We start from the raw sequence: 72089 nt of genomic DNA on the forward strand, positions 1-72089 counted from the left end.
TCTCCAATGTATGAAAGTGAAATGTGAAAGCGAAGTTGCTCAGTCGTGTCTGACTCTTAGTGACCCCATGGACTGCAGCCCACCAGGCTCCTCCGTCCATGGGATTTTCCAGGCAAGACTACTGGAATGGGGTGCCATTGCCTTCTCCGAGAAAGTGTTCTAGTTTCATTCTTTTACAAGTGGTTGACCAATTTTTCCAGCACCACTTGTTATAGAGATTGTCTTTTCTCCATTGTATATTCTTGCCTCCTTTGTCAAAGATAAGGTGTCCATAGGTGCGTGGGTTTATCTCTGGGCTTTCTATTTTGTTCCATTGACCTATATTTCTCTCTTTGTGCCAGTACCATACTGTCTTGATGACTGTGGCTTTGTATTAGAGCCTGGTTGATTCCTCCAGTTCCATTCTTCTTTCTCAAGATTGCTTTGGCTATTAGAGGTTTCTTGTATTTCCATACACATTGTGAAATTATTTGTTCTAGTTCTCTGAAAAATACCGTTGGTAGGTTGATAGGGATTGCATTGAATCTATAGATTTCTTTGGGTAGTATACTCATTTTCACTATATTGATTCTTCTGATCCATGAATACGGTATATTTCTCCATCTATTTGTGTCCTCTTTGATTTCTTTCACCAGTGTTTTATAGTTTTCTATATATACGTCTTTTGTTTCTTTAGGTAGATATATTCCCAAGTATTTTATTCTTTTTGTTGCAATGGTGAATGGAATTGTTTCCTTAATTTCTCTTTCTGTTTTCTCATTGTTAGTGTGTAGGAATGCAAGTGATTTGTGTGTGTTTTTATATCCTGAAACTTTACTATATTCATTGATTATCTCTAGTAATTTTCTGGTGGAGTCTTTAGGGTTTTCTATGCAGAGGCTTATGTCATCTGCAAACAGTGAGAGTTTTACTTCTTCTTTTCCAATCTGGATTCCTTTTATTTCTTTTTCTGTTCCGATTGCTATGGCCAAAACTTCCAAAACTATGTTGAATAGTAGTGGTGAGAGTGGGCACCTTTGTCTTGTCCCTGACTTTAGGGGAAATGCTTTCAATTTTTCACCATTGAGGATAATGTTTGCTGTGGGTTTGTCATATATAGCTTTTATTATCGGAGAAGGCAATGGCAACCCATTACAGTACTCTTTCCTGGAAAATCCCGTGGATGGAGGAGCCTGGTGGGCTGCAGTCCATGGGGTCTCTAAGAGTCGGACACAACTGAGCAACTTCACTTTCACTTTTCACTTTCACGCATTGGAGAAGGAAATGGCAACCCACTCCATTTGTCTTGCCTGGAGAATATGTTGAGGTATGTTCCTTCTATTCCTGCTTTCTGGAGGGTTTTTTTTTTTATCATAAATGGATGTTGAATTTTGTCAAAGGCTTTCTCTGCATCTATTGAGATAATCATATGGCTTTTATTTTTCAATTTGTTGATGTGGTGTATTACGTCGATTGATTTGTGGATACTGAAGAATCTTGCATCCCTGGGATAAAGCCCACTTGGTCATGATGTATGATCTTTTTAATATGTTGTTGGATTCTGTTTGCTAGAATTTTGTCAAGGATTTTTGCATTTATGTTCATCAGTGATATTGGCCTGTAGTTTTCTTTTTTTGTGGCATCTTTGTCAGGTTTTGGTATTAGGGTGATGGTGGCCTCCTAGAATGAGTTTAGTTTACCTTCCTCTGCAATTTTCTGGAAGAATTTGAGTAGGATAGGTGTTAGCTCTTCTCTAAACTTTTGGTAGAATTCAGCTGTGAAGCCGTCTGGTCCTGGGCTTTTGTTTCCTGGAAGATTTCTGATTACAGTTTCAATTTCTGTGCTTGTGATGGGTCTGTTAAGACTTTCTATTTCTTCCTTGTTCAGTTTTGGAAAGTTGTACTTTTCTAAGAAGTTATCCATTTCTTCCAAGTTGTCCATTTTATTTGCATATAGTTGCTGATAATAGTCTCTTATGATCCTTTGTATTTCTGTGTTGTCTGTTGTGATCTCTCCATTTTCATTTCTAATTTTGTTGATTTGATTTTTATCCCTTTGTTTCTTGATGAGTCTGGCTAATGGTTTGTCAATTTTATTTATTCTCTCAAAGAACCAGCTTTTGGCTTGGTTGATTTTTGGTATGGTCTCTTTTGTTTCTTTTGTATTTATTTCTGCCCTAATTTTTAAGATTTCTTTCCTTCTAGTAACCCTGGGGTTCTTCATTTCTTCCTTTTCTAGTTGCTTTAGGTGTAGAGTTAGGTTATTTATTTGACTTTTTTCTTGTTTCTTGAAGTAAGCTTGTATTGCTATGAACCTTCCTGTTAGCACTGCTTTTACAGTGTCCCATAGGTTTTGGTTGTTGTGTTTTCATTTTCATTCGTTTCTATGCATATTTTTATTTCTTTTTTTATTTTTTATGTGATTTGTCAGTTATTCAGCAGCGTGTTGTTCAGCCTCCATATGTTGGAATTTTTAATAGTTTTTCTCCTGTAATTGAGATCTAATCTTACTGCATTGTGATCAGAAAAGATGCTTGGAATGATTTCAATTTTTTGAATTTACCAAGGCTAGGTTTGTGGCCCAGGATGTGATCTATCCTGGAGAAGGTTCCGTGTGCACTTGAGAAAAAGCTGAAATTCATTGTTTTGGGGTGAAATGTCCTATAGATCTCAATTAGGTCTAACTGGTCTATTATATCATTTAAAGTTTGTGTTTCCTTGTTAATTTTCTGTTTAGTTGATCTACCCATAGATGTGAGTGGGGTTTTAAAGTCTCCCACTATTATTGTGTTATTGTTAATTTCCCCTTTCATACTTGTTAGCATTTGTCTTACATATTGTGGTGCTCCTATGTTGGGTGCATATATATTTATAATTGTTTTATCTTCTTGGATTGGTCCTTTGATCATTATGTAGTATCCATCTTTGTCTCTTTTCACAGCCTTTGTTTTAAAGTCTATTTTATCTGATATGAGTATTGCTACTCCTGCTTTCTTTTGGTCTCTATTTGCATGGAATATCTTTTTCCAGCCCTTCACTTTCAGTCTGTATGTGTCCCTTGTTTCAAGGTGGGTCTCTTGTAGACAATATATATAGGAGTCTTATTTTTGTATCCATTCAGCCAGTCTTTGTCTTTTGGTTGGGGCCTTCAACCCATTCACATTTAAGGTAATTATTGATAAGTATGATCCCGTTGCCATTTACTTTATTGTTTTGGGTTTGAGTTTATACACCCTTTCTGTGTTTCCTATCTAGAGAAGATCCTTTAGGATTTGTTGGAGAGCTGATTTGGTGGTGCTGAATTCTCTCAGCTTTTGCTTGTCTGTAAAGCTTTTGATTTCTCCTTCATATTTGAATGGGATCCTTGCTGGGTACAGTAATCTGGGATGTAGGTTATTTTCTTTCATCCTGCCATTCCCTTCTGGCCTGAAGAGTTTCTATTGAAAGATCAGCTGTTATCCTTATGGGAATCCCCTTGTGTGTTATTTGTTGTTTTTCCCTTGCTACTTTTAATATTTGTTCTTTGTGTTTGATCTTTGTTAATTTGATAAATATGTGTCTTGGGGCATTTCGCCTTGGGTTTATCCTGTTTGGGACTCTCTGGGTTTCTTGGACTTGGGTGATTATTTCCTTCCCCATTTTAGGGAAGTTTTCAACTATTCAACTATTATCTCCTCAGGTATTTTCTCATGGTCTTTCTTTTTGTCTTCTTCTTTGGGACTCCTATGATTCAAATGTTGGGGTGCTTAATATTGTCCCAGAGGTTCTGAGGTTGTCCTAATTTCCTTTAATTCTTTTTTTATTTTTTCCTGTTTCATTTATTTCTACCATTCTATCTTATACCTCACTTATCCTATCTTCTGCCTCCCTTATTCTACTGTTGGTTCCCTCCAGAGTGTTTTTGATCTCATTTATTGCATTACTCATTATATATTGACTCTTTTTTATTTCTTCTAGGTCCTTGTTAAACCTTTCTTGCATCTTCTCAATCCTTGTCTCCAGGCTATTTATCTGTAACTCCAATTTGTTTTCAAGATTTTGGATCATTTTCATTATTATTATTTGGAATTCTTTATCAGGTAGATTCCCTATATCTTCCTCTTTTGTTTGGTTTGGTGGGCATTATCCTGTTCCTTTACCTGCTGTGTATTTCTCTGCCTTTTCATCTTGTTTATATTGCTGTGTTTGGGGTGGCCTTTCTGTATTTTGGAAGTTTGTGGTTCTTCTTTATTGTGGAGGTTCCTCACTTTGGGTGGGGTTGGACAGTTGGTTTGTCAAGGTTTCCTGGTTAGGGAAGCTTGGGTTGGTGTTCTGGTGGGTGGAGCTGGATTTCTCTCTGGAGTGCAATGAAGTGTCCAATAATGAGTTTTGAGATGTCAGTGGGTTTGGTGTGACTTTGTGCAGCCTGTATATTGAAGCTCAGGGCTATGTTCCTGTGTTGCTGGAGAATTTGTATGGTATGTCTTGCTCTGGAATTTGTTGGCCCTTGGGTGGTGCTTGGTTTCAGTGTAGGTATGGAGGCATTTGATGAGCTCCTATCAATTAATGTTCCCTGGATTCAGTTCTCTGGTGTTCTCAGGATTTGGACTTAAGCCTCCTGCCTCTGGTTTTCAGTCTTATTCTTACAGCAGCCTCAAGATTTCTCCATCTCTACAGCACCGATGATAAAACATCTAGGTTAGTGATTAAAAGTTTCTCCACAGTGAGGGACACTCGGAGAGGTACACAGAGTTACATGGAGAAGAGAAGAGGGAGGAGGGAGATAGAGGTGAGCAGGAGAAGAAGAGGGGGAATCAAAAGGGGCAAGAGCAAGCTAGCCAGTAATCACTTCCCTATGTGCTCTCCACAGTCTGGATCCCTCAGAGATGTCCATGGAGTTACACAGAGAAGAGAAGAGGGAGGAAGGAGACAGAGGTGGCCAGGAGGATAAAAGGGGGAAACAAAAGGAGAGAGATAGATCCAGCCAGTAATCAGTTCCCTAAGTGTTCTCCATAGCCCGGAACACATAAAGAGATTGACAGAGTTGGGTAGAGAAGAAAAGGGGAGGAGGGAGATAGAGGAGACCTGGTGGAGAAAAAGGAGAGTCAAAAAGGGGAGAGAGCAATCAGGCCAGTGATCTTGCTCCCAAGTAAAAATGGGTACTGAAGACGGGGTTCTTAAAGGTACAAAGTTGGTAACAAATACCAAAAAGAAAGATTAAAAATCTAGAGTAGACGTTAGATTCTCAAAAATACAATATTAAAAAAGAAAAAGAAAACAAAGTCACAAAATTATAATATATAATATGAATTTTGCTTTAAAAATAGGGTCTTTTTTTTGCAAGGTAATAGCGGGTTATAAAAATGAAAATTAAAGGAGTAATAAGGGACTTAAAAATTTAAAAAAAATTTTAATTTAAAAAATGATAACAGTAAAAATATATCTAGGACTTTCTCTGGAGCTGTTGCGGACAGTGTGGGGTCAGTTCATTTTCCGATAGTTCCTTGGTCCAGGTTATACTTCTCAAGGTCTATAGGCCCCTTCCTATGTAGTTGGTGCTAACTACAGGGTTTTAATCTATTGTACCTGTCACTTCCAAAGTGGTTCCCTCTGTTTATTTTAGCTTCTTCTGTTTGCTGGTCTCTTCAGTGTCTAATTTCTGCCCTGACACAAGGGGGGCAGTGGTGGTCACTTTTTTTTTAGGCTCACTTGTTCAGTCGTGCTGTGGGGAGGGAGGAAAACTGCATACATATATCACTGGCATGTGTGGGGAGCGCTCACAGTGTTTCAGCCACACTGGGTTTGCCTCCCCCCTCGCCCTCCTCTGCCCCCCCCCTCCCCCCTGGCTCATGGCATGTGTGCTTTCCCAGTCTACACTGCTCAGGCTCTAGGTTGCTCTGCCGGGAACTGTCTGATGCAGGCCCTGTGTTGCATGCACTCCCCAGGTTTAAGCCGCTCAGGTTCAGGTTCTCGGGTACTCCACAAAGGCGCAGACTTGGTTGGGCCTGTGTTTTGTGCCTGCCCCAGGTCCGAGCAGCTCAGGTGACCAGGTGCTTTGCAAGCACAGTTGCCCCCAGTTGAAGGCTGCAACTTATCACCTCCCCCATCCCAGCGGCTCAGTTTTCTGGGTGTACAGTGGGCGGGCCTTCTCATGTGTGCCATGTGTCTCTTCTGGGGAGCTGATCTCTGGCTGCGACCCTCCCAGCAGATGTTGACCATCCAGAACCCCAAGACGTCTTGGTTAGCAACGAAGTCTGCTTGCAGTTTGGTATAGAATGCCTCTCTAGGCCTGTGATTGCCTCCTTCCGGCTCTGGCTGCCCTCGCCTGCCTGTCTCCAGTGGGAGATAGGCCGGTCCGCAGCCAGCTAGCTCTGCTTAGTCCTTTGTTCTGTGAGTGAGCCTGGCAGTGTCTTAGGTTAGGACTTTTTGCAGGATAGCTATCCCACAGTCTGGGTTGCTACCACAAGCTAGTTTCCTCAGATTGCCCTCGGGGCATTCAGGCTGAATCCTTACCCTAAGCCATGCAGCCTGCACCTCCCTGTCCAGTCCCTGCTTGCTAGTGGGCGATGCAAGCGTCTGGGCTGCTGCTCTGCTGGGAGTTGCTGTTAGGCACGTAATCTGTGGGTTTTAATTATTTACTTATTTTTCCTCCCGGTTATTTTGCCCTCTGAGATTCCAAGGCTCACCACAGACCGGATGGAAAGAGTGTTTCCTGGTGTTTGGAAACTTCTCTCTTTTTAAAGACTCCCTTCCCAAGACAGATCTCTGTCCCTACCTCTTTTGTCTCTTTTTATCTTTTATATTTTGTCGTACCTCCTTTCAAAGACAATGGGCTGCCTTTCTGGGTGCCTGATGTCCTCTGCCAGCATTCAGAAGTTGTTCCGTAAAATTTGCTCAGTATTCAAATGTTCTTTCGATGAATTTATGGGGGAGAAAGTGGTGTCCCCGTCCTATTCCTCCACCATGTTCCAAATATTTTTTATTGAACTGCATTTGACATATAACATTATTACTTGATACATTTATATACTCTACTATAATTGACATTGTAACAACAATTAAGATCTCTATGTTGTTACATATTTATTATTTCTTTCTAGTGATTAGAATTATTAAGTTCTAGTCTCTTAGCAAGTTTGAAAGTGAAAGTGTTAGTCTCTCAGTCATGTCTAACTCTTTGTGACCCTTTGGACTCCTCTGTCCGTGGAATTGTCCAGGCAAGAATACTGAAGTGGGTACCCATTTCCTTCTCCAGGGGGTCTTTCTGACCCAGGGATTGAACCTGGGTCTCCTGCATTGCAGGCAGATTCTTTACTGTCTGAGCCACCAGGAAAGCCAGGCAAGTTTAACGCTTACAATACAATATTGTTGTTTGTATTCACTATATTGTGCATTAGACGTCTAAGGCTTGTTTGCTACTTGTTGCAATTGTACCCTTAAACAACATTTGTCCTAATATAAATATTTCTGAGGGCATTCTTCACCATAGATGAGAGACTGTCTTGCTAATAAGGGAAAAATAATAATAGCAAGTATGTGTGCATGCTCAGTCATGTCTGACTCTTTGCAACCCCATGGGCTGTAGCTCTCCAGACTCCTCTGTCTATGGAATTTTCCAAGCAAGAATTTTGGAGTGGGTTGCCATTTCCTCCTCCAGGGGATCTTCCTGACCCAGGGATCGAACTCCTGTCTTCTCCATCTCCTGCCTTCACAGGGGGACTCTACCATGGAGCCATCTGGTAAGCACAATAGCAAGTATATCCATTTGTAATGTATTAATAAGTTATTTTACATACATTATTTAATCCTCACAATATTGTGAAATAGTTATGGGAAACATAATTACCTCAATTTTATGCATGAGAGGAAAGAAAGAAGAAGAGGAATCAGTAGGGATTACAAAGAATATCCACCATCCATTTATACATCACTAGTGAATAACCACATGTGCCTATCTCTGGGAGTATATAGCAACAGACCAAATCTTTACAAAACCTATAACTTTATGAAAGTGACTGACAATTGATTTAATAACAATAAAATAATGTAAGTGCTGTGATATGGATCTCTGAGATCAAAGAACAGGTAGCCCTACTTTAAAAGTTGCAAAAGACCTCCTTAAATAATTTGCATTTTAGCAGATGTATAAGGGATGAGGAGTTAGCTTGATGAAAGGGAAGTAGGGTTGAGTACTCTTGTGGGACAGAATATCACGTCCCAAGAAACAGAATTAAGTGAAGACAAATTGCACTTATCAAGGAACCAAGAAAAAAAAATTTTGGCATGATTGTGTAAAATGTAAGCTGGGAAAGAGATAAGGCTAGAGAGTTAGACAAAGGACCAAAGTCATATCAGACCTTGTAGTTTATTTTAAGGACAATGATAAGACAAAAATTAGGGCAGCATGAAAAACTAGGATAGTAAAATATTTTGAAGGGATAATTTTAGGAATATAGTCAATCACAATAGCCCTACAAAGGAGTCAAAGAGTAAGAGGTCATTTGAGATATTATAGATGATGGAAACATTTCAGTTTGATGGTAGAGGTGTAACAAAAGCCCTATGTATGATTAAATGACAAGTAAATAGAGGCAAAGTGTATGTATATGGTTTGAAAAGTTCATCCCTCTCTTACTAGAGTTGATAGAAGGGTCAAAGGAAGTTTTTTCAAGATAGAAAACTTTAAATATGTTTGAAGACATAGGGGAAAGACTGTATATAAAGGTAGAACTTAAAGATATGATGAACTCATTAAAGATTAAGGAAGTAGTAATATACAGCATGGTGACTACAGTTAATAATATTGTATTCCATATTTGAAAGTTGCTAAGAGAGTGGACCTTCAAAGTTCTCATCACAGAAAACTGTTATGTTAAGTAGACTTCTTGTGGTAATCATTTTGTACTATATACAAATATCAAATCATTATGCTGTAGGCCTGAAATGAATATAATGTTATATGTATATTATATCTTAATTTTTAAAAATTAAGGAAGTAAGATATACAAGAAGAGTTATAATGAAATGCTTAGCTAAGCAAGAAGGCTCAGAAAAAAGATCTGTGTGCATATTTTTACAGCCCAAGTACCAAAGCCAATCCTACTCTTTGCCCTTCCCTGGCTAGTTAACCTAATAATAACATTCCTGGAAAGTTTTGTCTTTTTATCACTTGGTCTATCTGTAGTGGGACACTTTTCTGTTGGAAATTCACTTACTTGCATCTTTGAGATGATGTTAAGATAATATAAGAATTGCCAAGTCACATATCCTTAGCACATGAAAAGATAACATCAAAAATGAATTTTGGCTAATGGCTAATTTTCCATTCTCCTGATAAGAGGAAGTGCTCATATGCAATAAATGGGTATGGAAAGGTCTCCAGAATTTGAAGTGAGATGAGTCAGATCATTTTCATCATCACTGCAGCAACCAAAATGGAAAATTGTCAGATCATCATCTTCTACTAGGACATCATCAACCTTTCATCAAAAAGTAGAGGCTTCTTACAAGCACTGGCAAGAAAATGAAGCCACTTAATACTCCTTTCCCATGCCATCAACCTAACAAAAATGGGGTGATGGGGCTTTTCTTAGACATTTCAAGGGATTTGCTGTTCAGTTGCTAAGTTGAGTCTAACTCTTTGCAATCCCATGAACTGCAGCAAGCCAGGCTTCCCTGTCCTTCACTATCTCCCAGAGTTAGGTTAAACTCATGTCCATTGAATTCGTGATGCCATCCAACCATCTCATCCTCTGTTGTCCCCTTCTCCTCTAGCCCTCAATCAATCCTCCCTAGCATCAGGATCTTTTCCAAAGAGTTGCCTCTTTGTATCTGGCACAAAAGTATTGGAGCTTCAATATCAGTCCTTCCAGTGAATATTAAGGATTTATTTCCTTTAGGATTGACTGGTTGGATCTTCTTCTGTCCAAAGGACTCTCAAGAGTCTTCTCCAACACCACAGTTTGAAAAGTATCAATTCTTCAGTGTTCAACCTTCTTTATGGTCCAATTCTCACATCCATAACATGACTACTGTAAAATCCATAGCTTTAACTATATGGACCTTTGTTGGCAAAGTGATGTCTGCTTTTTAATATACTGTCTAGGTTTGTCATAGTTTTTCTTCCAAGGAGCAAGCATCTTTTAATTTCATGGCTGCAGTCACTGTCAGCAGTGATTTTGGAGCCCAAGAAAAGAAAATCTGTCACTGCTTTCCACTTTTCCCTCTTCTATTGCCATGAAATGATGGGACCAGATGCCATGGTCTTAGTTTTTAGAATGTTGAGTTTTAAGCCAGTGTGTTCACTCTCCTCTTTCACTTTCATCAAGAGGCTCTTTAGTTCCTCTTCACTTTCTTCCATTAAGTTAGTATCATCTGCATATCTGAGGTTTATATTTCTCCCAGCAATCTTGATTCCAGATTGTGATTCATCCAGCCTGGCATTTCACATGATGTACTCTGCATGTAAGTTAAATAAGCAGGATGACAATATACAGCCTTGTTGTACTCCTTTCCCAATTTTGAACAAGTCTGTAGTTCCATGTCTAACTGTTGCTTCTTGCCCTGAATACAGGCTTCTCAAGAAGCAGGTAAGAAGGTCTGGTATTCCCATCTCTTTAAGAAGTTTTCACAGTTTGTTGTGATCCACATAGTCAAAGGCTTTAGCATAGTCAATAAAGCAGAAGTGGATTTTTTTTTTTTAATTCCCTTGCTTTTTTATGATCCAACTAGTGGTGGTTTAGTTGCTAAGTTGTGTTGGACTCTTGAGACCCCATGGACTGTAGCCTGCCATGTTCCTCTGTCCATGGGATTCTCCAGGCAAAAATACTGGAATGGGTTGCCATTTCCTTCTCCAGGGGATCTTCCCGACCCAGGATCAGACCTGAGTCTCCTGCATTGCAGGCAGATTCTTTACCAACTGAGCTACAAGGGAAGCCCATGATCCAACAAATGTTGGTGATTTGATCTCTGGTTCCTCTGCCTTTTTATATCCAGCTGAACCTATGGAAGTTCTCTGTTTATGTACTGCTGAAGACTACCTTGAATGATTTTGAGCATATCTTGCTAGCATGTGAAATGAGTGCAAATGTACAATAAGTTGAACATTCTTTGGCATTGCCTTTCTTTGGGATTAGAATGAAAACGGACCTTTTCCAGTCCTGTGGTCATTGCTGAGTTTTCCAAATTTGCTGGCATATTGAGTGCAGCACTTTCACACCAGCATCTTTTAGGATTTGAAATAGTCCAGCTGGAATTCCATTACCTCCCAAATCTTTGTTCATAGTAATGCTTCCTAAGGCCCACTTGAACTCACACTCCAGGATGTTTGGCTCTAGGTGAATGGCCACACCATCATTGTTATCCAGGTTATTAAGATCTTTTTTGTCCAGTTCTTCTGTGTATTCTTGCTACCACTTCTTTATCTCTTCTGCTTCTTTTAAGTCCTTGCTATTTCTGTCCTTTATGGTGCCCATCTTTGCATGAAATATTCCCTTGGTATTTGATTTTCTTGAAGTGATTTCTAGTTTTTCCCATTCTATTGTTTTCCTCCATTTCTTTGTATTGTTCACTTAAGAAATCTTTCTATTTCTCCTTGCTTATCTCCTAAACTGCATTTAATTTGGTATATATTTCCCTTTCTTCTTTGCATTTTGCTTCTATTTGTAAGGCTCCTCCAACAACCTCTTTGCCTGCTTACATTTCTTTTTTGGGGGGATGGTTTTGGTCATCACCTCCTGTATAGTATTACAATGTTAAGTGTTACAATGTTCAAGGAATTATGGAGTCAGATACCCTGGAAGATGCCATCTCAAAGTATTTCAGGACCTCCTACATCTTTAGATATAGATTCTTCTAGTCCTGCAATGGAAAAGTAGAGATTAAATCTGTGCCTTTAGCAGGCCACGAAAAAAGATATTGGAAAGAAAACTGGTTGTAGATACTGCAAATCTGGGCAGTAGACCTCATCCAGAAACTTCATTCAATACTCTAAATATCCTCAACATTCTCAAGCACTGGGCCAAGACCAACAGTGTGAAATTTAACAGGTACCGAGATTAATTCCTCAGAGTAGGGATTAATAGGTACAAACTACAATGTATAAGATAAATAAGCTTTAAGAATATTTTATACAGCCCGGGGAACATAGCCAAAATTTTCTAATAACTCTAAGTGGAGTAATATGTAAAAATATTGAATTAGTATGTTGTACAGCTGAAACTTATATAATAAATATTATGAATCAACTATACTTAAACTTTTTTGAGAAAGATTAATTCTTTCATCTAGGTTAAATACTATGAGTGCACATGAAAAAAAAACAGACATGAAGATCTGGGTTTTTTTAACTGACTGTGACTTTAAGATGAGCCAGCACAGCTAATAATGACATCTAATGCCACTTTAGGCATGATTAAGGAGAAGAGTGTTTTCACTGAGAGTAAATTATATCTTTTTACTTTTTACAGATCAACCCCAATTCTGAAGTGCTTTATTCCAGTGTAAGGATAACTACTCAACTGTGAGCAAGTAGAGGCATCCATGATCAGATTTACATACAAATTTACAATGTGCAAGTCTTTGTCACACACTATAATACTGAGTTTGATCCCCATAATCATCCTATGAGATAAATATTGTTATACCAGTCTTAATAGATTACAGTGCTGAAATTGAGTGGCATTAAGTGCCTTGATCAAGGTAGCATGGTTACTAAGTGGTAGAGCCAGGTCATTGACTCCTAGACCTCCATTCTTTCATCTGTATCATCCTATAATAAACCATGATGTTTGACTGAGGGAGATAAGACTTGGTGGTTCTTGTTAATACTCTTCAAACATTGGAAGCTATTGAGAAAGCTATTAGACTATATTTAAAAAAAAATTTTTTTTATTGAAGTATAGTTGATTTAAAATGTTGTATTAGTTTTAGGTGTACAGTAAAGTTAGTTCAGTCAGTTCAGTTGCTCAGTCATGTCCAACTCCTTGCGACTTCATGGACTGCAGCATGCCAGGCTTCCCTGTCCATCACCAACTCCCAGAGCTTGCTCAAACTCATGTCCATTGAGTCAGTAATGCCATCCAACCAACTCATCCTCTGTTGTTCCCTTCTCCTCCTGCCTTCAATCTTTCCCAGCATCAGGGTCTTTTCCAATGAGTCAGTTCTTTGCATCAGATGGCAAAAGTATTGGAATTTCAGCTTCAGCATCAGTCTTTATAATGAACATTCAGGATTAAGATATCCTTTGGGATTGACTGGTTGGATCTCCTTGCAGTCCAAGGGACTCTCAAGAGTCTTCTCCAACACCATAGTTCAAAAACATCAATTCTTCAGTGCTCAGCTTTCTTTATGGTCCAACTCTCACATCCATACATGACTACTGAGAAAACCATAGCTTTGACTAGATGGACCTTTGTTGGCAAAGCAATGTCTCTGCTGTTTAATATGCCATCTAGGCTGGTCATAGTTTTTCTTCCAAGGAGCAAGCATCTTTTAATTTCATGGCTGCAGTCACCATCTGCAGTGATTTTGGAGCCCAAGAAAATAGTCTGTCACTGTGTCCATTGTTTCCCCATCTATTTGCCATGAAATGATAGGACCAGATGCCATAATCTTCATCTTTTGAATGTTGAGTTTTAAGCCAACTTTTTAACTCTCCTCTTTCACTTTCATCAAGAGGCTCTTTAGTTCCTCCTCACTTTCTGCCATTAGAATGGTGTCATCTGCATATCTGAGGGTATTGATATTTCAAAGTATAGCAAAGTAATTCAGTTATATGTATATATATAGATACATAAGAATATAGGTAATAATTATATAGACATATATTTTTCATTATAGGTTATTATAAGATATTGAATATCATTTCCTGTGCTATACAGTAGGTCCTTTTGGGTTATCTTTTTTAAAAATTTTTATTGGGGTATAGTTGATTTACAATGCTGTGTTATTTTCAGGTGTACAGCCAAGTGAATCAGATATACATAAACATACATCCACTCTTTTTTCTAGATTCTTTTCCCATATAGACCACTACAGAGTATTGAGTAGATTCCCCCGTGAAGTATGCTGCTGCTGCTGCTGCTGCTGCTGCTACTAAGTCACTTCAGTCGTGTCCGACACTGTGCAACCCCATAGACGGCAACCCACCAGGCTCTGCCATCCCTGGCAGTATAGCAGGTTCTTACTAGTCATCTTCTTTATATATAGCAGTGTGTATATGTTAATCCCAAACTTCTAATTCATCACTCCTCTACCCACTTTCCCCTTTGGTAACCTTAGTTTGTTTTCAAAGTCTGTGAGCCTGTTTTGTAAATAAGTTCATTTGTATCATTTTTTTCAGATTCCACATATGAGATATCATATGATACTTGTTGCCTGATTTCACATAGCATGATAATCTCTAGGTCCATCCATGCAGATTTAGTCTTGAATGAGACAGCAGATAGATGTTAAGAGAACCGAGTGTTAGCAAAGCCTAGGTGACTATTACTGAAGGAGTAGGAAGTTGATGGAGAATTTAAGACAAAGCTAATAGAGCTAAAAGGAGTCAGTAGAATAAATTGAATTTCCTAATAAATCTTGAGTTATTTATAGCCTTCAGTGAAAATTCCTGAATAAGAGTTTGTGCAAATGTTTCCTTTACTCTCATTTTTTAAATAAACCTCTATTTTTATTATGAAAGCAGAAGTGGAAAAATGAGAAGGAGGATGCATTAACAATGACTCTGGAAAAGGAACCACTGATATGCCATCTGCCTAAAACTGTAGTATCGCATCCGCAAAGCCTTTTATGGGACATCCCAATCATTCCAAATCCATGTGAATAATGACAGAGAGTGAAGGATGAAAGGCTAACCTTTTATAGGATAACATTTGGATCTAGTGGTGCTATATCCATCCACACTCTTCAAATACTTTCTAATTCTTCAAAATATGTAAAATACCAAGTCAGTATGCCCTCTCTACCTAGCTCCAAACAGGCAATCAGAAACTTGGCTTCTAATTTCAGTTCTGCTGGGTACTTTCTTATTGGCCTTGGGCGAGCTTGCACTCAGGTTTATGTTAGTGTGACTCTTCAGGCCTGTGGCACCTCATGTAGAATTTATGAGCATATACTATGTAAAAGGATTAAGTGTACATGCCTGTTTAGCATCAGATAGACCTGATTTTCAGCAGTTCCCTGCCACTTAGAAGTCCCTCTAACTTCAGTTCCTTCATATGCTAAGTTTATGGATATGAAAATGCATGTGATATAATTATGTAAATTACCAATGAAGGGGGGATTCCCTGGTGGCTCAGATGGTAAAGAATCTGCCTGCAATGCAGGAGACCTGGGTTCAATCCCTGGGTTGGGAAGATCCCCTGGAGGAGGGCAGGGCCATCCACTCCAGTATTCTTGGCCTAGAGAATCCCCATGCACAGAGGCTGGCAGAAAACAGTCCATGGGGTCGCAAAGAGTTGGACATGACTGAGTGTCTAAGCACACACACCAGTGAAGTAGGTCACTGGTCGTAATCTATATTTTGGAGAAGGCAGATTTCAAAAAACTTTAAACAAAGTTAGATGGAATGTAATGGAGTACAATTGGAAGGAGGACAGGGAGTGGATCAGTAAAGATGGGAAGCTATGGAAAAGACCTTGACACTGCAGTAGCATATCACTCAGATGAGTAAAGAAAGAAAGGCATATAGATGGATGTATGTGACTATACAAATAGTCTTTCTAATGGGCTCAGACCTAGAAGTGTATGAATAAAAGATGAGAGATGGGGCACATAACCAAGACAGTTTAGCTTATTTTTGACCATGCCATGAGACCTGTGGGATCGTAGGTCCCCAAAAAGGGATCAAACACAGGCCCATGGCAGTGAAAGCACTTAATCCTAACCACTGAACAAGCAGGGAATCCCCCCCCACCCTTTTTTTTTTTTTTCAAGACAATTTTAAAACAGTGGCCTAAACCTCCCAGAATAGAGTCAGGAAATCTGTAGCCTGGAATGAGCTAAAGTATATGGGAAAAAAAGAAAAAAAATCTGAAACAAGAAAAAGACTGTGCTTTGGGGTTTTGTTTGTTTAAAGAAGACTAAAAAGGAAAGTATAAGAGCCTGATTTGGGGGGGATAAAAGTGTCATGATGAATTTTATGGGAGAAACCTGAGTTTCTTAGGACCTCTTATGGAACACTTGTACCAAACGTTGAGCCTTTCATAGTTAAGGAGATATAACCTCATCTATGGAGATTTTGACTGTCCAGTAGGAAATAGGCATGCAAATAAATAAATTTAAAGTGTAAATATTTTTATTTATGTAAAAAATAAAATAAATGCAAAATATACTAAAATAACTATATTAATAGAGGCAGGTACAAAACCCAGGTGAAATATAAACCAAAAAAATCAAAATCTGCCTGGCTAGAGGAGGATTCCCAGAAAGAATGGCATTTAGACTGAGGCATCTCAGTCAATGAAATGCTGTACAAACTGAAAAAGATAACACAGATGTAAGATAATAAGTAGTCAAACTTCCTGTCATTCTGAATGAGTTTAGCCTCATTGACCCTGGTGAAGCCTTTCAGTTTGCTACAAAACGTTTACTAAGGTTTCATAGTACCTGGCAAATTTTAGAGAACCAAAGAAATTGCAGAAGACTGAAAATTGATAAATATTATTTAGATTTTCAGTTTTAAGAGGAAAGATTCAATGGCAGACAGTGTTGTGGATTATTTGAAAGAACAGGCTGTGAATTTAGATTGCTAAGAGATTCTGGCTTTGCTCCTTACCTTGGTCAAGATTGTGTGACCTTAACCAAGCTATCGAGCAACTCTGTCCTTCAGTTTCCTCATCTATAAAATGTGAGACTAAGAGGTTATACTCAAAGAAATAGTAGTGAGCATTACAGGGAAAATGGTTGGAAGAATACCTAGCAGATGGTAAGTTCTCCATATTAGGAGCTGTTTTATAATAATACAAACTAGACCAAACTGGTAGGCCTTCAGATCAGATCAGATCAGATCAGTCGCTCAGTCGTTTCCGACTCTTTGCGACCCCATGAAGCGCAGCACGCCAGGCCTCCCTGTCCATCACCAACTCCCAGAGTTCACTGAGACTCACATCCATCGAGTCAGTGATGCCATTCGGCCATCTCATCCTCTGTCGTCCCCTTCTCCTCTTGCCCCCAATCCTTCCCAGCATCAGAGTCTTCTCCAATGAGTCAACTCTTCACATGAGGTGGCTAAGTACTGGAGTTTCAGCTTTAGCATCATTCCTTCCAAAGAAATCCCAGGGCTGATCTCCTTCAGAATGGACTGGTTGGATCTCCTTGCAGTCCAAGGGACTCTCAAGAGTCTTCTCCAACACCACAGTTCAAAAGCATCAATTCTTCGGCGCTCAGCCTTCTTCACAGTCTAACTCTCACATCCATACATGACCACAGGAAAAACCATAGCCTTGACTAGACGGGTCTCTGCTTTTGAATATGCTATCTAGGTTGGTCATAACTTTCCTTCCAAGGAGTAAGCGTCTTTTAATTTCATGGCTGCAGTCACCATCTGTAGTGATTTTGGAGCCCAGAAAAATAAAGTCTGACACTGTGTCCACTGTTTCCCAATCTATTTCCCATGAAGTCATGGGACCGGATGCCATGATCTTTGTTTTCTGAATGTTGAGCTTTAAGCCAACTTTTTCTCTCTCCACTTTCACTTTCATCAAGAGGCTCTTTAGTTCCTCTTCACTTTCTGCCATAAGGGTGGTGTCATATGCATATCTAAGATTATTGATATTTCTCCAGGCAATCTTGATTCCAGCTTGTGCTTCTTCCAGCCCAGCGTTTCTCATGATGTACTCTGCATATAAGTTAAATAAACAGGGTGACAATATACAGCCTTGACGAACTCCTTTTCCTATTTGGAACCAGTCTGTTGTTCCATGTCCAGTTCTAACTGTTGCTTCCTGACCTGCATACAAATTTCTCAAGAGGCAGATCAGGTGGTCTGGTATTCCCATCTTTTTCAGAATTTTCCACAGTTTATTGTGATCCACACAGTCAAAGGCTATGGCACAGTCAATAAAGCAGAAATAGATGCTTTTCTGGAACTCTCTGGCTTTTTCCATGATCCAGTGGATGTTGGCAATTTGATCCAGCAGATGTTGGCAATTTGATCTCTGGTTCCTCTTGAACATCAGGAAGTTCACAGTTTACATATTGCTGAAGCCTGGCTTGGAGAATTTTGAGCATTACTTTACTAGCATGTGAGATGAGTGCAATTGTGTGGTAGTTTCAGCATTCTTTGGCATTGCCTTTCTTAGGGATTGGAATGAAAACTGACCTTTTCCAGTCCTGTGGCCACTGCTGAGTTTTCCAAATTTGCTGGCGTATTGAGTGCAGCACTTTCACAGCATCATCTTTCAGGATTTGGAATAGCTCAACTGGAATTCCATAACCTCCACTAGCTTTGTTCATAGTGATGCTTTCTAAGGCCCACTTGACTTCACATTCCAGGATGTCTGGCTCCAGGTCAGTGATCACACCATCGTGATTATCTGGGTCGTGAAGATCCTTTTTGTACAGTTCTTCTGTGTATTCTTGCCACCTCTTCTTAATATCTTCTGCTTCTTTTAGGTCCATACCATTTCTGTCCTTTATCAAGCCCATCTTTGCTTGAAATGTTCCCTTGGTATCTCTGATTTTCTTGAAGAGATCCCTAGTCTTTCCCATTCTGTTGTTTTCCTCTATTTCTTTGCATTGATCGCTGAAGAAGGCTTTTTATCTCTTCTTGCTATTCTTTGGAACTCTGCACTCAGATGTTTATATCTTTCCTTTTCTCCTTTGCTTTTCACTTCTCTTCTTTTCACAGCTATTTGTAAGGCCTCCCCAGACAGCCATTTTGCTTTTTTGCATTTCTTTTCCATGGGGATAGTCTTGATCCCTGTCTCCTGTACAATGTCACGAACCTCATTCCATAGTTCATGAGGCCCTCTATCATATCTAGGCCCTTAAATCTATTTCTCACTTCCACTGTATAATCATGAGGGATTTGATTTAGGTCATACCTGCATGGTCTAGTGGTTTTCCCTACTTTCTTCAATTTAAGTCTGAATTTGGCAATAAGGAGTTCATGGTCTGAGCCACAGTCAGCTCCTGGTCTTGTTTTTGCTGACTGTATAGAGCTTCTCCATCTTTGGCTGCAAAGAATATAATCAATCTGATTTTGATGTTGACCATCTGGTGATGTCCATGTATAGTCTTCTCTTGTGTTGTTGGAAGAGGGTGTTTGTTATGTATGACCAGTGCATTTTCTTGGCAAAACTCTATTAGTCTTTGCCCTGCTTCATTCCGTATTCCAATGCCAATTTTGCCTGTTACTCCAGGTGTTTCTTGACTTCCTACTTTTGCATTCCAGTCCCCTATAATGAAAAGGACATCTTTTTTGGGTGTTAGTTCTAAAAGGTCTTGTAGGTCTTCATAGAACCGTTCAACTTCAGCTTCTTCAGTGTTACTGGTTGGGGCATAGACTTGGATTACTGTGATATTGAATGGTTTGCCTTGGAAACGAACAGAGATCATTCTGTCATTTTTGAGATTGCATCCAAGTACTGCATTTCGGACTCTTTTGTTGACCATGATGGCTACTCCATTTCTTCTGAAGGATTCCTGCCCACAGTAGTTGATATAATGGCCATCTGAGCTAAATTCACCCATTCCAGTCCATTTCAGTTCGCTGATTCCTAGAATGTCGATATTCACTCTTGCCATCTCTTGTTTGACCACTTCCAATTTGCCTTGATTCATGGACCTGACATTCCAGGTTCCTATGCAATATTGCTCTTTACAGCATCAGACATTGCTTCTATCACCAGTCACATCCACAGCTGGGTATTGTTTTTGCTTTGGCTCCATCCCTTCATTCTTTCTGGAGTTATTTCTCTACTGATCTCCAGTAGCATATGGGCACCTACTGACCTAGGGAGTTTCTCTTTCAGTATCCTATCATTTTGCCTTTTCATACTGTTCAAGGCAAGAATACTGAAGTGGTTTGCCATTCCCTTCTCCAGTGGACCACATTCTGTCAGATCTCTCCACCATGACCCACCCATCTTGGGTTGCCCCACGGGCATGGCTTAGTTTCATTGAGTTAGACAAGGCTGTGGTCCTAGTGTGATTAGATTGACTAGTTTTCTGTGAGTATAGTTTCAGTGTGTTTGCCCTCTGATGCCCTCTTGCAACACCTACCGTCTTACTAGGGTTTCTCTTACCTTGGGCGTGGGGTATCTCTTCACGGCTGCTCCAGCAAAATGCAGCCATTGCTCCTTACCTTGGACGAGGGGTATCTCCTCACCACCGCCCTTCTTGACCTTCAATGTGGGATAGCTCCTCTAGGCCCTCCTTCGACATGGGTGTGGGGTTGGTCCTCCCGGCCACTGCCCCTGGCTTCGGGCGTGGGTTGCTCCTCCTGGCCGAAGCCCTTGGCCTTGGGCGTGGGGGCGTAGGGGCGTGGGGTATCTCCTCCCAGCCGCCCACCCTGACCTCGGACTAAGGTAGGCCTTAGTCACATCAAAGATTCCAAAGTAGAATGCTTAAAAGACTCATCATTGAAAAAGAAGTGGTGATATTTTGGGACCAGGGTGGGTTCACTGATAATATGTTCCTTAGGACCCCCACACATTTCCTGTTTTGGCATATGTGTTTTGCTGACAAGGGAAAGGGACTTTGTAGACCTAGGACGTGGATTTTACCAAGGAATTTTGCCATCTTTGTAAAAAAAGGTGGGAAAATGCAGACAGGGATACTGATTGATCTTCTGATTAGGCATGTGTTGATTAAAGGACTTTAATCCTTTAATCCACAACTAAGTGTTGATTAAAGAACTTTACCAATTACCAGGAAAGGAGATACACACAGAAGGCTTTGGTATACTCATGGAGGAGGAATTATGTGAGACACTGGGGAAGCAAGAAAAGTATATTCCTATTTTCAAGGAGGTTATAGTAGATTAGGGAAAATAAATACTTACACAAATACTGTAACAGCATATATATACTATACAATACTATAATATACAATGTGTCTGTATATACTATGCATATACTTTAATAACAGCATATACATACTTATATACACACTAAAATAACAAATATATATCCAGTACTATATTGCTTAGGGATTGTGGAAGGCAAAGAGGTCCCAGTGAAGCAGATACTTGAACTAGTTTTGAAGGCTGGTTTTTTTACCTCGCTAAATGATTTTGAAGAAATACTTTAAGAATATTTTTTTAATTGAAGCATGGTTGTTTTAAAGCTTTGTGTTAGTTCTTCGTATATAGAGTAGTGATTATATATCCTTTTTCATATTTTTTTCCGTTACGGTTCATTACAGGGTATTGAATATAGTTTCCTTTGCTATACAGTAGGACCTTGCTGTTTATCTACTTTATATACATACACACACACACACACACACACACACACACACACACACACATATATATATATATAGCAGTTTGTATCCACTAATCCCAAACCACTAATTTATTCCTCCCCTACTTTCCCCTTTGGTAACTGTAAGTTTGTTTTCTATGTCTGTGAGTCTATTTGTTTTGTAAATAAGTCCATTTGTATCATATTTTAGATTCCCCATGTAAGTGATATGGTTGGTATGTGTCTCTTTCTGACTTACTTCATTTAGTATGATAATCTCTAGGTCCATATATGGTTCTGCAAATAGCATTATTTCTTTTTTACGGATGAGTAGTAGTCCATTGTATTTATATACCACATATTTATTCTTTCATCTGTTGATGGAAGTTTAAGTTGTTTTCATATTTTGGCCATTGTAAATATTGCTGCAGTGAACATTGGGTGCATGTAGCTTTTCAAATTTGAGTTTTTCCCAGTTACATGCCCAGGAGAGGGATTGCTGGGTCATATGGCAACCCTAGCTTTTTAATGAACCTCCATACTGTTTTTCAGAGTAGCTATTCCAATTTACATTCCCAACATCAGCATAGAAGGGTTCTCTTTTCTCTACACCCTCTCCAACATTTGTTATTTGTGGACTTTTTAATGATGGCCATTTTGACTGGTGTGAGGTGATACCTCATTGTAGTTTTGATTTGCATTTCTCTAATAACTAGTGATGCTGAACATGTTTTCATGTGCTTATTAACCATACAAATGTCTTCTTTGGAAAAATGCCTACTTAGGTCTTCTGCCTACTTTATGATTTTTTTTTTAATTGTTATTGAGTTGTATGAGCAGTGTGTATATTTTGGAAATTAAGCTCTTGTCATTTACATGGTTTGCAAACATTTTCTCCCAGACCATAGGTTGTCTTTTCATTTTGTTTATGGCTTCCTTTGCTATGCAAAAGTTTGACTAGGTCTCATTTATTTAGTTTAGCTTTTATTTCTATTTCCTGGGACGGTTGATCCAAGAAAACATTGCTATGAATTATGTCAGAGAATGTTCTATCTTCTCTTCTAGGACTTTTATAGTGTCATGTCTTATACTTAAGTCTTAAAGCTGTTTTGAGCTTATTTTTGTGTATGGTGTGATGGTATGTTCCAACTTCATTGGTTTACATGTAGCTGTCCAGCTTTTGCAACACCACTTCCCAACCCACTTCCTAAAATATCACCTCTTCTTTTCCAATGTTGAGTCTTTTAAGCATTCTACTTTGGAATATTTGGTGTGACTAAGGCCTACCAGTTTGGTCTAGTTTGTAGAATTATAAAACAGCTCCTAATATGGAGAACTTACCATCTGCTAGGTATTCTTCCAACCATTTTCCCTGTAATGCTCACTACTATTTCTTTGAGTATAACCTCTTAGTCTCACATTTTATAGATGAGGAAACTGAAGGACAGAGTTGCTCGATAGCTTGGTTAAGGTCACACAATCTTGACCAAGGTAAGGAGCAAAGCCAGAATCTCTTAGCAATCTAAATTCACAGCCTGTTCTTTCAAATAATCCACAACACTGTCTGCCATTGAATCTTTCCTCTTAAAACTGAAAATCTAAATAATATTTATCAATTTTCAGTCTTCTGCAATTTCTTTGGTTCTCTAAAATTTGCCAGGTACTATGAAACCTTAGTAAACGTTTTTTAGCAAACTGAAAGGCTTCACCAGGGTCAATGAGGCTAAACTCATTCAGAATGACAGGAAGTTTGACTACTTATTATCTTACATCTGTGTTATCTTTTTCAGTTTGTACAGCATTTCATTGACTGAGATGCCTCAGTCTAAATGCCATTCTTTCTGGGAATCTTTCTCTAGCCAGGCAGATTTTGATTTTTTTGGTTTATATTTCACTTGGGTTTTGTACTCACCTCTAAATTATTTTAGTATATTTTACATTTATTTTATTTTTTACATAAATAGCCTCCAGCTTTGTTCTTTTCCTTCAGGATTGCTTTGGCAATTCTAGGTCTTTTATGTGTTGTTTACTAGTTGTGTCCGACCTGCAACCCCGTGGACTGTAGCCCACCAGGCTCTTCTCCATGGGATTCTCCAGGCAAGAATATGCGAGAGGATTGCCATTCTTCAGGGGATCTTCCTGAGCCAGGGATTGAACCTGGGTCTCCTGCATTGCAGGCAGATTCTTTGCCATCTGAGGCACCAGGGAAAATCAGGGAAGGGTCTTTTATAGTTCCATGTAAATTTTAGGTTATTTGTTCTGGTTCTGTGAAAAATGTCATGGGTAATTTGATAGGGATCACATTAAATCTGTATGTTGTGTGAGTAGTATTAATTCTTTCAATCCAAGAATATGGGATATCTTTCCATTTCTTTGAATCATCTTTAATTATCAATGTTTTATAGTTCTCAGTGTATATGTCTTTTACCTCCTTGGTCAGGTTTATTCCTAGGTTTTTAAATATAATTTTAAGAGGGATTTTTTTTTTTTTTTTTACTTTCCCTTTCTGATATCTCATTGTTACTGTAAAGAAATGCAAAGATTTCTGCGTGCTAATCTTATGTCCTGTTACCTTACTGAATTTGTTATTTTTAGTTCTAGTACTTTTTGAGCAGAGCCTTTAGTGTTTTCCATATACAGTATCTTATTTTTCTGCATATAATAACAATTTTACCTCTTCCCTTCTAATTTGCATATATTTCTTGTCTGATTGCTGTGGTTAGGACTTCCAATATTATGTTTAATAGAAGAGCATCCTTCTCTTAATTGAGCATCCTTCTCTTGCTCCAGATTTTAGTTGGGAGGCTTGAAACACTTTGTTATTTAAACTGCCAAAATTTCAAGACACATTTGATTATACTAATGAAAAAATTCTGTCCATTTATTGCTAAACAAAACTGTTTAAAATACTGAGACAGTTGTTTCAGTTAGCACTAAAATCATCCTTACAACCATGTCTTCTTGTCCAAGATCCCTATTTTATTACTACTGCTTCTCTGTCTGAGCTCCTCCCCTCTCTGATGCTGCTGTCTCTTACAGACCGCTCCTCACCTGGGCTGTCTCAGTAGCCTTTCAGGTGGTCTTGCTCTGCCTCTCCAACACGTCCTTCACCATGGTACCTGAGCTACCATCTCTGAAAAAGGTCTCATCAAGCCAAAAACTTCTAAAATAAAAAACAAAAAGCCCATAAATAGTAAAGCAAAGATTCCTTGAGCTAACACTCTAGCTGTTTGGGATTTGATTTCCTTTGCATTCCGTGTCAGTTCCCAACTCATATCTCCATCTATGACCTTCACTGAGCAAGGGGCTCACACATGCTCTCTTTCACACACCATGCCTTTACTTACACTTCGTCTCTGCTTAGAGACCTTCAACCCTTTCATCATATGAGAATTCAAATATTTCCCCCTTCTTTGATTTGGCTAGAATGTGTTATCCCTTATGCTTATTCATAGCACTTGTTTCATTGTATTGGATGATCTAGTGGAAAAAAAAAAAAAAAAACTTGGCTAGGATTTGGATAATCTAGATTCTAATTCTTGAATATCTTCTTAACTTCACTGTGTCTATTTTCCAATTGCAACTGACGGGGCATTGATCATCTTTGTATAAGATACCTTTTAGCTCTATAACTCCTCAGAACTATATATTTGTGATTTGAATCCATCTATCTTCTACTAGGTGTAGTTTCTTAAATCACAATGTCTTATAAATCTTCACATTGATTGTAGCACCTGACTGCATTTTGTACCTAAAAAACCTTGGTGTAGATTAGTGGAATAAATGAGTGAATTAGTGAATGAATGATTAAATGTTTATATAATACAAATTGAGTCACTATTATGTTAGTAATTTAAATAAGATGTATTTAAATAAAGTATACTCTCCATTTGACGATGTTTATAGAGAAGATCTAAGATCACAGCCTTGTCTAACTCAATGAAACTATGAGCCATGTCGTGTAGAGCCACCTAAGATGAATGGATCATGGTGGAGATTTTTTGACAAAATGTGGTCCATTGGAGAAGGGAATGGCAAACCACTTCAGTATTCTTGCCTTGAGAACCCCATGAACAGTATGAAAAGGCAAAAAGATAGGACACTGAAAGATGAACTCCCCAAGTCAGTAGGTGCCCAATATGCTATGGGAGAATAGTGGAGAAATAACTCCAGAAAGAATGAAGAGACAGAGCCAAAGTAAAAACAACACCCAGTTGAGGGTGTGACTGGTGATGGAAGTAGAGTCCGATACTGTAAAGAGCAATATTGCATAGGAACCTGGAATGTTAGGTCCATGAATCAAGGCAAATTAGAAGTGGTCAAACAGGAGATGGCAAGAGTCAATATCGACATTTTAGGAATCAGGAACTAAAATGGACTGGAATAGGTGAATTTAACTCAGATGACCATTATATCTATCACTGTGGGAAGAAATCCCTTAGAAAAAATGGAGTAGCCATCATAGCCAACAAAAGAGTCCAAAATGCAGTACTTGGATGCATTCTCAAAAATGGCAGAATGATCTCTGTTCATTTCTAAGGCAAACCATTCAATATCACAGTAATCCAAGTCTATGACCCTACCTGTAATGCTGAAGAAGCTGAAGTTGAGTGGTTCTATGAAGACCTACAAGACCTTTTAGAACTAACACCCCAAAAAGATGTCCTTTTCATTATAGGGGACCAGAATGCAAAAGTAGGAAGTCAAGAAACACCTGGAGTAACAGGCAAATTTGGCCTTGGAGTACAGAATGAAGCAGGCCAAAGGCTAATAGAGTTTTTCCAAGAGAACATACTGGTCATAGCAAACACTCTCTTCTAACAACAGAAGAGTCTACACATGGACATCACCAGATGGTCAACACTGAAATCAGCTTGATTATATTCTTTGCAGCCAAAAATGGAGAAGCTCTACACAGTCAGCAAAAACAAAACCAGGAGCTGACTGTGGCTCAGATCATGAACTCCTTATTGAAAAATTCAGACTTAAATTGGTGGAAGTAGGGAAAACCACTAGACCATTCAGGTATGACCCAAATCAAATCCCTTACAATTATACAGTGGCAGTGACAAATAGATTCAAGGAATTAGATCTGATAGACAGAGTGCCTGAAGAACTATGGACAGAGGTTCGTGACATTATACAGGAGGCAGTGATCAAGACCATCCCAAGAAAAAGAAATGCAAAGAGGCAAATATTTGTCTGAGGAGGCCTTACAAATAGCTAAGAAAAGAAGAGAAGCAAAAGGCAAAGGAGAAAAGGAAAGATATACCCATTTGAATGCAGAGTTCCAAAGAATAGCAAGGAGAGATAAGAAAGCCTTCCTCAGTGATCAATGCAAAGACATAGAGGAAAACAACAGAATAGGAAAAACTAGAGACCACTTCAAGAAAATTAGAGATACCAAGGGAACATTTCATGCAAAGATGGGCACAATAAAGGACAGAAATGGTATGGACCTAACAGAAGCAGAAGATATTAAGAAGAGGTGGCAAGAATACACAGAAGAACCATACAAAAAAGACCTTCATGGCCCAGGTAACCATGATGATGTGATCACTCACCTAGAGCCAGACATCCTTAAATGCAGAGTCAAGTGGGCCTTAGGAAACATCACTACAAACAAAGTTAGTGAAATGGCATTCCAGTTGAACTATTTCAAATCCTAAAAGATGCTGCGGTGAAAGTGCTGCACTCAATATGCCAGCAAATCTGGAAAACATGGCAGTGGCACAGGCCTGGAAAAGATCAGTTTTCATCCCAATCCCAAAGAAAGGCAATGCCAAAGAATACTCAAACTACCACACAATTGCACTCATCTCACACGCTAGCAAAGTAATGCTCAAAATTCTCCAAGCCAGGCTTCAACAGTATGTGAACCATGAACTTCCAGATGTTCAAGCTCGATTTAGAAAAGACAGAGGAAACAGAAGTCAAATTGCCAACATCCGCTGGATCATCAAAAAAGCAAGAGTTCCAGAAAAACACATACTTCTGCTTTATTGACTGTGCAAAAGCCTTTAACTGTGTGGATCACAATAAACTATGGAAAATTCTGAAAGAGATGGGAATACCAGACCACCTTCCCTGCCTCCTGAGACACCTGTATGCAGGTCAGGAAGCAACAGTTAGAACTGGACATGAAACAACAGACTAGTTCCAAATCGAGAAAGGAGTGTGTCAAGGCTGTATATTGTCACCCTGCTTATTTAACTTATATGCAGAGTATATCATGAGAAACGTTGGGCTGGATGAAGCACAAACTGGAATCAAGATTGCTGGGAGAAACATCAAGAACCTCTGATCTGCAGATGATACCACACTTATGGCACAAAGTGAAGAAGAACTAAAGAGCCTCTTGACGAAAGTGAAAAGGGGAGAGTGAAAAAGTTGGCCTAAAACTCAACATTCAGGAAACTAAGATCATGGCATCTGGTTCGTTCACTTCATGGCAAATAGATGGGGAAACAGTGTCAGACTTTATTTTGGGGGGCTCCAAAATCACTGCAGATGGTTAGTGCAGCCATGAAATTAAAAGACATTTGCTCCTTGGAAGAAAAATTATGACCAACCTAGATAGCATATTAAAGAGCAGAGACATTACTTTGCCGACAAAGGTCCGTCTAGTCAAGGCTATGGTTTTTCCAGTAGTTGTATGGATGTGAGAGTTGGACTATAAAGAAAGCTGAGTGCCAAAGAATTGATGCTTTTGAAATCTGTGGTGTTGGAGAAGACTCTTGAGAGTCCCTTGGACTGCAAGGAATTCCAATCAGTATATCTTAAAGGAAATCAGTCCTGAAGATTCATTGGAAGGACTGATGCTGAAGCTGAAACTCCAATACTTTGGCCACGTGATGCAAACTGACTTATTTAAAAAAGACCCTGATACTGAGAAAGATTTAAGGTGGGAGAAGAAGGGGACAATAGAGGATAAGATGGTAGGATTGCATCACCAACTCAATGGACATGAGTTTGAGTAAACCCCAGGTCTTGGTATGGACAGGGAGGCCTGGCATGCTGCAGTTCATGGGATCACAAAGAGTCAGACATGACTGAACGGTTGAACTAAAGAGTCATTTTTGGAGAAGACATACATTACTTTTTCTAATACATATATTTAATAAACGCCAAAGCACAAGCTTACTTTTAAGGATGTGGTGAAAGCATTACTATGGTAAAGGAAGCTATTGTGCCCTAGGGTATTGTTTCTTGGGGAAATAGGATAATGAAATGACTTTCCTGATAGTGGTATGTGATAGTAGCCAACTTTCATGAAGCACTTGTTATATATGTACTTAGAATTTTGCATGGCTTATTTTACTTAAGTTTTTAAAAATGGAGAAGAATGGATATTAGATTATTTTGAGAGGTTGTTTGCAACATATGTATCTTTTATCTTGCTAATCATTCTAACCAAGAGCTAGGTACCATCTTTTTTGTTCATTCATTTCAATTTGTTGAGTTCTTTTAATGTTCCAAGAACAGTTTTAGGTGCTAGGTGCTGGAGATATAGCATTGAATAAATAAAATGCTTTTGTCTTGGGGCTTACCTTTTTGGAGAGGAAAGATAATAAGATAGATGTTAGATAAACAGGTTAAAATTTTAGGAATAAATCTAGCTCTTAAAATCAATGGCAGCCACCCTTCTAGTATCACTATGTATCATGAACATTTCATATATTAATTAGTATTGTAAACATTAATTTATTTTTGATTCAACAAATATTAAATTCCAACTATATATCAGACATTGGATAAATGACAGTGAACAAACAAGAAACTGAGTCTCAGAAAAGACAGAAATTTGTCCAAAATCCAAGTAATTGGTAAATGGCAAAACTGGGATTTTGAAAAAAGTATGTGAAGCTAGTGAAATAATCTTGGTCCACAGACAAGAGCCATAGCAGAAAAGAGGTCAGATTCTTTTTGAAAGTAAAGATTCTTTTTGAAGGTAAAGATTCATTTTGGTAAACTTGAATTTGAGATATTATACCCGCAACATGAGACTGTCAAGTAGACAAGTGAATTTACAAGTCTGAAATAAAGGAGAACAACTTGTGCTAGAGATAAATATTTGAGAGCTGACAGCATACAAGTAGATAATGTAATATTGATTGTGGCAAAGCTTGTATGCTATAGATTGCCAGCATTCAATTGGCAAAGTTGTCACTAGGTTATAAAAAGTGAAGATCTTGACCTTTTCTCAGACTCAGAGGATAGAAGTTCAGGTGATTTTGTGATGAGAAATGGATTATGGTAAGCCTCATGGGCAACAAAACTTAGGGTTTTTTTGTTTGTTTGTTTTACTTTCTAAATTGTATTTATTTAGAAGCTTTGACTGTCTTTAAATACTTGGAGAAATATTCAGCTGAGATGCAAAGTTGTATGCCATAAAGCAGTGGTTCTTATGTACCTTAGCAAATGTGCATAAGAAAAACCAATGGATCAGAGCTAGTTAAAAATTTGATTCCTAGGGCTCATTCCTAGAAACATTTATTCAGTGGAATATGAATGGGGACTAAGGATTTTTTTAAGCTTACTGGATAAATCTGATGTAAAGTTTATAGACCTGACTTTGAAAAATTCTGCTATTGCTCACTGAACAAATTGTTCTGTCTTAGTATTGTAAAGATAGCTGCTCTTGGTGCATCTGCCCAGCAATCATTAAACCAAATAGGAATTTTTCCAGTTCTGGTGATGTGAGACAGGTAGCTTATTGACCCTTGACCCTTAGTGCAAGTTAATTAACAAGGTTCTTTTATTTCCTCAATTACTTTAACAATGTTCCTAAGAACAGGTTGATAGCGAAGGGCAGCATTTAAGAACAGTAGGTGATGAAATGGAAGACAATAAATAAAGGGAGCCTAAAGGCTTTGCCCACTGGAGTCTGTCATCCAAAGTACACATGATAATGCTAAATTCACACCAACACTCAAATTTGTGATTCATTTGTTCATTCAGCAGACAGTAAGAACTATGGCCCAGGCACTGCGGCGGACCTTGGACTCTAGTCACTGGATTCCTCTCAGAGACCAGCCCATTGGATAAGAGGAACAGTCCAAAAGTAGGTAGGGAAGATTTCCATTCTAAACCCACCGGTACACCACAGTCTGATTCTGTGTTGAGGCCCATTGTGAACATCTCCGTTCCACCACCACCCCACCACCCCCCTGCGCATGGTGGTGGTGGTTTAGTTACTAAGCCATGTCCGATATCCCTGGACAATACCAAAGCTGGGTAGAAACAATCACCCTGGATGCTGAAATCTGAGATTTCCACATGCAACTGAAGAAATGAGAAGGCTGGTTTATTCTAATGGGGCCTGTTTGTTGAATTTTCATTTTTCTATTGTCCAACACTTCCTGAATTCCTTGAAGCAGATCCCATAAACCCTCAAGCCTGCTTCTCCAAGCAATGTAATGGGATTCACTAATACTGCTGTATTTCAGAGTAATAGCTCATCCAAAGTGTGTTGAACTCCTTAAAGTTGTTAATTGCTAACAGAAATCAGATTAAGATAAAATGAATGGAAGAGTCTGCATTTTACTATCTTGAGCATTTGTTTTAGAACTGTAGATAGAGCCTGCTTAGAGCTCAGCACTGTTTTGTTTTGTTTTTTTTCTATAAAAGTTGAACTATTTCCATCACACTTCTCTAATTTTTCTTGACTATGTTCATTTCTAACAGTTTTCTTAAGTCTAACTTCTCTGAGCAGTGATTTTCCTCATCATCTGCCTTTTTATTCAACTCTTATTGCTCTTTGTGATGATGTTGGGACTTTTTGTATTTCTGTGTTTTATTAAAGTTTTCCTAGATCCCTTTTTGACACACGAGAGTATAACTGGATGGTAATATGATTGGTACTTGAATATCAAAGTGAGACAATATTAAAGTGAGACAATATCAAATTGTCACTGCAAATATGCAGAATTTATAAAAGGAATGAAGGTAAGCTCCCTGTGCCACTCCTCTTAGACACTTTAGGAAGATCAAGGATGTAAATGAGGTCAGAGTCAGGAGGAGAGATTATGATAAAATTTATAAAGAGGGAGTAATAAAAATAGCTATCATCGAAAGACCACAAATAACAAACGTTGGCAAGGATGTGGAGCAAAAAGAACCTTCCTACACTGTTGGTGGGAATGTAAATTGGTGCAGGCACTATGGTGAACAGTATGGGGTTCCTCAAAAACCTAAACATAGAACTACAGTATGATCCAGCAATCCCTCTCCTATGTATACATCTAAAGAATCAAAAGCACTGATTTGGAGTGCATGTATCATTTCAATGTTCATAGCGGCATTATTTACAACAGCCAAGACATGGAAGTGACTCAAATGCCCACCAATGGATAAACGGATAAAGCTGTGGTTTATATATAGTGAAATATTACTCAGATGTCAAAAAGAATAAAATAATACCATTTGAAATAACATAACCATTATCCTTAGTGAAATAAGTCAGAAAGACAAATACTGTATGTTATCATTTATATATAAAATCTTTATAAAAAGCAAATGAATAAACAGAAATAGACTCGCAAATATGGAGAACAAACTAGTGGTTACCTGTGAGAAGAGGGAAGGAGGGGCAAGACAGAAGTACCAGATTAGCAAGTACAAATTACTATGTATAAAATAAATAAGCTAACAGGATACATTGTACAGCACAGGGAATTTAGCCAATATAATATCTTTCAGTGGACTATAATCTATAAAAATTTTGAATCACTATGTTGTTCACCTAAAAGTAACACAGTAAATCAAACTGTATCTCAAGTAGAAAACTTTTAAAAAATAAGTGTTTCATATGGGCAACAATATCTTTGATGTATAGTTACATTCTCTAGATCACAAACACTAGCCTGATAACCCACAGATATGTCAGTTATAGCCTGCTTACCAACATATACTTTATTATAGGTATAAAATTTAAACAACTATTTGAAGAAACAAGGAAACAGAGTATACATTGAAAAAAAAAAAAAAAAACAACCCTGAAATCACAACACTAGGGAAATTTAAAGGTCATCTGTTGGTAGCTTTTGGTTGCAACTGTGGAGACCTCTGCTTGCCCTGAGAAATAACTAATAGGTGGGGCTATTTGTAAGGACTATGACAATTTCACTTTCTCCCTTGCCTATCCTGATTGTTCCAAGAACAAGGCAGGAACTGAGAGGCTTTATTGAGGAGAGTTTTACAAGCAGTGGTGTGCTGGTGAATAGACTTTCCAAAAAGAAAAGCCCTGATTGCCAATTCCCATGGTATAAATAGTCCCACCATAGCCAATTTCAAGGATGACTGTATTTCATAGCCAGAATGTGCAATTTTTGAAAATATAACAATCAGTTCTTAGGAGCAGGGATTCCCTAGTGGCTCATATGGTAAAGAGTCTGTCTGCAGTGCGGGAGACCTGAGTCAGATCCCTGGGTCAGGAAGATCCCCTGGAGAAGGAAATGGCAACCTACTCCAGTATTCTTTCCTGGAAAATCCCATGGATAGAGGAGTCTAGTGGGCTACAGTCCATAGGGTCACCAAGAGTTGGACATGACTGAGCAACTTCACTTTCTTATGAGCTAGTGCTGGCCCACTCCTGCACACTGCTGCTTATAACTCAACAATGATTAACACCGGCAAGTTTCCATAAATATATGTCGTATAACTTTAATTTCCTGAGAAAATACACAAATGCAAGAGGAACCAGGCATCCAAGTCTTTGGCCCAACAGATTGCATTAAAAAAAAAAAAACAACAACAAAAAAAGAAATACTAAGAAGCACCTTGGCCTCAGGCTTAGTTTGCTCCTAAGCAGACAATACAAATATTTTTAAATTAGCTTTATACGGTGATATTATTAACACACTGTAGCTTTTTACAAATATCCATAAATATCTTAAATTGGGTTATCATGTAATCATATTACATACCTTTCAATAAGAACCCATAAGCAGCTAGTTAATTTTGTAGAGTCCAAAACTTTAGCAGACCATTATTGAGTTGAGTGCTATTCATTATTTTTGGAACTTAATACATTTGACCAAGACAGTCTCTACAAAGTGAGGAAGGGAGTTCAGTTGAAGTCAGTCCTGAACAATAGCCCATGCTCCCTGGTCCAGGTAAGGAAAGGAAAAGAAGTCTTTGAGAAAGGAAGGCATTGGTGTAGCTTCCCTCTATCTGCCAAGAGAATATATACCCCCTGAAGATCTAATCTGCTAAACTTTATAGACATCCACATGAGAGCAGAAATACCAACCCTAAAGCTAAAATAGTGTGATACAGTGGGAAGCCCATGGCCCCTTGTTAATCATTTGTTCTGTGGGGTGAAGCAAGTTACCTATGTTCCACCTGCCTCCATATTCTCAGTGTTATAATTGTGCCAAAATACCTGCCCCGTTAACTTTCTAGAGTTGCCATGTGATATATGAAAATACTTTGCAAACTGCCTAGCCAGCTAAAAATACGGAATCATGACATGAAAAAATACAGTACTGGTAATATAAATTTCTGTGGTTAAATCTTATGATTAGTAATGATTACTCTTTCTTTACCATCGGCCATGTTTAGGCACATAGACAAACAAGTTCTCATGAAGCCCTATGTAAAGGTTCAGAATGACCCTTTTGACCAGCTGGTTTTATAAAGCACCAAGCATCCTGAGTGTGATTAAATTAAGAAAAATTCCAGAATAAAGTGCATCCCACACCAATGCCACCTGTGTCTCTGTCCCCTCATGCCATCAAATGTAAAGTGGGGTAATGCTTGCATAGCAGTGGCCACCCTCCAAGTCTGACTACTTTTTTATTAGGAGGGTCTCAGAAGATAGGAATATGGGAAGAATGAAGTCAAGCAGTCCACAGTCCAGGTATATGAGAACAAGGGCAGACTACTGCCCTGGATCTTTTCTGCATACAAGATAAGACTCCTGTGGGAATAAGACTTCATTTTTCCACCCAGAGATTCAAGGGTTAAACAAAGACACTTGGAGAAGATTCTGTCCTCTAGCTACCCATATTCATTTCATGAACTAACAAAACTGTCTTTGCTGATCTAACATCAAGGGTTACCAAATGCCTTTTGTCCTTCTTCTGAGTCTCATTCAGACAGGCATGAGAAAAGAAAATTCACATGCAAGGAGTTCTGTTTCTGTTGATTTGTATACTCAGATGAACTGCAGAGATTGAAAATCTTCCTTGTCCAGCCTATGCACTGATGTCTCTGCAAGTGCTGAAGAGGATGAGGAGACCGAATCAAGTCTCTAGGAGATGAATTGGGGATTTGTAAGTAAAAAGATCCCCCAGTATGTCTTATTTTTCAGAACCTGATGCTCAGCATTGAATATCAAGTCTATTACATCTCCAGCGTGGAATTCGTAAGCCCCTCCTACATTCTGGATCATAGAGTTGTTGGTTAGAGCTTGTATGGGGTCTTCATTCTTACGCAGCTGCACCTCGAAAGGAGCTCGTCCCTTGTAGGCTGTATTGGGAGCCACTTGGCCATAAATTAAGTACAAACCATTCTGAAGTATCTTCAGCCTCCAGTCAGCTGTCTTATTCACACAAGAAGGCTCAGGAGAAGGCATTTGCCATTTTGAAGGTAATGGTCCTACAAGATATTTATAAGGGGGGAATAGGGGGAGAAACAAAAAGAAAAGCATAGTTATTTAATTATTTCATCATCTTCTTGATAATAGTTTCTTTCCTATTTATAGGAAAGGTCTATACTAGTTCTCTCCAACCACAATTTTAAGTATCTACCACTCCCTACTTTGAAGAAATTGCCTAAGTTTATCTCTTGCTTGGGGGGCTCTAAGAAAATAAGTTTGGAATAGGGAAATGGGTTAGGGAATAGGGAAATAGCACTGTATCATTTGTCAATCAGTATTTGTGAAATAAAAAGAAGAAAGGAATGGCACACTAGGATGGTGATGACAAGAGTTGGCAGTCCAGAAATGTATATTCATGTTTTTCTGTAGCAATACTATTTATTATGTATCACTTTATCAATGAGGCCTGCTCATCAATCTGTTTAAAATAGTGCTCTCCTGTCACTCTCTCTCTTTATCTTGTTTTAGTTTTCTTCATAGAAGTTGTCACCATCTAGCCTATTATAATTTAAGTTGTTTATTTATCAATCTTATACCTACTTGAATATAACATTTGAGGACAAAGGAAAAGTGAAGTTGCTCAGTCGTGTCCAACTCTTTGTGACCCCATGGGCTATAGCCTGCCATGCTCCTCCATCCATGGGATTTTCCAGGCAAGAGTACTGGAGTGGGTTGCCATTTCCTTCTCCAGAGGATCTTCCCCACCCGGCGATCAAACTCGGGTCTCCTGCATTGTAGGCAGACGCTTTACCGTCGGAGCCACCAGGGAAATCAAATATTCCTTTATTTTGTCCATAGCTGTATCTTCAACACCAAAAAGACTTCCTACTACCCAGTATATGCTGAATTAGGTGTACTGTGTCTAAATAATGGTGCTTCAGCTTATAGGTATGTGTCATTCAAGATTCACTTGAGATACTATTATCTAAATCCTTAGCAAATAGCTACTGGTAAATTAACTAGTTAATACATGGAAATTATTTGACTGTTTAAATAGAAGTATCCCTAGGTTATTGCTGTCATGGGGGATGTGAAAAGGATCAAGACTTTGATTTTTATGGAATTTACACATTTTCCTAATGTTCATTGTTTTTACACAAAGATGTAATTTCAGAATCCCAGAATGTGCAATAATTATCTGGTGTGTTCTCTAATGCTCCATAATTTTTGTTATGGGGGCAAAGCCTTTGTCAAATAATTAGAAAGAAACCTTGATTAAAAATATACTAAAAGAGATAACACATTGACTTAAATTCTTCTTTATATATAAATAACTGATATAAGGGTCTGAAGGAGAATGAAGGAGAGATCATCAAAGCAGAAAGCAAAGTCTCCCTGTTTCTCCATTGAATCCAGAGCCCAGTAAATTTCTTCCTGCTTGACCATGCTATAGATAATAGGCAAGTCACCAGGAAGAAGTATCACTGGTTTTCATGTTTAATTCTGTGATGGCGGGAGCCTCAACCTTAAAGTTGAGGTTCTCAACTTTTACCACATCAAGAGGGTATTTCAAACATATCATGAGGAGTTTCACTCCATTTACTAGAAAAAACAACAAATCAAAAAGGCAGAGACAAGTAAAATGAGATTCCCTATCCTCTCAAGTCAAGGAAGCCTGGCTATTTGTGCTGTACAGTAAAACGGCATTTGAAGTTGACTCTAGAAGTAGCCTGCTCTCAGCGGAAAATGGGTGTTTGATCTTAAACCAGTAAACAACCCCAAATGTATTCATTTTTAATTTTGTATGTATTCTAAAAAAATACCCAAAGGCTCAACTGTAAACCTTACTGTGTCTTCTAAGCAAGTACCAGGTCACTATAAAGGAAAGTGACTCAGGAGCTAAGAGGAGAGGTGAAAGGAGCAGAGAAGGGACCACTCCCCTCTCGTTTCTCATCTTTACACTTGGAAACAAAAATTGCACCCTACACTCACTCTAGTGGACACTAGCAATATGGGAAATGTGAGAAGGTCTCTGAGTCTGTCCCAGGGAAAAGTCGTAGAAATTTGAAACTTGTGCTTATTAAAACAATTAAAAACAGAGCTGAAGCCTCAGCTCCTAGACAACTATATGATTAACAGTTAAAAACAGTAGTTGTAGGATAACTAAAATAGAATGCATCCTTTCTTAGCGCTGGAGCTTGCCTTTTGCAGCAAATAGTAAGAAAAGTAAAAAGGAGGCCTATAGGACAGTTCAGTCCAGTCAGTCATTCAGTCGTATCTGACTCTATGCGACCCCATGGACTGCAGCATGCCAGGCCTCCCTGTCCATCACCAACTCCCAGAATTTACTCAAACTCATGTCTAAAACTCATGAGTCGGTGATGCCATCCAACCATCTCATCCTCTGTGAGACAGGTTACTCACCAAACTTCGCTACACAGGGTCCTTGGGCAGTCTGTAGGGGAAGAAGAGGAATTGGTCAGGATGGTGACAGTGTCACAGTTTTCTTGATTATTTAGAGGCTCAGATTCCTGAAGCAGACTTCTCTGCCCTAACCACATTAAAAAAAAAAAAAAAAAAAATCCCTCCCTCCACCCTGTTTTGGATCTCTCTGCTTTCCTTTACAGATGACTGGCTCCTTCCTCTACCTTTCACTACACAGCTACCTTTTGGGTCTTCTAGGAGGAAGTTAAGAACTCCTTCTATCCACCTAATCTCCACCTATAGGACACCTATTTGATCTTGGATGCTCCTTCTCTTGGGCTATAGAAATTTTCTATATGTCTCTGCACCCCAGTGACTGCATAAGATGATCCACTGGCACGTGAGAAGAAACTAACAATTCCCATTTATATTTATTTTAAATAGAAAATTAAGCTATAGAAATATTTATTAATGTATCAGAGTGATAAAGTCTCCCCTATTTAATATTTAGATAATCATGCATCACACATAGTAATTGAGATAACCCTGAGGAGATCTCAGTTTCAAAATCTTGCAACACAAATTACATGCCACAGAAAGCTATCAGTGTGGTTGATTTTATAAGTACAGATATTTAAATACTAAAGGCTTTATGATACTTGGTAGTAAGATAAGGTATATCCACAAACATTTTTTGCAGGGGCCATGTAACAGTGCATTGGTTTTCTTGCAGCAAACTGTTTAAGAGACTTTTTGAGCTTAAACAGGATGCCAATTTTTTAATAGGATTTCTCTGGCTGCTATGCTAAATACATTAAAGAGTGGCAAGAGTTACAAGGTAAGAGATCAGTGTAAGCATCTAGGCAAGAAAGCATGGTGCCTCTGACCAAGGTACCAGCTGTGGAGATGGTGACAAGTGATTGGAAATTGAGTAAACAGGAGTTCCTGACATGGATATGGATAAGAAAATGAGACAAAGATGACACCAAAATCTGAGCAATTAGAAAGATAACACTGTTAATGACTGAAATGAGCAAGATTTAAGAGGAGTAAATTGGGGGAAAAGAATCATGAGTTCATTTTTTGGACATGTCAGATTTGTGATGAGTATTAGATACCCAGGTAGGAGTGTCAAGAAGGCGACTGGATCTATAAGGATGGAATTTAAGGAGTTCTAAAAAAAAAAAAATTAATTTAGGAGCCTTCAGCATCTGCATGGTGAGTTAAGATATGAATCTATATAAGAGCATCAAATCAGTGATTATAGATAGGAAAGAGTATTGAGATATTGCAGTGTGTAGGGGTCAGGGAATAAGAAAGAACCCACAGAGGAGGCTCAGAAGGAAAGGCCACCTTGGTAAGGATTTTAATTATGAACTATGGAATTTAAGTTGTCTAAGGAAGGGAAAAAAATCATGAATGGAGTGAGGGACTATTAAGTTCTTTAAAAAGGAACTTTGCACTATTGAATGATGGAATTTTATTTAAATTTTATTTAAATAAATTTTATTTATTTATTTAAATTTAAATTAAATAAATAAAATTTATTTAAATTTTATTTAAAATTTATTAAAGTTTATTAAATTTTAGTGTCATAACATGGTAAGCGTACTCAAAGACGCAGTCTTCCATTTTGATCTATATGTGTTCAGGAGGTGATTTTTCAGTTATGACAGTCAAGACCATGAATCAAGGTAAATTAGACAATAACTTTCAATTTCTTGTATTAAAATGTGTTAAACTAAGATTAAGAAAATAAAAGAAACATTTATCAAATTACTAAAATACTATTTCAATTGTTTTATAAGTGTTTATATTATATAATTGCATATTATACAAATACAATATTTTGGTAAAAGCAAAATGTTTTTGCACTGTGAATAAACCACATTAAGCATATCACTTGGTTTATCCTTATAAACTTATATTGCATATCTTTTTAATATACAAAATATTATAATTTGTATAAGACTTAGCAGTTAGCATATATATTGGGATTGTAGTCAAGAATATTTTGTTGATAGAGTTTCTTAGAAGAGATGCTGAAATTCCATTTTGTTTAACCCATGTGATAGGGACTCCCTTAACTTCAATTTTCTCATTTATAAAATGGGGCAATCGCAGCACCTAGTCCATTTAGGTTGTTCATGTGCTTAAATGAGTTAAGTCTCATAAAGGATTTTGCCCAGATATTCTGTCTTGTCCTGCTTATTAAGTATTAGTGTTTTGATAATGATGTTGATTATAATGAAGAATGAAACAAACTTTATGTACCTATATATTATACTAGCATTGTAGGCAAGAGAAACTAATGTCATCTATGGTCATTGCTTCTTAAGAAGTTTATCACCTTTCTAGAAAGACACAAATCAACACATGAAGCAACTGAGTAACAATCTAAATATAAAAGCATGCCAAAAAATGTGCCATTGATAACATCTATGTTGTCTTCTGTCATGTATAAAGAGTGTGTGAAGAAACCTAAGGCCACAGAAAAATTAATTGGAGAAATCTTGGATGTTGCATGGTGGGCAGCTTTAATGTCCATTTAGAACTACAGAAACCAACGTTGTGATATTCTGTCATTATTGTCACAAGTGAAAATCTGTCTAATCACTAAAATCCTGTATTTGGCAGTGAGACACACTCTTTGGTTGAGGAAGTAGAATAGATAAGCAAGGAATACCCATTTTGTTAAGTCTTTATCTTCATTGTAAAGTCATTAATAATAATGGTATAAATATGAATCACTACTATCTACTAAGAGTCTACTATGGGTCAGGATTGTACTGTCTCTTAATTCTTACCACAACTCTATGAGATAACATTTTCATTTGCAGAAGAGGAAATGAGAAGTAGGAGGATTATGTAACTAGCCCAAGGTCACGCAGCTGAAAAAAGGCCAGGCTGAGATCCAAACAGCCTGTCTGAGTCAAAAGTCTCACCCCTACGGCTCCAGAGCAGTTTGTATTTCTAATCCTGGTGATGTTTGGAAGGAGTAAATATCCACTTATAAAGCAGTATATGAGTCCTGTTTAGTTAATTCATCTTTGCTTAGAAGGATCAGTGGCTCTTGTAACCCCATTTTGATTTAAGCTCAGATTTATGTAATTGGGTTAATAAGTAAACTTAATAATTATTTCTCCAAACCAACTCTAATCAAATCATCATTTGGAAATAGAATCTACTATGCTTATAAATACATGCAAAACTTCCCCTTTTGAAAGTATCCTTCGTTTCACTGAAGCAGGGGACTCTCCTGAATATTTGGTTTCTTCTTTTTTTGTTTTTTGCTATGAAGGTATTTTTTATTTTTTAAATTATTTATTTTAATTGGAGGCTAATTACTTTACAATATTATAGTAGTTTTTGCCATACATTGACATGAATCAGCCATGAGTGTACATGTGTTCCCCATCCTGAATCCCCCTCCCACCTCCCTCCCCATCCCATCCCTCAGGGCCATCCCAGTGCACCAGCCCTGAGCACCCTGTCTCATCCATCGAACCTGGATGGGTGAACATTAGGTTTCTTAAGAGATAATTTCTGTAAGGTTATTTTCATGTAGGGGGTGGGGGACCATCTCCTTGGGCTCATAACTGATTCTTTCAGTGAGATGTCTTCTGAAAGAGAGGGAAGAAAGAAAAAAAGAATCCTCCCACGGAAGTTTTTGTTGGTTTAAAAAGATCTGAGTCTTCCTGTCTAACACTTTTTGAATTAGTGCCTAGAGAGGTTGGAAAGTGGGATTTTGTATACAATAACCAGAGTGGAGATGAAAACAATGTAAACTCCAAGGTCATAGAGCATTATAAGGAGGTGGAAGTGGCTACCTAGTAATGACTCATCACCCACAGTCATTCAGTCGTCTTTTCCAAAAATACTAACCTGTGGCCAATAGGGAAAGAGAAGTGCGGGAAAGTGGAATATGGAAGCTAATATCATTGTACCATCAGCCAGTCATTGGCTTTTCCCATGGGAACAAAGCTTCCATGGCACCCTGTCAGGACAATATCCTGAAAACTTTTCAAAATTCCCCAAATTTGGAACAAACTCTGGGCTGTTTCTTTAGAAGCAGAACCTTTCACTGGGTAGCTGCATGTTGTCTAGAAGAGGGAATCCCAGAATAAGAGCTCAGACACAGGGGCCTCATCAAGTTCAACGTTGGCAAGAGGTGTCCTAAATGCCTCTGGGAGTATGAGACCTCCTCCTTCCCTTTGCAAGAGCAGCTGTGTGCCTCTGAGAAAGACACTTCTCTTCTCTCCCAGGCAGAGTCCCCAGTCACATGCAGGAACTGATGACACGGAAAACCTACCCTATGTTTTTCAATGTCATCAGGCTAATAGCATGTGGAGTGGTTTTGAGAAGGAAAAGGCACTTCCAAATTTAAGTTGTTGCTATTCTCACCCTTCCCTTTCTTCAGAAATTGAAACAAAGAATTCCTAATGACTTTTCTTCCGGCTGCTCAAAGCTTCACTGTCCAGAGAGTTCAGAGGTCTGCTTGAAACATTCCTTGAGACACTGGGGGATGTGGTCACAAATTCCTTTCTTGTACACCATTGTGTACAGTTACAAAATACAAATTAATGGGCTACTGTGTAAAAACTTGGCCAAAGCTCTGCTTGCCCTAGGTTAACATCAGCATCTTCTCTGTACTGTTTCCTCCTGTATCTTTTCTCAGTTGCTTTCAAATATCTTTAGTAGTAGAACCATATCTTTGAAATCTTAACTGGTCAATCTGTCCCTTAGAAAAATGTTTCTGCAGTCACTGTTTTCAGATGTACCCAGGAATTGGCTAAATCCTAAATTAAATAAGGCATTTATGTTCTTTCTGATCAACACTATGTAAACAACAGTCAGAAAAAAACTTTTACTAAGAATCTAATGGATCTCCATTCTCTCCCCTAGACCCATAATTTGGAGTAGAGCTCAGTGGGAAATTCCCGATAAGCATCAGGGGCTTCCCAAAAAAGAAAGTACTTCCTCCTTCCTCTGTGAAGCCTTCCCTGATCAACCTAGCCCGAAGTCATTGCCCCCCTCTTGACTCCCTTTATGTTCTATACCACACTTAGATAAAGTATTAATCACTGTATTTTATGGCTAGAAGGGACATGATGATGAACAAATCCATTTCCCTACCACCACTTTTCAGATGAAGAAGCTGAGAACCAGAAAGATTAAATGTCTTTCAAATGCATACAGCTAGTTATTGAGAGACCTAAACCCAGAATTCGTATCTTCTTACTCCTAGTTCAGTGCATTTCTCTTCTCAAAGATAGACTACACCATCTATTACTTACCTTACTTGTCTCTTTCTTTCAAAGCTCTAACAATATTGAGTGACAATGCTAACAACTAGACTTAACAAAAGAAAAGAGGAGTACAATAAATTGTAACCTTAGATTCTGTTGTCTCCTTACCTTGAGTGGAAGAAAAGTAAAGATTAGTGCACTGAAGGAGCAAAGTAATAGCACAATAATTACTGTTGAGTAGAAGAGCCATTGTTTCCAGGATGGTCTCTGTGCTCCTTGAAGACTTGAATGGCTTAAAGGCATATTCTCCATGTGGCTCAAACTCATTGTCTGCAGGAATGAGAGCTGTGGAAAGCAGAAATTCACGAGTGAGGAGCACATGGTGCAACTAGTCAGTTTTGTAGAATAGTATGCTAATTAGTAGTGGGTGTGAGAGGCGGGGTTTTCCTCCTGATTCTGTGTGTTGGAAAATGATACTTCTAGGCTAAGTGCTGACTCGCACTTGGCACTAGGCCCAATGCACAGGGCTAAAAGCCAATACAAACACAGAGGATTAAAAGAAGAAAACAAGGGAAGTTAAAAAGGGAAAAAACTATTTCCTAAAACAAGAACAACTACGGAACTGGGCAGTATTACAAATTATTTCCAGATAATTACTTTTTGTAAGGAAAAAATAAAGTTCAAGATTAAGCCCTATTATACTCCAAATGTGTATGTGTGAGGCAGTAGATTAGGGAGACTGGGATGCAAGGTTTGGAAAAAATAGTTTCATGGATTTCTAGGGCATAAAATGTGTTCATTCGAAGATAATCTCTAGAAAACACCAAGTGTATTACTAGAATTTAATTTTTAAAATGTCAACACAACAAGCTTAATTCTTTTATATCTCACCATTTTGAAACTCTGAAAATTCAATGCTGGCATCAAATAGAAATAAAATTATCATAAAAAGATATTTTATTGCACCCTGTCCTCCAGTCTGAGCTTACACTCTATTCCAAAAACCTGAAGTTTTCATCCTGGAATCAAAAATACTGATTTATTGCAAAATTGAGGAAGTCTCCTGGTTCGCTGTACTCAATCTTTCCATCTGTTAAATGGAATACCTGCCTTCTCCACTCACCTCTTCCCCTGCCGCCCCACACATAATATTAGAATTATGTGCTAGAAGGAATAAGCGTTTTTAAGTCAGACAGACCTGAGAGAGGCAGTTCTTATCTGCTCAGTGGCCATCAGCATATTCTTCATTTCCTTCATGGTAAAATTAGAGAAAATTTCCACTTCATAATGCTTTTCTGAGAATGAAAGAGATGTAAAGTTTTGGCTAAGAAGTGTTCCATAAGTGCTTCTCTCTTCACCCTTCTGAGAGAGGTTGTCAAGACTAAATCAATTATGAAATCCTAGAAAAGAATGATTTTTAAAATATTTACCATAGGGTGTAATTCATCTGATGTTCTTTCAAATAAAAATAGGTAAAGTATTTTGAAGAAAAATTTCTAAGAATCAAAGTTTTTTTTTTTTTTTTTTTTTAATTAGGGGAAAAGCCTATCGAACATCCTCATTTCTGAAAGAAGATGCTAAGGATAAGAGAACTTGAGGACTTCCCTGGTCATACAGTGGATAAGGGAGAAGGAAATGACAACCCACTCCAGTATTCTTGCTTGGAAAATCACATGGATGGAGGAGCCTAGCAGCCTACACCCCATGGAGTTGCAAAGAGCCGGACATGACTGAGCAACTAACACATACAGTGGATAAGAACCCACCTGCAGATGCAGGGGACATGGGTTTAATCCCTGGTCTGGGAAGATTCCACATGCTGCAGAGCAACCAAATCCTCTGTGCTCCAGCTACTGTGCTCCACACTGTAGAGCCTGGGAGCAACAACTACTGAAGCCTGTGTGCCTAGAGCCTAGCTCCACAATAAGAGAAACCACTGCAATGGGAAAACTGTGTAACACAGAGAGTAGCCCCTGGTCACCACAACTAGAGAAAACCCACATTTAGCAACAAAGACCCAGAACAACCAAAAACTAAATAAATTTAAAAAGGAAAAAAAAAACCTTTGAAAGGTGTATCACACCATTAATGACTGGTGACAGTGGAGTGGGGACCTGGGCCTAGAGATACTGTCTTATAACCCATTTTTTTTTTACTACCACACTAATTGCAGCAATATTTCTCACTGAGTTATCAAATTTAACTTGGCCCAGATATCTCTGAAGAAGAGTCACTGAGTCACATGGGAATAATTTTTCAATACTGCAATGTTTTGTGGCTCTGTCTAGGATGCTGTGATTCAGAGAAGAATAATAAACTGACTCTAGAAGATATTGATTCATTCTACCCATAACTCTTCTCTTTATCATGTCTGAAAGGCATAAACACCAGCACAGAATTTAAAATTGACTACTGAAAAGGCAGACTATTTCCTTCCTGCTTCTCTGATTTGTTCCTTCTCCTGATTCCTCTCCAACTTTTAATTGGAATTGCCTCTGCTTACTCAATTCAGTAAATATTTCCTTAAATGAGGAACTGTTCCAAATATAATCCAGCTCCTTCTTCTGCCTTTAACCAAGGTTAGGCTCTCAAATATCCTGACTATTTCAACCTTCTAAACATATCTTTAAAGTATGACATGCTTATCTCAAGAAGAATATATTCCAAGCACTAGGAACTATACTCAATATCTTGTAATAAACTATAATGGAAGAGAGAATGTTTAAAAAATGGAATATAAATATTTGTATATATATGTGTAACTGAATGACTTTATTGTATAGCTGAAACCAACACAGCATTGTAAATCAACTATATTTCAATGCAATTTTTTAAATAAATTAAACTTGGAACCAAGAAAAGAGCAAGAGACATATTAAAAGAAGAGAGCTATAAAGAACTACCCAGTATGGGTAGTTCGGTCAACTAATTCCACAGAGGAGAAAATGAGGTCCCGAGAAAGAAGGAGACATACACAAGGTCACAGAACAAAACAGTGACAGAAGTAAAGTAGAATCCAGTTTGTTCCTTCCAAAAGAAAAAATAAAAGAATACATTCCAGGACTTCTTTCCACGAAACAGTTTCCAAAATGAATACCTTTCAGGTTAGGACAAGTGGCAGTAGGGAAGACTTTCAGAACTCTAAATTAATGAGTCATCATTGGTATCTTTTGGCTACACACTCTCAGAATTGACATGTCAGGATCCTACAAGAAGGATATGAACACTGAACACATGAAGCTTCTGTATTTATGGCCTGACACTGGCTCAGATACTTGGAATGAATTTTTTAAATTAAGTTCAATTAGCAAATCTATGCTGAATATTTACTCTCAGCCAACTACTGTGCTAAGGGCTTTGAGAGGTATTTAAAAAAAGGCACAGCTGTCAAATAATTTGCTGCCCAACTGGATTTAAACCGTACATATAGGGAGACAGAAACCCAAGTGAATGCTAGAATACAGAGCATCAGCAGACACAGATCTAAAGGAGCTAAAATAGTTGAGAAGACAGGTTGGAAATTATTGTTTGACCAGAGAAAAGAGGGAATTCTTTCTTGAGAGAGTGGTAAAAGTTGAGGTATGAGCATTACATAAATGTTAGAAATTTTTAAATGTGAACAAGTGACAGCAGACCAAACTTTTGAATGGATCTGGTAGTCTGATTCAAGAGCTGACAAATGAGGAATTTCAGAAAAACAAGTAAAAAAATGTTTTCTATATTTTTCAGATCAGAAACAGCATACAAGTTACGACTGATTAAGCAACTTTGTATTCACAGTTCTTTTGAATTCAGAATGAATTAGATACATAGAAACTTGGCTATGGTTCAGTCATTGACTGAATCACACTAAAACAAATTGGGCACCTAGGATGTGCCTTCTCTGTGCACAGTTACATTAGAATAACAAGCAGCCCTGTGTTGACATCACCATATATACAAATAATGACACTGACATTCGAGAGCATGAATCATTTGCCCACACTGGTAGAACAGGGATTGAATCCCCAGGTATTGGACTCCAAAACACTTTTTCCACTCTTGGTGCTGAAATTTATCCAGTAGTTGCTGTGTAAACTGCGTGGGATGCATATTGAAATCTGTGAGAGAGTATTATATGGACATCAGATTTCTCCAAAATCCTGTATTACTGAGGTCTGCACTCCCTACCACATGCCCTCTATACACCAAGCCATGCTTAGTTACTCATTCATGTCTGACTCTTTGCAACCCCATGGACTGTAGCCCACCAGGCTCCTCTGTCCACGGGAATTCTCCAGGCAAGAATACTGGAGTGGGTTGCCATGTCCTCCTCCAGGGGATCTTCCCAACCCAGGGACTGAACCCAGGTCTCCCGCACTGCAGGTGAATTCTTTACCATTTGAGCCACCAGGGAAGCCAATACACTCTTTGCCATGGCTTTTATGCTTGTGATAATGTATGGTGTAGCATATTTAATCAGAAATATTCCATGTGCCAGAATTCACAACTGCACAACTGATTTTGTCTACTGTGGATTTCAGAGTATTTACTGTTATGACAAATAAGGCCCAGTTGACTTGAAGATACTACATAAATAGATGACTGAATTGTTATTTAGTTGCTAAATTGTGTCATATTCTTTTGCAATCCCATGAACTGTTGTCCACCAGGCACTTCTGTCCATGGGATTTCCCAGGCAAGAATACTGGAGTGAGTTGCCATTTCCTTCTCCACATAGATGATATATGATAGAAAATAAACAGACATGATACATAAATATGGTTTTAAACTTGGAATTTATGAAGACAACAAGTCTCTGTTAAGACTGGTAAATGTCTACTCTGTAAAGAATTCTGCACAGAAGACCTTGGTGCTGGGAAAGATTGAAGGCAAAAGAAGAAAGGGGTGGCAGAGGATGATATGGTTGGATGGTATCACCGACTCAATGGACATGAATCTGAGCAAACTTCAGGAGATGGTGAAGGACATGGGAGCTTGGCATGCTGCAATCTATGGAGTCACAAAGAGTAGGACACAACTGAGCAACTCAACAGCAACAACACTATACATAAATGAATACATATATAGAAATACATGTTTACATATATATACAAGTTTACATATTATATGTACAATAAATTCTACAAGATACATGTCAATCTCCAGATCATAAGAGTATGATCTCTTATGGAACTAATAAATAATTAGTTCCTCTCTAAGGAACTAATAACAACTCTAACCAGGGTGGCCTAGGAAACAATTTTAATTAAAACTATGTTTTTCTTCCATGACTTGGGGACCCTCTTCTATACCCCATATTATCTTGTTCTGTGCTGTTTTACATGTTGATTTTTTTGGAGTCCTTACCAAATTCTTCATTGTTTGTCTATGTTTTACTGACTCAAGTGCAGCCTTTAAGCAGCAAGTCTATTGATCAATTTCCATGGAAGCCTTCCTGTGCTAGTTTCCTGCCTAAGCACTAATCTTTAAGAAAGGCTGTGTCAGGTAGTAGGTGCCTGTCTAGCCTGAGTCTTTTATGTGAGTGGTTTGTTGTTGTCTCATGTGTGTGTGTGTGTGTGTGTGTGTGTGTGTGTGTGTGTGTGTGTGTAAGGGGCGGGGGGCAGTTCTCTCTAGGCTAACCAGTATTGTGTCAGTGTCTTGGCCATAAGAGAAGCATCTTAAGCACATTTTGATGGGAAGGATTACTTCCTGCTTGGCAACTAGACCAAAATAAATTTTCCATTATGTAGTATGGCATGATACTTCCTACTTAAAACCATTAACCACCACCCCAGAAGCCATAATGGAAGGGATTTGGTATTAAAGCCTATATTGCTCAATATCAAATGGATCACCAGAGAACTCTATTTCACCTATCAACCTAATTGAAATAAAAGGGTCTTAATATTCCTGAGACTAAGCATCACCAAATCTCCTGGATTTCTTGGGCAGCTCTGGCAGAGGAGGGAGTGAGGAGGTATTTTTCCCTTTACAATTCAACTTATTTTCTTCATTTGACAAGCTACCACATACACACTCCACCAGTGAAGAACAATCAGCACATTCACTGCACTCAACACCTAACTGTAACGTGTTCATACAGAAATCAATGAGATACTTCCTCTTCCGGTTTCCCATTTTTAATCCTGGTCTTACACCATCCAATTCAGATTCTCTGGCTCAAGGCTTGGTTTGTTGGTTTTCGCACTGAGAACCTACATGAGTAAAGGCAGGTTTTGACTTTTATATATGAAATGAATCCAAAATACAGCAAAAGGATGTTATCCTCCTCACTCATTTAGAAAACATCATTGACTGCCTTCTATGTACCAAGTATGTTAAGAACTTAGTACTGATAGAAAAGGGCCAGTCCTTATCTTCAAATTTCTTGCTTCTTTTTGGTTTGGTTTGGTTTTCACAGGTAGCTAGAGAAAGAGACAATATACAGAGCAACATGGGGAGAAGTATGTAGGAGGATAAGAACCAAATACCCGACCTCACTCAGGTTAAGGGCAAGTTTATAAAGGAGTCAGTGCCTAGGCTGGTACATCTAAAGAGACATTACCAGATGAAAAAACCTCATAATATCCCCTTCCCCTAAGCTAAGTAAATTTGTATTAATTTACTAATATGTTATATACTGATAATTTGCTATATTTAATATAGTATAATAGATACGTATATATTATGTATGCTATATAGTACAATGTATAAATATTGATTTTGTGTGCATATGTGTCTGTGTAGTTTGACAGCGTTTCAGGCACTTTACTTGGCAATGGAGAAATCAGAAAGAATATGATAAGACCTCCGATCTTAAAAAATTCATTGTCTGATAATTGCTGGTTTTTTAACATTTGAGTCTCCATGGAAAACAGGTTTCAATTTCAAGACAAGTTTCACTTACTGCTTTTTCAGAGAATGATTTTATATAACTTTCCCAATCTCCTAAGTGAGAATTTCCAAGGCATCTGGAGTTGCTCAGGCCAAGAAACTCATCCATCTTGTTTGATGACTCGAGCCCTGACTGAATACAGTAGGATGTCCCACTATAAAGAGGAAAGCTCAGGCTGATACACCAATGGAAAAAAACCTGAATCATAGACAATGCTGTGGAATGCTGTTTGATGAAATGGTGCCAGCTGAGGTAGCAAGCAGTTTCCATTTGCTAAATAAAGAGTAAACATCCCTGAAGAGTTAGCTATGAGCATTAGGAAAGATAAGGCTTAAATTATTTCAGATCTTTCATCATCCAGCAAGCCTCAGGGAAATCTCTTTGGCTGAAAGTAGGGATGTTCTCCACCCAACACGTACACAGCCTCTTACATCCTCTCCTGGTTCCTCATCTCATGAATTCCTAGATTATGTCATGAATCAGCTGCTCGAGTGTTGGTTTCTAATGTAAACCATAAAAAAGAAAAGTATAAAGAACAAAACCAAGCGAAACCAAAACAATCACAAAACTACTAAAATTCAAATCCGAATCTAATTCTAAAACCTATTTTTTTCATTCTGTCTTGATGCATCAATAAGTACCTGAACTTGGCTTTAGTAGTGGGAGGATTTCACAGTGAGAAACGATTTACAATGTTAAGGATTCTTATGTGCTTCATTTCTGAATATGATATCTACTAATACATCTTTTGAAGAAAAAGCTCTTACTGAATTGTCTTATCTTTTTCAAACAGGCACAATTTTTTGCTTTGTCTTCGATTTCAAATTCTTTCTTTTTATTCCTTCTTAGTCTCAAAATGACTCAGGTTTCCAGATGGAGCAGGAGTTGAAATGAAATTTTAAATTAGGATAAAAATAGAACTTGCTATTTCCACACTATTTCCAGCCAAAAATTTCCTTAAGCAAATTTTCTTAGCAAAAAGAGAAAAAGAAGCCCTTTATACTTCAATACAAATATATACACACACACACACACATATATATAGCATACATTTATTTTTAATTTTATCCTTTGTATTAACGAAGGATGAGAGTAATAATAGAGTGAGATAGAATATTAATTAAAAGAGAAATTTAGAGCCAAGTCACGTTGTGAGAACCCAAGGATGGGATAGCTGAGTTTCTATGTAGAAAATAGAAGTCCCAGAAGGCTTAAAGAGAAGATAGATAGGACAGTAATTGTGGTACAGGTGACAGATGATTTCAACAACTATTAGAATCATTAATGAATATGCTGAAAACACAAAGACTGGTGTGCATATTCTCCTGGTAGTAACAATGTTGACAGCAAGCACAGCATCAAGAACAGCTGCCTTTGATTGAGCACCTTCTCTCTTTTAAGTAGGAATTGATCAGTTCAGTTCAGTTCAGTCACTCAGTGGTGTCCAGCTCTTTGCAACCCCATGAATCTCAGCACGCCAGGCCTCCCTGTCCATCACCAACTCCCAGAGTCTACCCAAACTCATGTCCATAGAGTCGGTGATGCCATCCAGCCAGCTCATCCTCTGTCGTCCCCTTCTCCTCCTGCCCCCAATCCTTCAGAGCATTATGGTTTTTTCCAATGAGTCAACTCTTCGCATGAGGTGGCCAAAGTATTGGAGTTTCAGCTTCAACATCAGTCCTTCCAATGAACACCCAGGACTGATCTCCTTTAGGGTGGACTGGTTGTATCTCCTTGCAGTCCAAGGGACTCTCAAGAGTCTTCTCCAACACCACAGTTCAAAAGCATCAATTTTTCAGCGCTCAGCTTTCTTCACCATCCTACTCTCACATCCATACATAACCACGGGAAAAACCATAGCCTTGACTAGACGGACCTTTCTTGGCAAAGTAATGTCTCTGGTTTTAAATATGCTATCTAGGTTGGTCATAACTTTCTCTCCAAGGAGTAGCGTCTTTTAATTTCATGGCTGCAATCACCATCTGCAGTGATTTTGGAGCCCAAAAAAATAAAGCCTGACACTGTTTCCATTGTTTCCACATTTCCCATGAAGTGATGGTACCAGATGCCATGATCTTAATTTTCTGAATGTTGAGCTTTAAGCCAACTTTTTCACTCTCCTCCTTCACTTTCATCAAGAGGCTTTTTAGGTCCTCTTCACTTTCTGCCATAAGGGTGGTGTCATCAGCATATCTGAGGTTATTGATATTTCTCCCGGCAACATTGATTCCAGCTTATGCTTCTTCCAGCCCAGCGTTTCTCATGATATACTCTGCATATAAGTTAAATAAGCAGGGTGACAATATACAGCCTTGACGAAATCCTTTTCCTATTTGGAACCAGTCTGTTGTTCCATGTTCACTTCTAACTGTTGCTTCCTGACCTGGATACAGGTTTCTCAAAAGACAGGTCAGATGGTCTGGTATTCCCATCTCTTTCAGAATTTTCCACAGTTTATTGTGACCCACACAGTCAAAGGCTTTGACATAGTCAATAAAGCAGAAATAGATGTTTTTCTGGAACTCTCTTGCTTTTTCCACGATCCAGCGGATGTTGGGAATTTGATCTATGGTTCCTCCGCCTTTTCTAAAACCAGCTTGAACATCTGGAAGTTCATGGTTCATGTACTGTCAAAGCCTGGCTTGGAGAATTTTGAGCATTACTTTACTAGCATGTGAGATGAGTGCAAATGTGCGGTAGTTTGAGCATTCTTTGGCATTGCCTTTCTTTGTGATTGGAATGTAAACTGACCTTTTCCAGTCCTGTGGCCACTGCTGAGTTTTCCAAATTTGCTGGCATATTGAATGCAGCACTTTTATAGCATCATCTTTCAGGATTTGAAATAGCTCCACTGGAATTCGATCACCTCCACTAGCTTTGTTCATAGTGATGCTTCCTAAGGCCCACTTGACTTCACATTCCAGGATGTCTGGCTCTTGGTAAGTGATCGCACCATCGTGATTATCTGGGTCGTGAAGATCTTTTTTGTACAGTTCTTCTGTGTTTTCTTGCCACCTCTTCCTAATATCTTCTGCTTCTGTTAGGTCCATACCATTTCTTTATCAAGCCCATCTTTGCATGAAATGTTCCCTTGGTATCTCTGATTTTCTTGAAGAGATCTCTAGTCTTTCCCATTCTGTTGTTTTTCTCTATTTCTTTGCATTGATCACTGAGGAAGGCTTTTTTATCTCTCCTTCATATTCTTTGGAACTCTGCATTCAGATGGGAATATCTTTCCTTTTCTCCAAGGAGTGGCGGCTGCCTGGGCACAGGAGGGCTAAGAGGAGCTACTCCACGTTCAAGGTCAGCAGGGGCAACTGTAAGGAGATACCCCTCACTCAAGGTAAGGAGCAGCGGCTGTGCTTTGCTGGAGCAGCCATGGAGAGATATCCCGCATCCAAGATAAGAGAAACCCAAGTAAGACAGTAGGTGTTGTGAGAGGGCATCAGTGGGTAAACACACTGAAACCATAATCACAGAAAACTACCCAGTCTGATCACACAGACCACAGCCTTGTCTAACTCAATGAAACTCAGCCATGCCATATGGGGCTCCTCAAGACGAACGGGTCATGGTGGAGAGGTCTGACAGAATGTGGTCCACTGGACAAGAGAATGGCAAACCACTTCAGTATTCTTTCCTTGAGAACCCCATGAACAGTATGAAAAGGCAAAACGATAGGATACTGAAAGAGAAACTCCCCAGGTCAGTAGGTGCCCAATATGCTACTGGAGATCAGTGGAGAAATAACTCCAGAAAGAATGAAGGGATGGAGCCAAAGCAAAAACAATATCCATTCGTGGATGTGACTGGTGATAGAAGCAAGGTCCAATGCTGTAAAGAGCAATATTGCATAGGAACCTGGAATGTTAGGTCCATGAATCAAGGCAAATTGGAAGTGGTCAAACAGGAGATGGCAAGAGTGAACGTCGACATTCTAGGAATCAGCAAACTAAAATGGACTGGAATGGGTGAATTTAACTCAGATGACCATTATATCTACTACTGTGGGCAGGAATCCCTTAGAAGAAATGGAGTAGCCATCTTGGTCAACAAGAGTCTGAAATGCAGTACTTGGATGCAATCTCAAAGACGACAGAATGATCTCTGTTAGTTTCCAAGGCAAACCATTCAGTATCACAGTAATCCAAGCCTATGCCCCAACCAGTAATGCTGAAGAAGCTGAAGTTGAATGGTACTATGAAGACCTACAAGACCTTTTAGAACTAACACCCAAAAAAGATGTCCTTTTCATTATTAGGGGACTGGAACGCAAAAGTAGGTAGTCAGGAAACACCTGGAGTAACAGGCAAATTTGGCCTTGGAGTACAAAATGAAGCAGGCCAACGGCTAATAGAATTTTGCCAAGAGAACACACTGGTCATAGTAAACACTCTCTTCCAACAACACAAGAGAAGATTCTACACATGGACATCACCATCTGGTCAACACTGAAATCAGATTGATTATATTCTCTGCAGCCAAAGATGGAGAAGCTCTATACAGTCAGCAAAAACAAGACTGGGAGCTGACTGTGGCTCAGATCGTGAACTCCTTATTGCCAAATTCAGACTTAAATTGAAGAAAGTAGGGAAAACCACTAGACCATTAAGGTATGACCAAAATCAAATCCCTTATGATTATACAGTGGAAGTGAGAAATAGATTTAAGTGACTAGATCTGATAGACAGAGTGCCTGATGAACTATATAGATGGAGGTTCGTGACATTGTACAGGAGATGGGGATTAAGACCATCCCCTGGAAAAGAAATGCAAAAAAGCAAAATTGCTTCTAAGGAGGCCTTACAAATATGTGTGAAAAGAACAGAAGCGAAAAGCAAAGGAGAAAAGGAGTTGATCAGCCCATAATAACTACTTGACCATCCTGATTTGAAGTCAACCAAGGTGAACGACACTTTTTAGGTTCAGAGTGGGAAACATCATCAAAATTGTATTTATTTGAACACATAAAGCTTGTGGTTTGCAAGTGAATGGAGGAACAAGAAAACTAACATGGCATGGGCTTCTGAAATCAGTGAGCTAAGGAAAGGAGAAATGGTTACTGTCTTTCCAAGTCCAGCCTGCCTTTGTTTACCTCAGTCTCATACAATGACTTAAAGCTAGTGGACAGGGAGAGGCAAAAACTTCGCAGCTTATACTTCCCTGCAACATTTTGAGGTAGGAAAAAGCTTCAGGAGAGCACCTTGGTGAGACAGAAAGAGCTCAGCCAAGCTGTCAAGGCTTCCAGATTCTGGGTTTGGTTCTTTTCACTTAGCTACCATATGTGATATAGAACATATGGAGAAAAAAAAAAAAAAAAAGACCTCTTTGGGCATTAGTTCATCTGTTAAAAAAATGTAAAGTGCATTTCAAACTCTAAAACCCTATAAAAATGTGACATACTTGGTAAGCTTTCATGCCTTTGCTACTCCATACTTTACGACTTATTTTTTCTGTTAGTTTCATGTGTGTTTCTGCACAGAATCCAACCCCATCACACACAGATACACACACGCACACTATAGTTCTATTCATTTCCCACCACATAATAAAGTAGCCAAAATTCTTAAGTACTTATTTAGTTGCTATGTTCACACACAATGAAAATGGCAGAAAATTTGGACACTTTTGAATCTGAAGTTGAAACCAAGCATAACCCTATTCCTCCAGCGCTCGGCGCTGACACCACCTAGTATAATGTAAAGGCCCTTTTGTGTCCCCTGCCTCTCCTTTGTAGAAAAGTTAAAATCTTCCAGGCATCCTTGAGTCACAAAGGAGCAGGTTCAAGCAGTTAATTTGTAAAGGAGCTCTATTTAACTGGCTTAAAGAAATGTAAGTGCTTACAAATCAACAAATTCTAAATACAAGAGAAACTAAGCTAAATAAATTTCAGGTTCATGTGAACTGGGAAATATTGAATATGACTGTGTAAGTTTGTTAATCTAATTAGTATAGACATACCTTAGAATCATCAACCTTAAGTATAACACATCTTATTATGCCAAGGTTTAATATAAGCTAAATAAAATCTTGTTTTATCTGCTACAAATTTGTCAGCAAGGGAAAGTAACTTGATATGAAGAAATTTTAAGGAAAAAAATACAAATAAGAGCTTTAGGTGAACTTTTTGGGAAGTCTAGGAATGTCTTGGAGAAGGTGATGGCACCCCACTCCAGTACTCTTGCCTGGGAAATCCCATGGATGGAGGAGCCTGGTAAGCTGTAGTCCATGGTGTCTCGAAGAGTCGGACACGACTGAGTGACTTCACTTTCACTTTTCACTTTCATGCATTGGAGAAGGAAATGGCAACCCACTCCAGTGTTCTTGCCTGGAGAATCCCAGGGAAGGTGGAGCCTGGTGGGCTGCAAGAGTCAGACAGGATTGAAGCGACTTAGCAGCAGCAGCAGGAATGTCTACTTAAGAATAATCTCTTCAAGTATTTAACAACTTAAAATTTAGAGCTGTGCTAAATAAATTTACATGAAGGAAGTTTATTGAAAAATGAGACAATTGCTAAATAAGATACTGAAACATTAATTACTGGACACTGGCTTCCTTTTACAAAGAAACAAAAACACATTAATAAATGTGGCTGGTGCCACACTATTTTCTGTAAGAAGAACATTTTTTAAGAAATTATTATTTGGGTTTATGTTTACCAATTTATTATATGCTGCTGCTGCTAAGTTGCTTCAGTCGTGTCTGACTCTGTGCGACCCCATAGACGGCAGCCCACCAGGCTCCCCCGTCCCTGGGATTCTCCAGGCAAGAACACTGGAGTGGGTTGCCATTTCCTTCTCCAATGCATGAAAGTGAAAAGTGAAAGTGAAGTCGCTCAGTCTTAGCGACCCCATGGACTGCAGCCTACCAGGCTCCTCTGTCCATGGGATTTTCCAGGCAAGAGTACTGGAGTGGGGTGCCATTGCCTTCTCTGAAGTGATGGTATAGAAAGTGATAAAAATGTTTGTAGAAAAGGGACCCTAAGAGTTTTGTGCATGGCCAGGATAGGCAAAGTTTAAAATAAGTTTAATTGAGAAAATAAATTTTGAAAAATAAGGTGGTACAAAACTTGAATTTGGGCTTTTACCTCCATTAAGAGGACAAGATTTTTTAAAATATTGAACTGCCTTTGATAACAGATTTTAAGTTCTTTACCTTTTAAGTAATCTGCTCTGTATTTGCCTTTTAAATCTTGTATTGTTACTTTACCTCAATGGATAGCTGTCTCACAGTGACCTGTGATCCTATCTGACTGACTGTTCTAAACCCTTTTAGTTATTTTTATGATAAAACTTCTCAAGTCAAATCGTAATGAAGCTTCTTTGACATTTAGCTTACTTTGGGATGCTTCAGAGGGTCCCTGAAACACCACAAAGGGAAATATTAAATTCAATAGATTGGCAGGTTAAATTACATGTTGTTATTGTTCTTCAGTCACTAAGTCATATCTGACTCTGAGACCCCATCAACTGCAGCACACCAGGCTTCCCTACCTTCATTATCACTAGTCATGGCAAACACCCTCTTCCAACAACGCAAGAGAAAACTCGACACATGGACATCACCAGATGGTCAATACTAAAATCAGATTGATTATATTCTTTGCAGCCAAAGATGGAGATGCTCTATACAGTCAGCAAAAACAAGACCTGGAGCTGACTATAGCTCGGATCATCATCTCCTTATTGTAAAACTCAGATTTAAATTGAAGACAGTAGGGAAAACCAATAGGCCATTCAGGTATAACCTAAATCAAAACCCTTATGTTTACACATGGAGGTGACAAATAGATTCAAGGGATTAGATCTGGTAGACAGAGTGTCTGAAGAACTATGGACAGAGTTTTGTAACATTTTACAGGGGGTGGTGATCAAAAGCTGCTGCTGCTGCTGCTGCTGCTAAGTCGCTTCAGTCGTGTCTGACTCTGTGCGACCTGACTCTGTGCGACCCCATAGACGGCAGCCCACCAGGATCCCCTGTCCCTGGGATTCTCCAGGCAAGAACACTGGAGTGGGTTGCCATTTCCTTCTCCAATGCATGAAAGTGAAAAGTGAAAGTGAAGTCGCTCAGTCGTGTCTGACTCTTCACGACCCCATGGACTGTAGCCTACCAGGCTCCTCTGTCCATGGGATTTTCCAGGCAAGAGTACTGGAGTGGGGTGCCTTCACCTTCTCCGTGATCAAAAGCATCCCCAAGAAAAAGAAATGCAAGAAGGCAAAGTTATTGTCTGAGGAGGCCTTACAAATAGCTGAGAAAAGAGAAGTGAAAGGCAAAAGAGAAAGGGAAAGATATAACCAACTGAATGCAGAGTTCCAGAGAAAAGCAAGGAAAACAAAACAAAGAAACAGAGAAAATGATAGAATGGGAAAGACTAGCGATCTAGTCAAGAAAATTGGAGATGCCAAGGGAATATTTCATGCAAAGATGGGCACAATAAAAGACAGAAATGGCAAAGGCCTAACAGAAGCAGAAGAGATGGAAAGAATATACAGAAGAACTATAAAATGGTCTTAATGACCCGGATAACCACGATGGCATGACTACTCACCTAGAGTTAGACATCCTGCAATATGAAGTCAAGTGGGCCTCAGGAAGCATTAACAACACAAACAAAGCTAGGGAAGGTAAAGGAATTCCAGTTGAGCTATTTCAAACCCTAAACGATGATGCGGTGAAAGTGCTGCACTCAATATGCCAGGAAATTTGGAAAACTCATCAATGACAACAGGACTGGAAAAGGTCAGTTTTCAATCTAATCACAAAGAAATTAAATGCCAAAGAATATTAGAGACTACCATATAATTGCACTCAACTCACATGCTAGCAAGATTATGCCCAAAATCCTTTAAGTTAGGCTTCAGCAGTACATGAACCAAGAACTTCCAGATGTACAAGCTGGATTTAGAAATGGCAGAGGAACCAAAGATCAAATTGCCAACATTTGTTGGTTCATAGAAAAAGCAAGGGAAGTAAAAAAAAAAAATCTACTTCTGCTTCATTGACTACACTAAAGCCTTTGTGTGAATCATAATAAACTGTGTAAATTACATGGGAAGTATCAAATGAGTAATAAATCTTCTAAGGTTATGTCATATGGTAAATATTATTACTAAAATAGATTCTCTAAAAATTATATGGAACTCCTAACATTCTTGTATGTCCTGCTAAAATGTCAATCATAATTCTAGTTATTATCTTCAAGTGTTTTATATCACAGCAATAACCAAGTTACTTTGTCAATTGCATTGTAATCAGATTTTAAACATGCCTTAAACTTTTTGTCATTATAGAACACTCATGTGAAAGTGAAGTTGCTCAGTCATGTCCGACTCTTTGTGACCCCATGTACTGTAGCCTACCAGGCTACTCTGTCCATGGGATTTTCCAGGCAAGACTACTGGAGTGGATTGCCATTTCCTTCTCCAGGGGATCTTCCCGACTCAGGGATAGAACCTGGGTCTCCCACATTGTAGACAGACACTTAACCACCTGAGCCACCAGGGAAGTCATAGAACACTCATGCTTTCACTCTAATGCCTTTGAAAAATGCTTCCTCTTCAAGAAGATTTAAAGAAGGGCTTTTAGCTAAATACAAGTATCTGACCTTCAGATTATAATGCTGAACTGGGTAAGATATCAGAGAATTCTAGTAGAAAACGTGATGATTTCATAAGATATAAACAAAAGGATTGAATGAACTGATGAATAAGGTTATCATTTTATGGTTTCTGCAAGAATACAGAAGAACTGCACAAAAAAGATCTTAATGACCCAGATAACCATGATGGTGTGGTCACTCACCCAGAACCAGACATTCTGGAGTATGAAGTCAAGTGGGCCTTAGGAAGCACTGCTGCCAATAAAGCTAGTGGAGTGATGGAATTCCAGCAGAACTATCCTAAAAAATGATGCAATTGAAGTGCTTCACTCAATATATTAGTAAATTTGGAAAACCAAGCAGTAGCCACAGGACTGGAAAAGGTCAGTCTTCATTCCAATTCCAGAAGGGCAGTACTACAGAACGTTCAAACCACCAGACAGTTGCACTCATCTCCCACGCTAGTAAGGTTATACGCTAAATCCTTCATGCTAGGCTTCAGCATTACTTGAACCAAGAACTTCCAGATGCTCAAGCTGGGTTTAGAAAGGGCCAGAGGAACCAGAATTGCCAACATTCACTGAATCATAGAGAAAGCAAGGGAACTCCAGAAAAACATCTACCTCTGTTTTCACTGATTACGCTAAAGCTTTTGACTGTGTGGATCATAATAAACCGTGGAAAACTCTTAAAGAAATGGGAATAACAGACCATCTTACCTGTTTCCTGAGAAACCTGCCTGCAGGTCAAGAAGCAACAGTTAGAACAAAGTATGGAACAACTGACTGGTTCAGGATTGAGAAAGGAGTACAAGGCTCTTTATTGTCACCCTGTTTATTTTAAATGCAGAGCACATAATGCAAAATGCTGGGCTGGGAGAGCAAGATTGCTGGGAGAAATATCAACAACCTCAGATATGCAGATGATACCACTCTAATGGCAGAAATCAAAGAGAAACTGAAGAACCTCTAAGTGAGGGTGAAGAAGGAGAGTGAAAAAGCTGACTTAAAACTCAATATTAAGAAAACTAAGATCATAGCATCCAGTCCCATCACTTCATGGCAAATAGAAGGGGAAAAGGTGGAAGCAGTGACATATTTCCTCTTCTTGGGCTCTAAGATCACAGCAGATAGTGACTGCAGTAATAAAATTAGAAGATGATCACTTTTTGGCAGGAAAGCTATGACAAAATTAGTGTGTTAAAAAAGCAAAGACATCACTTTGCTGACAAAGGTCCATATAGTTAAGGCTATATGGTCTTTCCAGTAGTCAAGTATGGATGTGAGACTTGGACTATAAAGAAAGCTGAGCACTGAAGAATTGATGCTTTTGAACTATGGTGTTGGAGAAGATTCTTGAGAGTCCCTTGGACTGCAAGGACATCCAGCCAGTCCATCCTAAAGGAAATGAGTCCTGAACATTCATTGGAAAGGACTGATGTTGAAGCTGAAACTCCAATACTTTGGCCACCTGATGCGAAGAACTGACTCATTTGAAAAGACTCTGATGCTGAGAAAGATTGAAGGCAGGAGGAGAAAAGGATGACAGAGGATGAGATGGTTGGATGGCATCACCAATTCAATGGACTTGAACTTGGGCAAACTCTGGGAAATGGTGAGGGACAGGAAGCCTGGTGTGCTGCAGTCCATGGGATCACAAAGAGTGACTAGTGACTGAAAAACATCAACATCTGAAAAATTACTGATTTAAATTTGTGTTTTCCAACTGTATCAGAAATCTTCCCCCCAAAGTAACTATACAGTAATTTGGAAAATTATATATTTGTAAGCAAAACTGAAACATTTCTCTTTTCCTCTCTGTCTGTTCTTTCTAGAGACAGGGACTGCTTAGGTTCCCAACAGCTTATCAGGTAAATTGGGAAGGCTATCTCACTTACAAGTACCTAAAATTTCAAGGTACTTTAGGGACCTTAAAAAGGGAGGAATTCACCTAGATCTGGAAAGCAAAATCTATTACAAGCCCTTGGTGTGGCTTTCCCAGACCTAAGAGTTCTTTTAAAAGTTCAATTTGAGACTCCTTATTAAAGTTTCAGCAAGAGCCTATATAATCAGTTGTGTGTGTGTGTGCTTCGTTGTGTCCGACTCTTTGCCACCCCATGAACCTTAGACTGCCAGGTTTCTCTGTCCATTGAATTTTCCAGGCAAGAATACTGGAGTGGGTTGACATTTCCTCTTCCGGGGGATCTTCCTAACACAGGGATCTAACCTGAGTCTGCTGCATCTCTTGCATTGCCATGCAGATTATTTACCACTGTGCTACCTGGGAAGCCACAAGATCAATTACAGTTATATAAACCTTCAGGCCAAGTTCATTGAAACCAGATGGAAATTTGGTTCTCTCTCTTTGTTAAGAGAACACAGTTTTCTTGGAAGGCTGCTTTTAATAACAGACTATGCAAATTTCTTTGCCTTTATGATTTATATTTGTTGTTAAAATTCTCTGCTATTTTGGTAAAGTAGACAAGTATTATTTCAAAATGACCAATGAAGTTTATCACACATGTAGATAAAGCTCATTCTACTTCCACAAAGATTAACCCCCTATGGCTTCCCTAGTGGCTCAGTGGTAAAGAATCCCTCTGCCATGCCAGAGATGCTGAAGACTCAGGTTTGATCCCTGGGTCAGGAAGATCTCATACAGAAGCATATGGCAAAATAAGCCAAATAAGCCCATTCAGCACAACTGTTGAACTTGTGCTCTAGGGGTTGGAGCTTCAACTACTGAACCTAAAAACCAAAAATACTGAGGCCTGAACACCCTACAGCCTGTGCTCTGAAATAACAGAAGCCACCACAATGAAGAGCCCATGTCCTAGAGCTAGAAAGTGGCCCCCACTCTGTGCAACTAGAGAAAAACCCATGCAGGAATGAAGAACAGCAAAGACAAATTTTTTTTAAAAAAGTCAAAATAGAGTAGCTGTGGTTCAGACATCCAAGGAAATAATTAGGTGACAATAGGATCTTTGTCAAATCCTTGTATTGTTAAGAACTTGAGTTTTCTGAGCTCTGTCAGATTTGGGATGCCAAAAGCCATTCTCAAAACAATGGCTCCTAGCACCTGGTGACAACAACCTTATTTTTAAAGGTCTCCTCTTATAACTCTGCTCAGTTGGTAAAGAATCTGCCTGCAATGCAGGAGACACCAGTTCAATTCCTGGGTCAGGAAGATCTGCTGGAGCAGGGATAGACTCCCCACTCCAGTATTCTTGGGCTTTCCTTGTGGCTCAACTGGTAAAGAATCTGCCTGCAATGGCGGAGACCTGGGTTCGATCCATGGGTTGGGAAGATCCCCTGGAGAAGAGAAGGGCAGCCCACTCCAGTATTCTGGCCTGGAGAATTCCATGGACTATATATCCACGGAGTCACACAGAGTCCGACATGTCTGAGTGACTTTCACTTTCACTTTTCTTATAACTCTTATATGTTTAGACAATGAAATTGCTAAAACTGTATGTTAATAAAGAGAGAAAACCCTTGTGTAACAACCAGTAGCCACATTAATGAGTAAAACCTACATGGATAGGCCGAGACAATTGACTACTGGGGTACAGGTCACCCAAGAGTATCAAGTCTACATTAGGATACACGCTTATTTTTCTAACAAGTGTGATCTCCCTGGTCTATTTGGATTCAGGTTGTCACTACAGCAACTACTTCTATTAATAACTGAGTCAAGATGGACTCATTACACTGAACAGGATAACCCAGCAACTGACCCTATATTGTCACATCAAAATTGTATCCAACAAACTTGGTTCTTATTCCTGCTTCAACATCTAGTTACAGAAATTCTCATACTGATCTTTGCATGATATGTAGTTCTATATGGGATCAGTGATGAAAATGGTGCAACTCTAGATATGGGAAGAAGCAAAAGATGGAATACTTCCCTGAACTATGAGAATTTAATAAAGACAGGTAATCCAGAGAATTTTGGATACTGTTTTATGACCAGGTCCAGTAACAGCACATTGAGTGGCCCATCAACAAAAGTCTTCACCACATCTGGGAATGAGCATCCCCAGCACCAAGGAACACAGAGTCATGAAAAGCCCTGAAACCATGGCCAATGTTCTGACCCTGAAGGGCTCCCACCAACTGAAAATTAGCACTTGCCATGTACCTCTACAAAGATTAAATCATGGCCACTACAACTGTGCACTATCCACACACTCTGATAGGTGTTCAGGTTAGACATCAAGAATGAGGCACTCTGTGCTCTGGAAATCTGACAGAGCAGGCCTTCAGGTATGTAGACACTTTCAGGAGAAGACTTTATGAGCCCAGATTCTCGCATTTTCTCAGACCTAGAGAAACCCTAACATCATTGACAGTGACATTTGTTTTGGCTATGAAGGGGAAAATTACAATCGAGAGTGAAAATAGAGTAGCTGTGGTTCAGACATCCAAGGAAATAACTAGGTGACAGTAGAGTGCGATTTCAGAAAAGTCCTTGAATTATAAAGAAATTGACGTCTCTAAGACGCGTCAGCTTGGGATGCCAACAGCCATTCTCAAAACAGTGGCTCCAAGCACCTGGTGACTACAACCTTATGTTTAAAGGTCTCCTCTTGTAACTGTTACAAGTTTAGACAATGAAATTGCTTTAAATCATATGATAAGAGAGAAAACACTTGTGTAATGACCACTAGCCAAATTAAAGGTTATAAACTACTTGGATAAGCCTAGAGAACTGAGTTTCTGGGTACAAATCTTCAGAAAGTGTTAAGTCTATATTAGGATACATGCGTAGTTCTGTAAGAAGGACTACTAAGACCTCCCCTGTCTATTAGTATTCAGGTGGTCTCTTTGCCAACTACTTCTGACTGAGGCCAAAAGGCTCCCTTCCTTTACCCAGAATAACACAAGTACTAACCCTATTTGGATCACAATAAAACTAGATACCAAACATAAGTTGGTTCTTACTCCTGCTTTGACCTCAGTTATAATAAATCTTTTACTGCTCTTTGGATGATATGTAGTTCCATATGAGATCAATGAGAGTCACAGTGTAACTCTAGATATGGGAAGAAGAAATAAGATGTAATACTTCCCTGGACCACAAGATATTAATAAAGACATGTAGTCCAGAGAATTTTGGATATTGTTTTATGGCCGAATCTAGAAACAGCACACTGTGTAGCCTGTCAACAAAAATCTTCATCTGTGGCATTGAATGATCCCCACACTGATGGAAAAATGGGCATGAGAAGCTCCCAAACTATGGCAAGTTGATGACCCTGAAGGGCCTCTGCCAGCTGAAAATTGGCACTTGCCATTTACCTCTACAAACATTTAATCATGACCAATGCAGCTGCTCACTTTCAACATCGCCCAAAAGGGGTTCAGACTGGAATTCAGGAATGAGGCTCTCTGTGCCCTAAAAATCAGATGGAGCATGCCTTCAGATAGGTAGACAAGAAGACATTATGACCCCTAATTCTTACATCTTCTCACACCTTGAAAAACACTAATTTCATTGACACTGACACTTGATTTTACTATGGGAAAATTACAATCAAGAGTCAAAAAGGCCTTCCCTGGTGGCTCAGTAGTAAAATAATCCACTTGCCAATGCAGGAGACACTCGTTCTTTGTCTGATCCTGGAAGATCCCACATTCCCTGGAGCAAAATAAGCCCGTTCACCACAACTGTTGAGTGTGTGCTCAATGGCTCAGAGCTTCAACTTCTGAGGCCAAATGCCACAAATACTGAAGCCTGAATGCCCTACAGTCTGTGCTCCACAGTGACAGAAGCCACCTCAATGACAAGCCTGGGCACTGGAACCAGAAAGTAGCCCCCACTCGCTACAACTACAGAAAAACTCATGGAGAAATGAACAATTCAGCCAAAAAAAAAAAAAAAAATTAATAAAATTTAATAAAAGAGTCATAATAGAGTAGCTGTGGTTCTGACATCCAAAGAAATAACTAGGCAACAACAGGGATGTGAGCTCTGACTACTCCTTGTATTGTTAACAACTTCAGCTTTCTGAACTCTGTCAGATATGATATGCCGAAGCGATTCACAAAACAATGGATGCTAGTACCTGGTGAAGCAACTTTATTTTTAAAAGTCTCCTCTTCCAAGGATTATATATTTAGATGATGAAATTGCTAAAACCATATGTAAATAAAGAAAAAAACACTTGTATAATGACAAATAGGCACATTACTTGTTAAGACCTACTTGGATGAGCCAAGACAATTTAGTACAGGGTATGAGATGCCTGAGAGTGTCAAGTCTACATGAGGATACATGCTTATTTTTCTAACAAGGCTGATCTCCCTTGTCTATTAACATTCAACTAGTCACTCGGCAACTGCTTCTATCAATAACTGAGTTCAGATGGCCTCATTCCATTGGACAGGAACACTCAGGCACTGACCCTTCGATAATAATCGAAATTATTATCCACTGTAACTTGGTTCTTATTCTGCTTTGAGCCCTAGTCACAGTAACTCTCTTACTGATCTTGTAGCATGATATGTAGTTCTGTATGAGATCAGTGATGGTAACAGTGTGACTGTAGAGAAGAAGCAGCAAGATGGAATACTTCCCTGGACCTCTAGAGTTTAATAAAGATGGATGGTCCAGAGGATTTTGGATACAGTTTCATGGTCATGTCCAAGAGCATCCCATGAGTGACCTGTCAATGGAATTCTTCCCCAAACCTGGGAATGAGCATTCCCAGAACTGAAGGACAAAATGGTCATGAAAAGCCTTCAAACCATAGCTAAATAAGTGACCCTGCAGGGGCTCTGCCAACTGAAAAATGGCAATTGCCATCTACCTCTGCTAAGTCGCTTCAGTTGTGTCCGACTGTATGCGACCCCATAGACGGCAGCCCACCAGGCTCCCCTGTCCCTGGGATTCTCCAGGCAAGAACACTGGAGTGGGTTGCCATTTCCTTCTGCAATGCATGAAAGTGAAAAGTGAAAGTGAAGCCACTCAGTTGTGTCCGACTCTCAGCGACCCCATGGACTACAGCTCACCATGCTCCTCCATCCATGGGATTTCCCAGGCAAGAGTACTGGAGTGGGGTGCCATTGCCTTCACTGCAGCTGCTTACCTTCAACACCCCCTGAGAGGAGTTCAGGGTGGATACAAAGGAGTGAAGAACTCTGTGATCTGGAATTCTGACAGAGCAGGCCAAGAGATAGACAATCTCAGGAGAAGATGTTCTGAGCCCTGATTCTTGCCTCTTCTCATACATAGAGAAACACTAATTTTGTTGAAGCAACACTTCTTTTGGCTATGAAGGGAAAATTACACTCAAGAGTCAAAATAGGCCTTCCCAGATGGCCCAGTGGTTAAAGAATCTGCTTGCCAATTCAGAAGACACGGGATCCATGGCTGATCTCGGAAGATCCCACATTCCGAGGAGCAAACTAAGCAGGATCACCACACTAGGGCTTGAAGCTTCCTCTGCTGAACCCAAGTCCCTCAAATACTGAAGCCTGAATGCCCTACAGCTTCTGTGCCACAACAAGAGGAGCCACCACAATGAGAAGCCTGCATACTGGAGCTAGAAAGCAGCTCCCACTTGCTGCAAATAGAGAAAAACATGTGCAGGAATGAAGAGCGGCTCAACCATAATAAATTAATAAATCTTCTTCAAAGAAGAGTCAAAATACAGTAGCTATGGTTCGGACATCGATGGAAATAACTAGGTGATAATAGGGGTGTGATCTCTGACAAGTCCTTATATTGTTAAGAACTTCAGTTTTTTAACAAGTGGTGTTGGGAAAACTGGTTAACCACCTCTAAAGAATGAACTAGAACAATTCCTAACACCATACACAAAAATAAACTCAAAATGGATTAAAGATCAAAATGTAAGACCAGAAGCTATAAAACTCTTGGAGGAAACTATAGGCAGAACACTCTCTGACATAAATCACAGCAAGATCCTCTATGACTCACCTCCCAGAGAAATGGAAATAAAAACAAAAATAAACAAATGGGACCTAATTAAACTGAAAAGTTTTTGGACAATGATGGAAACTATAAGCAAGGTGAAAAGGCAGCCCTCAGAATGGGAGAAAATAATAGCAAATGAAACAACTGACAAAGAATTAATCTCCAAAACACACAAGCAACTCATGCAACTCAAAACTAGAAAACCGAACAACCCAATCAAAAAGTGGGCATAAGAACTAAACAGACATTTGTCCAAAGAAGACATACAGATGGCTAATAAACACATGAAAAGATGTTCAACATCACTCATTATTAGAGAAATGCAAATCAAAACCACAATGAGGTATCATCTCACACCATCAGAATGGCCATCATCAAAAAGTCTACAAACAATAATGCTGGACAGAGTGTGGAGAAAAGGGAACTCTCTTACACTGTTGGTGGGAATGCAAACTGGTGCAACCACTATGGAGAACAGTGTGAAGATTCCTTAAAAAAACTAGGACTAGACCTGCCATATGACCCAGCAATCCCACTACTGGGCACACACCTCTTTCAATACACCAGAATTGAAAGAGACATATGTACCCCAATGTTCATTGCAGCACTGTTTGCAATAGCTAGGATATGGAAGCAACCTAGATATCCATTGGCAGACAAATGGATAAGGAAGTTGCGGTAGATATACACAACAGAATATTCAGTTCAGTTCAGTTCAGTTCAGTCGCTCAGTCGTGTCTGACTCTTTGAGACCCCATGAATCCCAGCACGCCAGGCCTCCCTGTCCATCACCAACTCCCGGAGTTCACTCAGACTCACGTCCATCGAGTCAGTGATGCCATCCAGCCATCTCATCCTCTGTTGTCCCCTTCTCCTCCTGCCCCCAATCCCTCCCAGCATCAGAGTCTTTTCCCATGAGTCAACTCTTCGCATGAGGTGGCCAAAGTATTGGAGTTTCAGCTTGAGCATCATTTCTTCCAAAGAAATCCCAGGGCTGATGTCCTTCAGAATGGACTGGTTGGATCTCCTTGCAGTCCAAGGGACTCTCAAGAGTCTTCTCCAACACCACAGTTCAAAAGCATCAATTCTTTGGCTCTCAGCCTTCTTCACAGTCCAACTCTCACATCCATACATGACCACTGGAAAAACCATAGCCTTGCCTAGACGGACCTTTGTTGGCAAAGTAATGTCTCTGCTTTTCAATATGCTATCTAGGTTGGCCTTAACTTTTCTTCCAAGGAGTAAACATCGTTTAATTTCATGGCTGCAGTCACCATCTGCAGTGATTTTGGAGCCCAAAAAAATAAAGTCTGACCCTATTTCCACTGTTTCCCCATCTATTTGCCATGAAGTGATGGGACCAGATGCCATGATCTTTGTTTTCTGAATGTTGAGCTTTAAGCCAACTTTTTCATTCTCCACTTTCACTTTCATCAAGAGGCTTTTGAGTTCCTCTTCACTTTCTGCCATAAGGGTGGTGTCATATGCATATCTGAGGTTATTGATATTTCTCCAGGCAATCTTGATTCCAGCTTGTGCTTCTTCCAGCCCAGCATTTCTCATGATGTACTCTGCATATAAGTTAAATAAGCAGGGTGACAATATACAGCCTTGATGTACTCCTTTTCCTATTTGGAACCAGTCTGTTGTTCCATGTCCAGTTCTAACTGTTGCTTCCTGACCTGCATAAAGGTTTCTCAAGAGGCAGGTCAGGTGGTCTGCTATTCCCATCTCTTTCAGAATTGTCCACAGTTTATTGTGATCCACACAGTCAAAGGCTTTGGCATAGTCAATAAAGCAGAAATATATGTTTTTCTGGAACTCTCTTGCTTTTTCCATGATCCAGCAGATGTTGGCAATTTGATCTCTCAGCTATAAAAAGGAATACATTTGAGTCAGTCCTAATGAGGTGGATGAAAGTGGAGCCTGTTATACAAAATGAAGTAAGTCAGAAAGAAAAACACAAATACTGTATATTAACACATATATATGGAATTTAGAAAGACAGTAACGACCTTATATGCAAGGCAGCAAAACAGACACAGATGAAAAGAAGACTTTTGGACTCTGTGGGACAAGGCAAGGGTGGGATTATTTGAGAGAATAGTGTTGAAACATGTATATTACCATATGTAAAATAGATGACCAGTGCAAGTTTGATGTATGAAGCAGGGCACTCAATGCGGTGCTCTGGGAGAACCCAGAGAGATAGGGTAGGAGGGCAGTGGAAGGGGGTTTCACAGTGGGGGGACACATTGCACCAGTGGCTGATTCATGTCAATATATGGCAAAAATATCATCACAATATTATAATTATCCTCCAATTAAGATAAATTAATTTTTTTTAAAAACTTCAGTTTTCTGAGTTCTGTAGATTTGGGATGGCAAAAGGCATTAGAACAATGGCTATGGAAGAGAACAAGATGGTGGAGGAGTAGGTGGATGTGGAGTACATCTCTCTCCATGGATACATCAGCAATACACCTTCAGACACAGAAGTGCATGCAGAACACCAGCTGAGAGCGGACAGGAGGACCTGACCAGTGGAAAAGAATACATAGAACCACACAAAACTCAGTAGGATGAAGAAACTAGGGGGGAAAACAGGAGTATTAGTAGGACTGGACCTACCCTCAGCAGGTGGGGGAACTGAAGCAGGGGTCCGATCCCCACAGCTGGGCAATTGTCTGAGTCAGAGGAGAAACATTTAAGGCTGATAGTGAAACAGCTGACCTGTGGCAGCATAAATGGAATGAGAATCAGACGGTCCTTGCTACAGCCATACATATGCCAGGCAAGAACACAGGTCTCCTGGAAGGGGCAGTGGCTGGGAGCTGGAGTTTAGGGATTGTGGAACAATCCTAGTGCAAGGGCTGCTGTTGACTGCAGAGAGACAGATTGAGGGGATATGAGGGAGGAGATCGTGGTGGAAAATGCCTGTAGAAGAAAGGCCGGGCAGCCATGGAAGGAAGGCAGTACTGCTGAGTCATGCGTAGGGGGTGGAGCCATCACTATAGCCTCTCTCTCCCCACACACCAGCATTGGCAGGTGAACAATTGGAGAGGCTGGCCTGTCAAACACCTGACGCACTGAACTACAGAGTAGGACCCCACCCAGGGTGCTCCTTTAAGTGACTGATGCACCACACTACAGAGTAGGACTGCAGCCACGGGCCCCTCTATGTGCCTGACGCGCCAAACAACAGAGAAGGACCTCAGACAAGGGATCCCTCTAAGTGTCTGAACAGGCGGCGCTATGGAGAAAGACTGGCCAAAGAGGCCTTCTGATTGTCAGCTACAAGAGGCTCAAAAAAAGACTCTGATAAGGCCATAAGTCCTGCCGAGGAGGAAGTCTGTGTCCCTGCACACTTGGCACCACCAGGGTCCCCACAAGCCAAGTAGCTGCATCACCTTCACACTCACCTCTCACTGGGGCAGAGCTACCACAGGCAAAAAAAAAAAATCTTGTGTTTATGCACGCAGGGTCACTTCAGTCCTGTCTGAGTCTTTGCCACCCTGTAGACTGTGGCCTGCCAGGCTTCTCTGTCAGAGAAGGGGTTCTCCAGGCAAGAATACTTGACTGTATTGACCAACACTGGTTGCCATACCCTTCTAGAACACATTTCCTGCTACCCTAGCCGCCAACCCCCATGAGTACCTGGTGCTGCCAGAACCCCTGCAATCCAAGCAGCTGCACCACCTCCACACCTGGCCCTTACAGGGGCAAACCCAAGCCCTCCAGGGCAGCCTCAGGAGCTAAACCCAGCGGACAACCCACATATAGAGATGGAAATAAAACCACAATTGAAACCCAGGGGCAGTGTGGCTAAGGAAGAAGACCCAAAAACTTCCCGCAAGCTGTACAAGCTGAAGATTAAATCCACATGATTAACTAGGCAGACTCTATGTCTATGAAATATATAAAAGGACTTTGAGAGCTCCCACAAAAGAAAATGCACTAGCTCTGATAGCTGTGGACACTGGAGGCAAGAACACAGTAGGGATAGGACCAGATTAGAATCTGAGCAGTTCCCACAGCAGGTCTAGAGATCAGTACAGTTTTGGAGAGCATCCTAGGGAGGTGAGGTGGACTGTGATTCCCAGCATAGGAAAGGACTCTGACACCAGAGACTCAAGAAAAACATTTATTATTCTTATTTTTTGACTTGTTCTGTAGATTCTTTTGGATTTTTTTTCTCTTTTTTTTCCCTTTTTCCCCTCCTCTGTAGTAGTTGTTGATTTTATTGGCACTAAGAAATCCAATTAACATTTTCAGCTTTTTGTTGTTGTTGTTCTTTTTCTTCAGTTGGATTTTTTATTGTTGTCATAAACCTCTGGCTCCATGTTGGGCTTTTGTAGTTCTGTGGAGTTTTTTTTTTTTTTTTAATTTTTAATTTTTTAAACATACTATTATTTTTCTACATTTATTCCTTTGTTTGCTTTTCCTATTGTTCTTTGCCCCTTGCAGTTAATCATTAACATATATAAATCTTCTTTATCTACCGCTATTTAACTTTGCATGTCTATTCTTTCTTTCCTTTCCTCTCAACATATTTGTTAGTTTTCTTTTCATTGCTTATTCCCCAATTGGAAACTTGCTTTAGTTTTGTTTTCCAGTTTGTGCTTTAATTAGTTTTGTTCTGGTAGATATAATTTTTGGTTTCCTTTCTGTGCTGGGTCAATCTATTGTACTTAATTTTAGTTTGACTGTTTTGATTTTGCTTATGGGTGTATATGTATATATGTATATTCAGTCACACTTTCTATTGTTATAAACCACTGCCTCTACATTAGGCTTTTGCAGTTCTGTGGAGTTTTCCTTCTTTTTCCCTTTTTTCTTTCTTCTTCTGTTTTCTTTCTCTTTTTTTATAATTTTAATTTTTTAAAACATTATATTTTTTCTAATTTATTCCTTCATTTGCCTTTCCTACTGCTCTTTTCCACTTGAAGTTAATCTTTAATGTATATAAATCTTCTTCATCTACCTCTACTTAACTTTGCATATCTATTATTTCTTTTCTTTCTTTCCTCTCCTCTCAACATATTTGTTAGTTTTGTTTTCTTTGCTTTATTCCCCACTTGGCACCT

At 39.2% G+C, this 72089-nt stretch overlaps 1 protein-coding gene across 2 annotated transcripts; it reads right to left on the reverse strand.

Moving 5' to 3' along the window:
• Nucleotides 1-31850: 31850 nt before the first annotated feature.
• Nucleotides 31851-44055, reverse strand: TNFSF18 (TNF superfamily member 18). Of its 2 annotated transcripts, XM_027564845.1 has the most exons (4): nucleotides 43782-44055; nucleotides 42752-42928; nucleotides 37335-37365; nucleotides 33012-34969 (listed from the first exon to the last, which is right to left on the reverse strand). In XM_027564845.1, the coding sequence occupies exons 2-4, from the start codon at nucleotides 42908-42910 to the stop codon at nucleotides 34623-34625; spliced, it is 537 nt and encodes a 178-aa protein (XP_027420646.1). In that variant the 5' UTR covers nucleotides 42911-42928; nucleotides 43782-44055; the 3' UTR covers nucleotides 33012-34622. The 2 variants fall into 2 exon arrangements, with proteins under 2 accessions (XP_027420645.1, XP_027420646.1); XM_027564844.1 differs by lacking the exon at nucleotides 43782-44055 and having other exon boundaries at nucleotides 31851-34969; nucleotides 42752-43761.
• Nucleotides 44056-72089: the final 28034 nt, after the last annotated feature.

Source organism: Bos indicus x Bos taurus, chromosome 16 (genome assembly GCF_003369695.1).
Source record: "Bos indicus x Bos taurus breed Angus x Brahman F1 hybrid chromosome 16, Bos_hybrid_MaternalHap_v2.0, whole genome shotgun sequence".
In the NCBI taxonomy this organism is placed as follows: Eukaryota; Metazoa; Chordata; class Mammalia; order Artiodactyla; family Bovidae; genus Bos; species Bos indicus x Bos taurus.

Coding starts and splice junctions, on each gene's coding strand:
- TNFSF18 (XM_027564844.1), bottom strand. CDS start 42,964: ATGTGCTCCTCACTCGTGAATTTCTGCTTTCCACAGCTCTCATTCCTG. Junction 37,366..42,751: donor TTACTTTTCTTCCACTCAAG/GTAAGGAGACAA, acceptor CTTCCCCTACAG/ACTGCCCAAGGACCCTGTGT. Junction 34,970..37,334: donor ACCCTGTGTAGCGAAGTTTG/GTGAGTAACCTG, acceptor AATATCTTGTAG/GACCATTACCTTCAAAATGG.